General features: G+C 31.2%; 3 protein-coding genes across 3 annotated transcripts; all 3 read right to left on the reverse strand.

Annotated features, from left to right (window-relative positions):
• Nucleotides 1-418: 418 nt before the first annotated feature.
• LOC134695627 (transient receptor potential cation channel subfamily M member 3-like) lies at nt 419-7,049 on the reverse strand. The gene is made up of 5 exons (XM_063556940.1): nt 6,888-7,049; nt 5,966-6,122; nt 4,928-5,136; nt 1,525-1,654; nt 419-783 (listed from the first exon to the last, which is right to left on the reverse strand). The coding sequence occupies exons 1-5, from the start codon at nt 7,003-7,005 to the stop codon at nt 645-647; spliced, it is 753 nt and encodes a 250-aa protein (XP_063413010.1). The 5' UTR covers nt 7,006-7,049; the 3' UTR covers nt 419-644.
• A 1,640-nt stretch (nt 7,050-8,689) lies between these two features.
• On the reverse strand, nt 8,690-16,340 carry LOC134698076 (transient receptor potential cation channel subfamily M member 2-like). Its single transcript, XM_063560367.1, has 6 exons — nt 16,301-16,340; nt 14,112-14,211; nt 12,649-12,871; nt 11,109-11,348; nt 9,805-9,945; nt 8,690-8,959 (listed from the first exon to the last, which is right to left on the reverse strand). Exons 1-6 carry the CDS (start codon nt 16,338-16,340, stop codon nt 8,690-8,692), a joined length of 1,014 nt encoding a protein of 337 aa, XP_063416437.1.
• Nucleotides 16,341-26,667: 10,327 nt separating this feature from the next.
• On the reverse strand, nt 26,668-43,957 carry LOC134698077 (transient receptor potential cation channel subfamily M member-like 2). Its single transcript, XM_063560368.1, has 10 exons — nt 43,808-43,957; nt 42,265-42,484; nt 36,391-36,628; nt 34,305-34,443; nt 32,446-32,524; nt 30,712-30,881; nt 30,116-30,247; nt 29,729-29,863; nt 27,289-27,429; nt 26,668-26,733 (listed from the first exon to the last, which is right to left on the reverse strand). The coding sequence occupies exons 1-10, from the start codon at nt 43,955-43,957 to the stop codon at nt 26,668-26,670; spliced, it is 1,470 nt and encodes a 489-aa protein (XP_063416438.1).
• Between the last annotated feature and the right edge of the window lie 25,244 nt (nt 43,958-69,201).

The raw sequence follows: 69,201 nt of genomic DNA on the forward strand, positions 1-69,201 counted from the left end.
ATTACGAATTGATATTGTATATGTTGTTCAAATATGAATACACGAAAATGTAATATATATGTATAATATTGTTTCAATTTATCAGTTTTGCAATAAAGACAAGAGGCATTTGGTCGCTTGTGGAGAGTTGTCTCATTGGAAATCATACCACATCTTTTTTTTTATAACACATCTTATGGCCTGGACACAAAATTATAGTATGAATTACATTTTTATAATTGAATAAGACAAATAATTGTACATAAAAAAACGTGTGTTAAGTTCCTTAAAGGATGCCTTAATATACTACTTATGCAAGCAAACTAACAAAACATACACAAAACCTAATATATATGATAGACCACACTACACTGAAAAGATTTAATTTAATATAAAATACATTTTTAACAAAACATAACTGGTTGTCTTATGTAGACGAAACGCGCGTCTGGCGTACTAAATTATAATCCTGGTACCTTTGATAACTATCTGATCCGGTCTAGATACGATTGAGTTTTTCTTAATTAATGAGATACCTTAGTTCAGCAAAATAATGATTTCAATGATATAGTGAGTAAAATCTGCTTCTACATTAAAAAAATCCAGCATCCTTAAGTTATTCCTAATAATTTTGAATTGTACATGTTGTATGGTATTGTCTTTGACTAATGTTGATAATCAAATATTACAATATGTTTTTGTACATTTAACTGGCGTATCTCCTGAATCACACGTTGTACGTCCTCTTGTAAAGCTTTAATTTCATGTTGAGTGGTTGTTGAATCGCTTTCTTTATTGATGTCCCTAAAACAAACCAGTCACATCAATACAATATAAATGTATATGTATATGTATGTACGCAAAAATCTACTAGTGTTAGCATACTTGTATATGGCAAAAATCTACTAGTGTTAGCATACTTGTATATGGCAAAAATATTATATTGTTTGCATGTATGGCAAATATATATCTTACAAATAACTAAATCGCTATTTTTCAGAAGTACGAAGTTGAGGTATACCTTTGCTGGTTACTTATTGTTGATGCAAAATGTACATTTTTGTTCATATTTTATGAATCTAAAAAATGCTTCAAATTACAAAACTCAGAAAAAGATCCAATCAATTTATTTATTTGCAAGAATTATGTTGTCTGGTTAATACAAAATACACCTTCTGCTAAACTCATTTCTGCACGACAAAGAATATTAAATGTCATCGATATAGTGTTTGCTTAGATAGTAGACACACGTATCTCGTTGTAAACTAGTCATACATGATCGTCCGTGTCTCATCAAATACAATTAATGTATGTGTGTGTGTTCGTGAAAGTATAATTTCCTTATGTTATGTTGTCTCATCATTCATGTTTATTTTCACGTATGTTTTTTTTTTAATTTAACTTTTCTGTAGCATAGTTAACTATTTTAACTATATGAACGTTCACAACGCTTCAAAGGCCTCAAGTGAAAGTTTTCTAAAAACATTAATACAAATTTATTTGGTTTTTCAGTTTTATACGGCGATGGTCAACTTAACATTTTACCTTTCATCGGTCATCATATTCATAGCATTATATCGACTACGTGCACGAGTTGTTCCATTCTGGTAATTGTCTAATGCAATCTTTTCAACAATATGAAGTCTTTCAATTTCGTCGATGCCAAGATTCAAAACTACAAAATGTTCATTAATGATTTCTTTAGAAAGAATAAGCATACATACATGCCAAAAGTTTCAATAATCAACTAAAACATTGCATCACATCGCAAGAATCAAATGTTTCCGTTTAGTTTAGAGCCAAATGCGAATGTCAAGACTTTTAAAGTATGATATAAATAACTTAAGACAAGTAAAACATACAGTTAAATCAAGTAACATCATTTTGGTATTTAGATACTTGTGGAAAGTGTACAACTGGTATATATGTGTTAAGGGGCCAGCTAAAAGACGCTTCCTTGTGTGGGAAGTTCTCGCTACATTGAATACCTGTTGGTGACCTTCTGCTGTTGTTTTTTTTCTAAGGTCGGGTGGTTGTCTCTTTGACACATTCCCCATTTCTATTTTCAATTTTATTTATATTATCTTTATTGTTTATGATATTCTCGTAATCTTGTCATTCATTTTCTTCGTAATATATATGACGTGGCTATGTACTAATAAATCCCGCCATTGTCTTATTGATATACAGAAAATGTGTGTATTATTGTCTTTGATTTTTACTAACATGCGTTGGCTGTATGCCATTGTGTGCTTCTTTGTATGTTTTTAGTGAGTAGGATTATAGCGCTAAGTTGACTTATGTGTTATTGACCTTTTTACATATTATTTCTTGAATGGAATTTGATGCAACTGTCATACAAGTGAGAGGCTTGGATAGCTATGAAAAAAAGGTTCAATGCACCATTTCCATGTAGGAAAATACCTTTACCAAGTCATGAACATGACAGTTGTTATCCATTTGTTTTACCTGTTTGAACTTTTGATTTTGTCATTTAATTAAGGTATTTCAGTTTCGAATTTCCTCGGAGTTCAGCATTTTTGTGTTTTTTTTCAAAACTAGAGGCTCTAAAGAGCCTGTGTCGCTCACCTTGGTCTATGTGAATATTAAACAAAGGACGCAGATAGATTCTTCACAAAATTGTGTTTTGGTGATGGTGGTGTGTTTGTACATCTTACTTCACTGAACATTCTTGCTGCTTACAATTATCTCTATCTATAATGAACTTGGCCCAGTAGTTACAGTGGAAAATGTTAAAAAAAATGTACAAATTTTATTAAAATTGTTAAAAATTGACTATAAAGGACAATAACTTCTTAGGGGGTCAATTGACCATTTTGGTCATTTTGACTTATTTTTAGGTCTTACTTTGCTGTACATTATTGCTGTTTACAGTTTATCTCTATCTATAATAATATTCAAGATAATATAAAAAACTGCAAAATTCCCTTAAAATTACCAATTCAGGGGCAGCAACCTGACAACGGGTTGTCCGATCCATCTGAAAATTTTAGAGCAGATAGATCTCACCCTGATAAACAATTTCACACCCTGTCATATTTGATCTAAATGCTTTGGTTTTTGAGTTATAAACCAAAAACTGCATTTTACCCCTATGTTCTATTTTTAGCCGTGGTGGCCATCTTGTTTGGATGGCCAGGTCGTTGGACACATTTTTTAAACTAGATACCCAAAAGAAGATTTTGCTTAAGTTTGGATTAATTTGGCCCGGTAGTTTCAGAGGAGAAGATTTTTGTAAAAGATTACTAAGATTTACAAAAATCGTTAAAAAAATACTATAAAGGGCAATAACTCCTAAAGGGGTCAACTGACCATTTCGGTCATGTTGACTCATTTGTAAATCTTACTTTGCTGAATATTATTGCTGTTAACAGTTTATCTCTATCTATAATAATATTCAAGATAATAACCAGAAACAGCAAAATTTTCTTAAAATTACCAATTCAGGGGCAGCAACCCAACAATGAGTTGTCCGATTCATCTGAAAATTTCTGGGCAGATGGATCTTGACCTGATAATCAATTTTACACCCTGTCAGATTTGATCTAAATGCTTTGGTTTTTCAGTTTAAGCCAAAAAACTGCATTTAACCCCTATGTTCTATTTTTAACCATGGCGGCCATCTTGGTTTGTTTGCCAGGTCACCGAAGACAATTTTTAAATAAGATACCCTAATAATGATTGTGGCCAAATTTGGTTATATTTGGCCCAGTAGTTTCAGAGGAGAAGATTTTTGTAAAAGATAACTAAAGTTTACGAAAAATGGTTAAATATTGACTATAAAGGGCAATAACTCATAAAGAGGTCAACTGACCATTTTGGTCATGTTGACTTATTTGTAGATCTTACTTTGCTGTACATTATTGCTGTGTACAGTTTATCTCTATCTATAATATTTTTCAAGATAATAACCAAAAACAGCAAAATTTTCCTAAAATTACCAATTCAGGGGCAGCAACCTATCAACCGAATATCCGATTTATCTGAAAATTTCAGGGCAGATAGATCTTGACATGATAAACAATTTTACCCCATGTCAGATTTGCTCTAAATGCTTTGTTTTTTGAGTTATATGCCAAAAACTGCATTTTACCCCTATGTTCTATTTTTAGCCATGGCGGCCATCTTGGTTGGTTGGCCGGGTCACTGGACACAAATTGTAAACTAGATACCCCAATGATGATTGTGGCCAAGTTTGGTTAAACTTGGCCCTGTAGTTTCAGAGGAGAAGATTTTTGTAAAAGTTAACGCAGGACGACGACGGACGACGACAGACGCCGGACACCAAGTGATGAGAAAAACTCACTTGGCCCTTCGGGCCAGGTGAGCTAAAAACGTGTAGATGCAAATTAAAATATATTAATTTTTCTTTTCGACTTTTAAGTTGTAATAGCAAGCATTTTATTAATATTTTATGATAGATTATGATGAATACACTGTGCAAGTGACCAATGCTCTATTCACGAGGTTATAAAAATCTATTTGGGGCGAGGCAAACGAAGAATTGTACTTGTGTATTTAACAAAAACAACCAGGAATTATGCATAGAAATCAAAGAACTACTTCTAAAAGTGTATATTTAAAACCAATATTGAATATTCATCATTACAAAATGTTGAACTTTAGATATTACATATTATACTTACTCACCACATTTATTGTTAAATATTCAAAAAGGAGTTTCCACACTTCGTTTCTGTGCTCAATTTGTTGTAACAAAATACCACGATTCTACATTAGTGTATTAGTATTGGTATCAAATCATGTATTCTTAAAGACTTACTAAAGACGCTTACATACATAAGTTTCCTTTCTTTGTCATTTTGTAATTTGTGTTGTAATCTTGTTTTTTTGTCATAACAGACTACAACGATTCGACATAAGTGTATTAGTATTGGAATCAAACATTGTAATTTAAAAGACTTACTAAAGGCGCTTGCATACATAGTTTTCCTTTCTTTGTCATTTCGATTTATGTGATCTTGTATTTTGTCATAACATAATACAACGATTCGACATAAGTGTATTACTATTGGTATTGGAAACATTGGTCTGTCATAGTATTCATGTACCAATGCATACATATGGAATTTCCAAATGATTTCAGAATTATCTTGTACTTTTTGGAATGTATCCCTGTGAAAACAATTGTTTGACACATTATTTGTAACTGAATAAAAAATGTTTTAAAATATAAATCATTTTACATTAATCCAAACAACATGCACAATGAACGGCGTGTTTATAAATCGTTATTTGTTCTATTATTTTACCACTCGAATTCTAGATGCGGTACCTTCTGTTATGATGCCTCGAATGAACAGAACTTTGCACTTTTATCTTAACTAGTACCGACCATGCAATTTAATTTTAAGCTAAATTAATGGAAACATTTGAATTTGTGAACCTTTGTGATTGTTAAATTTGAATGACAAACCGATTTGGAACACCATTATTAGATATCCAATTTACAGATGATGACTCCCATTGACACGAACATGACGTTAACCTCCTGTTCCGGTATGCAACGTTCATAATTACGTAATGTTTAAACGTGTTTGAATCAGTATTGTAAACGATGCAGCATGTAGATCAGGATCTTCCTAATCTTCCAAACCACATAAAATCACAACCCGGATGTTGATGGGTTTCGAGTTACCTAGCCTAGCTTTTTATTATGTGTATTGTCTGATGTTTTTTTTTGTTTTTCCTTGTCGTGTCCTGTTATGTTTGTCTTGTTTTCTAATAAACACATACTCGCAAGATTCATTTTCGTCAAAGTGAGAAGTGTTTAACAAAAAAAATAAAAAAAAGTATAAAATGCGACAGTTACGAGTTTTTTAAACAACAACTGTTAAGACAGAAGGTAGTCAACATTTCTAGTGTGTCGTGCCTATATTTTTGTAGCTCTCTAAAATGCAAAATATTTTCTTAGTTTATTGACTTTTATGTAATACACACTTACGAAAACATTGCAATAAGCATGTTGACTAAAAGAATATTTGTCAGAATAAGATACACAGCCAGCATAAGCGAATTAAACTGATTGTTTTCTGCACATCGAGACATTGTTCCGTTCGTGTACAATTCGATGTCTTTCGTGCATTCTGACGGTTCCTTTCCTGTTAAACAAAACATAATGAAAAATAAAACTGAGTAAAAACTACTAATGGATGGAAAAACAAGTTACAAAAACAGCTCAATTAAGCAGTTGTAATGAGGTATGATATAGTGACGTCTCGTATTATAGTTAGATTGATCACTCTTAGCTTACACTTTTATGACTTCAGATAGTTTAAATAAAAGGGTTAAGCGTTGATCAGGACACATATTAGACTGTATGTATAAAACTTGTGATCACTTTTAATTTTGTTCAAAATTTTTAATTTAGCAACATGTCCCTAGATATTTAGAATCTGTCAGTAATGTCTTTGTAAAACTCTCCGTTTAGAAAAAAGTACAATCATTGAAGAGATACACACACAAATTACCGGTATACTTGATATTGATTCTTATCAGAATTAAGCATATACATGGGTTTTTTCTCCAAGAATTCCGTTATCTCTTGTGTATGATATATTTTATTTTGATTGCAGTGATATAAAAGAAAAAAAAAAGTATCATTTCGTTCTTTGAATATGACATAAATAGAATATCGATGTTTTTTCTAGCTTTTTCTAGATTTCCAAAAGATATTTTGGGAGCTTAGATTCACGTTGCTCTCTCAGAATGTTGTGCCACTTAATTTAAAGTCAGGTATTTTTAGAAAACTGAACTTGTTTTTCAATTTTTCAATTCTGCAAAAGATCAGATTATAGCATCGTCTATAATACTGTAATCAATGAAATATCTTCAAATAGATACACAATCAATTAAAAAAGGAATACCTTCCATCCGATCTAGATTCAGCTCGCCGTACAACTGCCAGTAAGGTAAATAAACAAGATCTTTAAACAGCTCCCAAGGGGACAACACCGAATTTGGAAACAAAATGGCTTGGTACATGATTCCAAAACTGAACACGAATAGGACAAACAGAGAAATGAAAAATGCAAGATCTTTCATCTGAAAAATAAAGATATACTATAAGTTAAAAATCCAATTCAAAATGATATTGCGCCTGTCAACTTATTTTTTTCCAGAATGACTATTTCGATCTTTTAAAGCAAAAACCCAACATTTAAAAATCAATTAGTTTAGATAGTTGGAAACACTGACAAAACAACGCCGTATCTTGACCTATGAAGGTTCATTTTATAAACTTTTACTTGGATGGATAGATGTCTCATTGGCACTTATACCTCATCTTTATATATAACCAAACTCTTTGCTTTTTATCTGACTTGATAGGAGACATAATAAGTAAAATGGTTGTTCGAAACTGTTAAAAGGATAGCCGTACATGACAACATTTTAAATATCACTAAAATGAAAACCGGAATGTAGTGAAAACAAATGCAAGAGCATCAAAACAGAGAAACACATAGATATATGAGAGATACTTTTACGTAATAGTACATTACAACAAATTAATTGCAGAATAACAACGTTACCAGGACACAGCACACGAAATATAACCTATACATCACATGAATGGACGTGACCTTGACATGATGAAAGATGAATAAAAAAAATAAATAATTTAATTTGTATTTACAATATACAGGAACATTAAAATTTGAGTTTTTTATGGTACTATTTCAAATATTTTTATGATCATGAAAAGCATATAAAGCATATTGGAAATGAATTGTATTTGTAATGGTGTAATTATGTTATTATTTGAATTTTGTAACCATGTTCGTTTTTCTTTCGAATGAAAATTGTGTTTTTTCAATTATGCCCACATAACTTCTTTAAACTTTAAAAAAAAAATGAAAACTTTGTTGCGGATGTTTATTGACATTTGAAAATAACAATAGAAGAAGTGTTCTTTAAAGCAATTTAATATAAGATCAGACAGTAAACGCACATGACATGCACAAGAACGAGTTCAGTGATTGTCCTTTGTTTGTGTGTTCAGATTTGTTTTCCGTTCAGTTTTTATACATACATTAGACCGTTAGTTTTGTCAGTGATTTGTTTACATTGTCATTTGGGGACCATTTATAGCTAACTATGCGGTATGAGCTTTGCTTATTGTTGAAGGTCGTACGGTGACCTATGCATGTAGTTGTTAAATAATTATGTGTAATTTTTTACGCATAAACTGGTAGGCGTCATAGATATTGAGTGAACCATATAGGTTACGAAACGACTTAACATAATTAGACGAATCATAACCGTGAAATAGAACACCAACCACGGAACTAAAGCCAATCGTCTTGATGCATGCGTCGCTGTGGTTATGACTGGCGAAGAATTCATGAACAATCATTTAAATGCTGAAAGTATTGCTTCGATGTCAAAAGAATTGCCACAACGTTTTGTGTTATTCGGATCACTATAACATTTCAAACCCAATCCCAACAACTTTAGTCTCATTTGTCTTAAATGCTTAGATTTCACAGTTTGAACTCTCTACAATTTTGCAAGTATTTTTACCTTTTAACTTATTGATTGGAGCACCATTTATGGCTTTTCTGAAAACAAAGCACGCTTCCGGAGTCTCAAATTATACGATAACTATATATAATGAGTATTTTGGACATTGTTATAGAGTTTACATCTTTTCTAGGCTTTCTTTAACTTATTGAATATTTACCATCCTGCCAATCATAACAACTTTAGGCCCAATATATCTTTGAATGAAGAAGAAATGCATGCTTCGTAAGATAAACATTGATAAAGTAATAGCATAAGACATTCTGGCAAAGTAAAATTGGTTCGAATTCAGTAAACATCTGAGTATCACCGACACAAGAAAAAGAAAATACATCGCAATGTCAAATACATTCCAGACATCTTTAGCCCAGTACTGAAGATTTTGTGTAAGTGATCCTCTGTTTGTCTGCAATATCTGTGAATAGAATTGGATATTTTGCTATATCAGGTTAATACTAAAATCTATAATATATACAGAGATTTATTTTCTATTGATTTGACAAGCCGTATTAGATTTCTATCTGTTATTAAATTAAATATAAGTATTTAGTTTGGAATTATGATTAGGAAAACTTAATGATTTTATATTCAAAAAGACAATTATTCATACTTTCTTATTATATAACCCCAAAAGTAACATTATCAAACAATGGGGGGAGGTATGCCGCGAACATAAAACTAATGATTGCATGTTTAAAGTTTTCGTCGGTAGGTGTATGTCTGATTGTTTAAACCAACGAGCTCATTGTTAATATTAATTGATATAATGATTCCAGTCTATAGACAGACAAATGTGTAGACTGTTGTTTTAATAATTTTTATTCAAAATACCCTGTTCATACTGTTAACTTGTAGATTAATATTTATGTGTGCATACGACTGGCACAAAATTACAGCATGTTGGTCAATTACCCTTTATACATTGGTTGCATAAGTTTCACAAATATTTTTTTGGTAAACAAATTGGTGATCGGTGTTATGCATGACCAATGAAAATACTGTTAATGATTATAAGGATGGGTGGCTGTAATATTTATTTTATAAAGCATTATATATTTACAAAAAAGTGATGATACATACATGTGATGACGAGGTATGTTCTTTCACTTTTCGGTCTTAAAAATAGTCTGTTAGGACTATATCAGTTATCATCAATTTGTTTGTTATGTTTGAGCTTTTAATTTTGCCATTCGATTAGGAACTTTACGTGTTGTATTTTCCTCTATGTTAAGTACTTTTGTTATTTTACTTTTGATGTACCTGTCTAATTTCCTCCAGTGCTAGCGACAAAGTCCATACCCACGTTAAATATTCAAGCGTAGAAGGTGGTCTCTCTGACAGAGGGTATAAATCAGTCAACACAAATAATGTAAACATCACCAAGAACGCCAGGTAAGTAATCTTAAAAAGACGAGGAATATCCAAATGTTATGTATCTACTTTGAAATTAATACGCTGCTAATCTCGAAGACATACGTCTTTCATTGATTCTTTTAGTATAATGTTGCGTATGACAGATCTGTGTGTTCGATCAGTAGATGTTTCACATGTTTTCAAGTTTCGACAACAACAAGTTATAGATATATATATATTTATTCATAAAAAACGGTTATTTTTATTTAACTTAAGTTTGGTTTTCTTACTGACATTTAATTAAAATTTTAAAATATATACTAAGTTGCATGATGGGGTTCGTGTTGTTTATTCTTTAGTTTTATAAGTTGTGTCATGCGTACTATTGTTTGTCTGTTTGTCTTTTTCATTTTAAACCTCGGCGTTGTCAGTTTGTTTTAGATTTATGAGTTTGACTGTTCCTTTGGCATCGTTTGTCCCTTTTGTACATCCCTCAAAAAAACGGCTCATGCCATTCTCTATGCATTCCATTTCTATCACCATGGATATTAATAATTGTTAATCATCAATCACAATTTCATAGTATTCAATATTGTGTTGGAAGTTAAGGTATAAATATAGATTGAAATTAATCAAACCCGATTATAAGCATAACAATGACTTTTGATATAAGTTTGTTAGCATGATCAAATAAAGACAATTAGTATCAAGTAATGACTACATAAATATGATATATTTTGTTTTTTAGTAAATCTCTCAACACATTAACCCAGATCAAAGTATGAAATACAAACAACAGAAACATTTTTATATCTAAAACTATATGTTTGAATGGTACCAGTAGATTTTGTATTTACATCCCTACTAGATGTGGAGTTAAATGTAGACAGTGTTTATTGAGATTTGCTTTTACAATCAAACATTAAACCAGTAAGTCTGTAACGTGTCCGTTTAGAGGGAGAAAGGAAGAACTGTTTTGAAATGAGATATATGTTTTATAGTTCAATATCAAAACCCATTTTATATTCGTTTTACATGTTATTACTACAATGGTTTTGCATATTGTATAAAAAAAAATGGTGAGACATTTGGGTTTACATATTAATATGGTAGTACACGCGATCATTTGATTCAATGTAAAGTCTTTGTTTATAATAAATGTGTTCAAATGAAATTCGCTATGAAACGCTATCGATGGGTACATAGTTTACCATATAAAAGAAAAATTTTGCTACTGGCGATATGTAAAACAGGTATGCGCAGTACAACATTCCAAGAAAAGCATTTTCCTTAGTTTCCTTAGTGTTGTTGATGTCTGTATTTTGGTGCGGGGCACAATTGACCCGATGTTGATTTGGCTTGTTTTGATGTGAATTCTTGTTTTTCTGTTGAATGGTTATGAATCCTATGTTTTGAATGATCAACATAGGGAAAACTACTGCCATACCAACCTGAAATATAATATAAGTTTAAGTAAAAATCATCGTGAAATAATTTCTACATTAGTTAATATTAAATTAAAGAGTAAGGTAAGCATGGTAAGAGGCTTAACAGGAAAGTAGAAACGAATTTACGTTGTGACTGCAATGGTGTCGATGGGAATCACGCACAATCCCACATGCGTATATACTGCATATGTTACTCACACGTCTTTCTCTATTGAACATGTAAAATGTGAATTTAAGCAACGAATTAACCAAAACTAATCTCATTGCAAGTAAGTGATACCATTTTGAAAATAGCATATACATAATTGGAACAACGAAAAAATTTCACAACTTGGCATTTAGTTAAAACGTTCATTAGTGATCTAAGTAAACGAGTTATCACTTATACTGTGGATTCATTGTAATTCGTGGGATACCAATTTTCGTGGCTTTCGTGGGTACTTGTGAACCACGAAATTAAATGTTCAAAATAACAAATTTTCTATAGGCTTGTATAACTTCGGTAAAACCACGAAATTAAATATCCACGAACTGTTCTTCGACAGACGTGAAACCATCTTCATACGTATATTGAAGACTATTATTTAAAGCGCATTACTTACGCGTACTAAGTAAAAAAAATAACAAAATATTCAATTTGATTTAATGAACTACTTTTAAAAAATTATAACAAGGAAAAGCCATATTAAACAATAGTATTTGGTAATCGTTTAGAAAACATATCAATGTACAAAAAGACGTAAGGATTAAAACATGTAGAAGTTTAACTATGTATTGAGGGTCATCAGAGTATGCAACGAATATATTTACTTTAATTGGAAAGATGTTCAACTCTTGTTTCTCACTTTTCACAGATAAACTCTGCATATACATGTTGTACTTTCGCCAGACGCGCTTATCGTCTACAAACGACCCGAGTGTAAGCCTCGGTATAGCTAACGTACGTATCTGCGGAGGCATTTTAAATGATAATTTAGCTCTTAAATTCAAAACAAAATGTATCTTCATATTAAGATATTAACGGTACCAGGTTTATAATTCAATACGAAAGACGCGCGTTTCGTCTACGTTAGGCTCATAAGTGACGTTTAGGTCAAAACAGTTAGAAAGCAAAACACGTACAAAGATGAAAAGCATTGATGATCAAATGCATTGAGATTATCTTTGCTGGGAATTAAAAAATAACATAACCTGTACCTATAAATTTCCGTGCTACATGGTTTTCACTCGCCAAATGGAACCAAACGTGATATTTGTATATAAATGATTAGTCCTTGCACACTTTTAACACCATTCAACTTACCCTCCATGTTGGTGTATAAAGTGCAATATCTCCACTCCATATACTACTGAGCTTTGCTTGACAGGCTGTATGTGCCATAAACATCTTCAAGTTTTGCGAATAAGCGATCTGTAAAGGTGTAGAATTGAATCGACCAACCTTTGTAACTAGTATTTTAAGAGCCTTTTCCCGATCATTTCTATATAATTCTGTCATCACATTACAGGCTTCTGATTCAAAATACCTAACAAAATACGAACTTGACTCAATTGTAGATAACATAAATAAATGATGGATTATAGCAATGATTAAAGAACACATTAAAGTTCAAATTTTTTTTTTAATTTTTGGGATGTATAGATGCCGTTCCATGTCCAATTTGTGTTTATTTCATATATTTTAATGCTTTGTATCGAGCTTATTAGGTAAGTCTTTTTCATCTAAATCGTATAATTTTAATTTCTAATGTTATGCCCAATGACAGAAGGAATATAGATTATATACGTGATTGGTCCAGCAACAATAAGTTTATGTCTCTCCGAGTCAAACAGATGACTATTCATTTCAATCGTGATAACACTAACAGAAAATTTGCAAACCATCTGATACAAGGAATACAACTCGAACAAACGGATCAAAGTACACAAAATAGGACACACACTAAAATTAATATGAAAGTGCATGGGACAGGTATATCAAGCTTGTGTTATTAAAAGGTAATTTTAATATTATGTTTTTTGTAAAAATCCAGGAAATTTAAAGCAGTTTCAAAATTTTCAGATTCGGGCATTTCACATAAATATTCCTTTGTAAGCAATATACCAGAAGGTTAGCGTGTGTCGCATTTTTTAAAGGAAACACGGCTTTAAATGGGAAATCTATGCTATAAAAAATAAAAATGACGAGCTCAGAGAAAAATCAAATACTGATTAAACGCAAACACCTCTAACGAATTGATAACAACTATCATATGTCTGATTTGGTACAAGCGTTTTCTTATGTAGAAAATGATGGACTAAACTTGTTTTAATGTCTGGCTTAACCTTGTTTGACAATAGCATTTAATTCAATTATACCGAAAACGTTGTGTGAACCAAACAAACAGACATAATTGGTAAAAATGTCAAAAAATTGGGACACATGTTAACATTATGCTATAACCCTTATCCATATAAAAACAAACAAATACGTGTGTAACATACACAAAACAATCAGACATACAAAAAAACACATAAGTAAACCAAAAGGCAACAGGAAAAGGAATATCCGTTTTGCTAGCAGGATGTTAATGTGCGCATGCTTCCCGTATGATGACATTAAATATGTGCTTTAACAACTTATTTCATGTCGATTTCTTTGGCATTCTACCATTTCAACTTAATTTAGAAAATGCCTTAACTTTGCATATATTTTTTTGGCATTTACAATTGTAATTGTGTGTAAGAAATTAACTGATTCATATGTTGCTCTATTATAATACTCACCTCGCATTTTCTCCTAATGATACAGTTTGTGCCATATGATTAGAAAGGGCTGCCTTTTCAGCCAACGCATTCAGTACTGCACTAGCAAATAAAGCAGAACCTGCAAAAATGAAACTTTACATTGTGTTATGAAACGTATCTGGTTAAGGACGTTGCAAAAATCCGTCAGCTTTTAAAATTACTTCATTTGAATATCCCTTTCTTATGTTTGACATATTTGACATTCATACCAACGGAGTATATATCTCCCAATTGAAACAATATTTTTGAACTTGTATTTCCTATCACGATTTCTTTGATATAGGTTGGCTACTCACCAGGATGCTATTAAACCAAGAGAAAGAATTGGTGAAGTTTAAATCATCCATTCGTACATTTACAATTTTGGGTATCACCAGCCCAGTAGTCAACACTTCGCTGTTGACATGAATATCAATTATATGGTCATTTTTATAAATTTTCTGTTTACAAATCTTTGAATTTCTCGAAAAACTAAGGATTTTCTTACCCTGGGAGTTGATTAACTTAGCCGTATTTGGCACGACTTTTTGGAATTTTGGGTCTTCAATGCTCTTCAACTTTGTATTTCTTTGGCTTTTCAACTATTTTGATCTGAGCGTCACTGATGAGTCTTATGTAGACGAAACGCGCGTCTGGCGTTTAAAATTGTAATCCTGATACTTTTGATAACTATTTACACCACTGGGTCGATGCCACTGCTGATGGACGTTTCGTCCCCGAGGGTATCACCAGCCTAGTAGTCTGTACTTCGGTGTTGACATGAATATCAATTATATGGTCATTTTTATAAATTTTCTGTTTAAAAAACTTTGACTTTTTAAAAAACTAAGGATTTTCTTACCCCGGGAGTAGATAACTTAGCCGTATTTGGCACAACTTTTTGGAATTTCGGGTCTTCAATGCTCTTCAACTTTGTATTTCTTTGGCTATATATATCGAAGTTTTTATCTGTACATGCAGCTACTGTACCCGAAAACAGCAAAACAGCTGTTTTTATCCTCATTGTTTTCAACACTTTAAATAACCAAGTTTTTAAATTAATGTCATTGACACCTTGTAATGGGTCCTTGACAACTCTTAACTGCAGCAAGATGGCTGATTATCAGCCAAAGAGAAGCAGGGATGTCTCTGTAACAACTGCACGTTTTGTTGGTCATCACCATTCCACTATAAGTCGTTTTCAGAATACAAATCACGCAATAAACGCTGTTAAAGACCTTCCGAGATAATGAAGACCCCCTTTACCATTTGCTAGAGAGAATCAACTATAAGGAAGGTTGGTCAGAAGGAAACCCATTGCATACAAGACAATTCTAAAAAGGGAGTGGTTGCCATACAGGAGCCTTTTAACAAGAACTGTTCGAGATCAACTCATCGCTACTGGTTATCGTGCGATAAGACCATTTCAGAGACCTTTGCTTACGAACAGACACACTGTTTTCCGTCTCCAATGTAGTGCAGAGCTCGCCAAAGTTGGAAATTAGCATCGTGGAGGAAGATCCAATGGTAAAGTGGAATTCGGTTCATCTTTCTTGGCCCGATCGTAGCCCGGATTTGAACCATATCGAGCATATTTGGAACACTATTAGACGGAAAGTGCGTGATAGGACACACCAGTTCAAAAACATCATGAAATTAACAATGCCCTTCATCAGAAAGGGTTGTTGCTACTTTAGCAACATATTAGTCGATTTATGGCAGGAATCAGAAGACGTTAAGATGCGGTTATCCGTTTGTATGGAGGCTGCGCACAAAGTACGAATTCGTTGGCGTATAATGATCAACCATGATTTGAACAGTCATCTGAAGATTAATTTTGAAATGTCTTACATTGTAAAGTTCGACTAAAGGAAAAGTTGTAAAATGCATTTTTCTGTACAAAAAAACACTTCATTTTGTTATTAAAATTGTGATTATATAAATCATTGGTTTTCAAACATTTTTTGTTCGTTTCAATGCCAGCGTTATCATAAACTATGTTCCAATCATATTATACACATATTCTATTATATTTCATCCAGAAAAAGAGGCTGGTTTTTCAAATTTTCAAAAATCAAGGTGTTGCAATACTTTTTTCCATGTGTATATATTAAAATGGATCTACAATGTTGCTAATACATATGTGGATCCAACGATAATATCCACCAACCACACGAAAAATATCTTACATATAAGATCTGTTTCCTGTTTCCAAAAAATCAAAGCCATTTCTCTCCAATTCATTAGTATCGCCCAAACAAACAGATGATGAAAAGGTTTGTCATTATGGACTACAGATATCTCTTCGTTGTTTTCACCTGATTTTGAAAGAATAAAAACGTTGCTCTATCAATATTGAATATCAAATACAAAATAAAAATATACATATATACTAACAATGACTGCACATGTAGTACATGTATATACTTTGGATATGTCAATTTATTGCATATTATCACATCGCTGCACCGATCCTTTATGATAAGTCACTGAGAGAGATTAGCTATAGTTATTATACAGATAAACATAATTTATCTATACCATGACTTATAGTTAAAATCAAATAATTAGTTAGATTTATTTTCAATTACCATGTTCACTGTGTCTAAACCACACCGGCAAAATTTGCTCGGACTCGATGCTATCTAACATCCGGCACAATGACGGAACACCAATAGACAAAAGAAAGGTAGGTTTCTCCTTATTTTTTTATTCTTTTTATGATATCGAAGAATATATATACATATACAACTATTTTCTATTGTGAGATGCAATGTTTTCTACAACCGTTCTCTGTTAACGGAGAAATAAGTCAAAATGCATGTCAAAATGACGAATTGAGTGAACCTTGCCTCGAAATTGTTTAATTTCTCGTTAAATTGTTCACATTGTACGGAAAGAAAGGTACGGGAAGATAGATATTGACACGGAGATTGCAAATTAAGTTATTATGAGCATCTCATTAATTGTATCTCTGTGTATGGAACGAAAGAAAAGGGTCATGTCAAATTAAAATAAACCGGTTTCGTCAATGTTGTTACTACACAATCACCCGGTTTCGTCTATATATATCACCCGGTTTGGTTTTTTGTTTTTAACAAACAATTTATGAAAAGCAACTTTTGCACGCGGATCTGAACATTGTATTTCGAGAATTTAAATATATATTGATTGTAAGGTAAACTTGGCGTGTTAAAATCTATTTTAAACAGGCACTTTTGGACATAGTTAATTATGATAATACACATTTTTCTAATGAAAGGCGTATCCCTTATTTCACTTAACTTCAAACTAATTTTAAATGGAATATAAATACTCAATAGCAAACGCTGGTATCTAATTATTTTGTAACATTATTATATTTTCTTTGTTTATAATAGTAGTATGTAAAGGTGAAAAATAAAAGTATGTGTTTTGATTGTGCCATAATTTTAATTTACTATACTAAATTATATACACTATGCATTCAATCATTGACGAACAGTCCCAAACCGACTATAGTCTATACTGTTCTGCACAAGTTTATCATGCATGCAGTCCTGCCAGATTTTCTGGTACTATATATACTGTGTTCCTTGCGCACTAAAGCAAGTTTTCACACTTAAGCACCCATAACATAGCAATGAGATTTGTAACTTTCTCCCCATTTCTGGTAAGCACATTTATTTTTCCTATAGGCATGTTTTCACATTATTTTTACAGTTCAAATTCATTTTTGTTTACAGTTCAAATTCATCTTTTTTACAGTTCGAATTCAATTGAAATTTCAAGATAACGAAAACAATATCTGACAGTTTTGTATTTTCAATGTGAATAAAAGTTGGTTTGCAAAACATGACCGTCATATATATCTAGGTCTTATTTAGAAGAAGTGACGGTAACCACTTATCCCATACACATTGACAATGAGACAACTTTCTTTTAGACACAAAAAGGATGTTGAATTAATCAAGTTTAGGTCACCGTATGCCTTGAACAATGATAAAAACACACAAACCGCATGAAAGCAAGCTATAACAGGGCCCTAAATTATAAAGGTAAAACAATTCAAACAAGAAAAATACCTGCCTATTTTATGTTCAAACAACATATGGTATAAAGCAACAAAGACAACCTTGGAATTACAAGCCTGTGACTCGGGAAATGGACTGAGTCAAAGTGTTGTCGCTGACACAAACAGTACAACAAAAGTACAAATAATAAAAAATGATGAATAAACCTTAACTCGTCCTATGACAGAGCCTTTATAGTAAATTCGCGAGTTGTGCCAAAACTTGTATCATAGTTAAAATTATCCATTAAATATGATAAATATATATGTATTCGCAGTTTACTATGAAATCCACTATCACTGAACTAGTATACATATTTATTAAGGGGCCAGCTAAAGGACACCACCGGATTCGGGAGTTTCTCGCTTCATTGAAGACCCATTGTGGCCTTCGGCTGTTTTCTGCTCTATGGTCGGGTTGTTGTCGCTTGGAATTTGTATGAACTTTTCATGTTTAAATGCCCCCCCCCCCTTTTTTTGTTTTTGTGTTACCAAAAAAAAATCAATCCCTCTAAACCAAAATTTTAAACATCACCAAAAAGTAAACAGACGTTTATAGTATTTATATAACTAAGAAGTGTATAAAGTTTGATGCAGTAATAATACTTCGTTTTTGAGATATGGCGCGACATGTTAAAAAGACCCACATTCCTGTTTCACTTACATGTTCTGTAACTCAAAAAGATTAAATTTGATTTTCACTAAAAGGTTTACAGATCATGTTAAATTTTAAGACAATAAGATAAGCTGTCCTGGAGTTACGGTGCGACCTGTTTATGGTGGACAGACGGATAGATAGACGGACGGACGGACGGACAGAATGACTGATAGATGGAGGAACGGACGGATGGAAGGACGGACGGTTAGACGGGTGCATACAATAATACGGCCTGTCAAAATTGGGACGGGCGTGTAAAAACGCAAAGAAATGGAGAAAAAAAATCGTAATTAAAGGTCAATAATTTTTATTAGGATATCGGCCAAGGCGATTTATTTGTATATTTGTCTGCCTTATCATTTTCCTATATAACTTTTATATATATTTGAAGAAAAAAAAATGTATAGAAATCGACAAAAAGAACTTGATATTCGGCATTTATTATGAGAAACATAATCCAACTGACATAATCCGATTTCCCGGGTGTCCCTGTTTTCTCATTTCTTACAATATTTTAATTCGGTATACACTTTATAAGATAATTGGCGAATCTAGATGACGTATATGTTGCACGCCCCGACCCCACCTTTGGTTGCCAAAACTTTATTGATTCCTGTATTTAAAGATTTTTTTAAGCAAAAAATAATCAAAATATTGTTCGACTCGCTACGCTCGGCGGTATGTAAAAGTTGTTCGAAATACACCAACTTTGAAATAAACTGAATCCGTCTGTCCGTATATATTGTCAAAATATATTGACCAACATCAGTGTACGATCATCATAACACAATGGCGACAGTGCAGACTAGTTTTTTTTTAATAATGTTAACAAAATAATTATTATTGAATTGTATCGATGACCTGAGACTATTATACTAATTTGTACATAGCAGTATAGTGATACATAAATTTTATTTTAATGCATGGTAGTTGTATCCCTACATTCATTTTCTATGCCGATTATGCATGCATATACATTTGTCTTATTATCAACGTTTATCCTTAAGAAGATTTATTTTTAACGATGGTAGAAAAGATTACATACATGGAATGATTAGATTACTTATAAAGGTGTCCATTCTTTTGTGCGAGAAAATCACATATCAATTGTGTGTTTCGATTTTTAAGACCGTAAACTTTAATTTCAAGTTTAAAAATGTTTAACATATTTTCCCATAACTCATATAGAAAAAACATATTTAGAGAGCTTTAATCTCAATATGCTGTTAAAAAATTTCGGAATGCAAAGTAAAATTAAAATATTTGTGTATAAGAGTATGAATTTGCTTATTATTTATTTGAATCTGAGACTCATATAAATAATAAGCCGCTGTCCGGTGAACGAACTTGTTTTCGAACGACCCACAAAACTCCTTTTGAACGCTGAAGTTAAATAATTAATTCTGATGTAATGCGATTATGATTTTTTTTATTTGACCAAACCGGGTTATGCATTTTGAAATCTATGACGAAACCGGGTTGTATACATTGACGAAACCGGCCAGTTCGATTTTGACATGACCCATTTCTTTCGTTCCATACACAGAGTTACAATTATTGAGATGCTCATAATAACTAAATTTGCAATCTCCGTGTCAATATCTTTTTCCCGTACCTTTCTTTCCGTACAATGTGAACAATTTAACGAGAAATTAAACAATTTCGAGGCAAGGTTCACTCAATTCGTCATTTTGACATACATTTTGACTTATTTCTCCGTTAAAAGAGAACGGTTGTAGAAAATATTGCATCTCACAATAGAAAATAGTTGTATATGTATATATATTCCTCGATATCATAAAAATTAAAAAAAAATAAGGAGAAACCTACCTTTCTTTTGTCTATTGGTGTTCCGTCATTGTGCCGGATGTTAGATAGCAACGAGTCCGAGCAAATTTTGCCGGTGTGGTTTAGACACAGTGATGTTGAAAGAACAAGGGTCGACGAGCAATTAGTTTATATCACATTATTTCATAATTTCAATAAGATAGATATTAGTGATGACATCATTAGGCACAAACTAAAGAATTATGCGTACAGAGAATGGTAAGCAACAGGTAAACATTATAACATGCATGATATGTTAGAACAGGACAGACTTGGACTGCTTGCTAAGTGCAATCTTCAGAAGGTAAATTTTACATGCTTAAATTGCAAATGTATTTGCAAATTAATGTATTAGCCATTATCAGACCCATCATTAGTTTGCTTTAAATCTTACTGTGTTATAAGCACGTTTCATTTAATAGTTAGCTTATCAATATCGAATGGAAAGCTATGCCTAATTTGTATTTTGTGGATGTGACAGTTGCGTCAACGAAAAGTTGAAAACAAAACAATAGTCGTAGCCCAAAGCTATTTCACATGTATTTGTATTTAAAGATATACTCGTCATGGATATCACACTGCCTTGTCCCTTCTGCCTTTTTTTCCCTTTAAGTGAATGATATTAACAATATTGTAAAAGTTGTTAATCAAATGTTGATTTCTTTTGGGAAAAAAGATGTTTCCCCCATTACTATAGTTATATGTATTTAGCCAAAACTTTCGTTATTTCGAATCTTCAATGCCCCTTTCATCTTTTCGAGTAATATGTAAATATAACAGTTATTAACAGTGATTAGACTGGTTTTATTCAGGGTAGATTGATAGGGGAGAATACTCGTCTTATTTACGATATATTATTTCATACAGAACTAAATGATTTACCAGGACTGCTCCTTCTCATAGATTTTGAAAAAGCTTTTGATTCTGTATCATGGAATTTCATTGAAGAAGTTTTAGATTTTTTTTCAATTTCGGCCCCTCTATAAACAATGAGTGAGAACCTTTTACAAAAATATAAGTTCTGCAGTTTCTAAAAATTGTATTTTATCTGAATTCTTTGAAATTCAAAGGGGTTGTCGACAAGGGGATGCTTTATCTCCTTATATATTTCTTTTATGTGCAGAAATACTTGGAGTATTAATTAGAAAAAAAAGAAATAAAGGGAATTAAAATAGATGATACTGCATATTTGATCTCTAAATTTGCTGATGACACGTCAATTATTCTTGACGGTACACCAGAGTCCCTTGACGCATCTCTCCGTGTATTACATAAATATACTGAAATATCTGGTCTCCGTATGAACTTAGACAAAACTAAGATGGTATGGATAGGAAAGAAAAAATATAGTCAAGACACCATGTGTGTAAAGTGGGGATTGGAATGGCGTTCCAGTAGGTTTACACTATTAGGAATAAACTTTTCTGTCAATTTTTAAGAAATGGAATCTTTGAACTATTATCCTAAAATAAAAGAAATTGAAAATATAATCAATATTTGGTCTAGACAAACACTTACTCCAGTTGAAAAGATAACAATTATCAGGACACTAATTATTTCAAAATTAAATCATCTATTTCTAACATTACCAACACCATGCAATACTACTCTTAAACAACTTATTCGTACACTATATTCATTTATTTGGGAAAACAAGCCTGACTAGATTAAAAAAAAATATTATGTCTGGAACATAAATTTGGGGGGCTGAAAATGTTAGATATTAAAGAATATATAAAAGGGTTAAAATTAACGTGGGTCCGACGGTTGCTAAAAAAAATACAAAACTCAAAAAACTTATAGAAAGCACAGAAAATATTGATATTGAAGATCTAGTATTTCTAGGCCCACCAAACAAATGTAAAAAACCCTTTTGGAAAGATGTTTTTAAAGCATGGACAGAAATGCAAAATAAACTTAAACCAAAAATGAAGCAGATTTTTTAACAGTTTCACTTTGGAATAATGAAAATATTAAAATAGATAGCAGATCTGTGTTCTATAAAGACTGGGCTGATAACGGTATTTTGTTAATTACTGATCTGGTAGATAATGAGGGTAAATAAATGTCGTTTGAACAATGCAAAAATATTTATGAAATTAAATCTAACTTTCTAGTTTATAATGGAGTTATATCAGCAATAACATCATATCAAAATTCACTTAAACATAACATCTCTATAGAAAATCTTTATAAAGTTCATGGACCAGTTCAACCAAATAATATTAGAACTTTTTTTTTGTCAGTAAAAGGATCAAAACATATGTATAATGTTTTCTTAGAAAAAAGTAATACTAGGCCTACTTGTGAAGATAAATGGTCTTTAAGATTAAAAAAAATGTTGATTGGAAAAAAAGTGCATTATATGTCTTTCTACACCACAAAAAGCTCTAAACTTCATTGGTTCCAGTACAGAATAGTGCACAGAATCATAGGCACAAATGAATTTTTATTTAAAATTAAGGTAAACAATCAGATAAAAGTACTTTCTGTAATGAAGCCATTGAAGATATTGAGAACATATTTTGGACATGCCATAAAATTTCAGATTTATGGATTGAACTTGGTGATTGGATTTATAACCAAACGCAAATATTGATTCCAGTTAATATAGATATTATTTTATTTGGAAATTTAGGTAACAATGGAAATGATAGGATAAAGAACCTAATAATACTCCTGACAAAATTCTATATTTACAGAACAAAACTCTGTGAAAATATTGTAAATTTTACAGGACTTAAAAACTACCTCAAAGAATCTCTGGTACTAGAAAAGAATTTATTTTCTTAAAAGAAAACCTTTTCATATGGCCAATATCTGCTGGGACCCCTGCCTTCCGATTTTAGAAGACTAGTTTATTATTAAAAATTGGTACATTATGTACCAGAATTATTTATACGTACATTCCTTTCCTTATCCACAACACAACCTATGTTATAATTTAATACTGTTATATGTTGTTTTTATATATATGCTTGATGTTTTGTCTATGTTTATAACTACATGTAGGTTCCTCTACGTTATTGCCTGTACACAAATATTTGAATAAATATATCCTGCAAGTAAAATAAATTTATTATTTTTATTTTTTTATTTTTTTTTCCAAAATTCAAAACTTCTGTATTTTTTATTTTATTTATTCTTTATAATTTTTTTTTTTTTTATCTCTTCAGATTAATTGATCATTCTATATTGATAATGTTTTTAATTGGATATATTATAATTAACAATGATTTATGAATGTATGTATTACAGTTAAAGACACTAACAAATACTAATCAAATTAATTATTTGCTACTAACGGTTAACGAGGCCGGGATAAGGTACCGATATTTGATGTATCCACTAACAAATGTAAAAATATCGATAAAGTATGATTACTTCAAAAAAAAAATTTAAAAAAAAATATGTAAATATAACCCGGAATTATGGTCAACACAATGTTAATGTTTTTCATGAGCTTATTTACCTCCAATTAATTTAACAATCCATGTAGTCAACATGTCTGTTGATGCATGATTATCATTTAAATAATCAGAAAATTACGTTAACTTTCCTGCTTATCAGATTAAAACTGTTCTTCACAATTAAATATTTTTGGCATCTGAATATACAGACGAATTTTTCCTCAAAACATATAAGACTGACTTTAAATTCCTTTAGATGTTACAAAAATAGGTTAAACAAAATGAAATACTCATCGGAAATATTTTAAATTTTACATTTTGAACCTAACTAGACAGATCAATCATCACCAAAAGAGATGCAATAGTTATAGGGTATGTCATATCTTAACAAATATTTGTTTTCCAAAAAATATTTTTTAACAATGGCATGACATTATAATTTGATGTTTCCAGGCGATCTTTTATAATAAATGGTACACGTCAGTTTGCTACTATGGAGTGTTTCAAAATAACAATGGCATCCTACCTTTGAACTCGTACAACCTGAATTCTGTATCTCCAAACAAATCTCTGATAAAGTTGTTTACACCAAAAAGTATTTTGTTTGATTTAATGTTGTTCTTTTTTTCCTTTTTGGTTTGTATCTGCAATGAAAAATGTAAATTAACTAGTCTTGATAAAGTATTTCATTATAATTCAATAACGTTCTGATTTTCTGAGTTGTTTCAAACTGAAGGGTTCAACAACGTTGTTTGTCTTCGAACGTCGTTGTATCTAACATGTTTTTATTTAAACAGGACTTACATATAACGCACATGCAAAATGTGAAACACGTCTCTCTTTGCAGAAATCTAGAAAGCTCACAAATTCATACATAATAAACAAGACGCTCATTTGTGATGATTTAGTAAATTTAGTAAATTTTAATTAACACATATTGTGGATAGATCAGTGATTTTAGATAGCCTTTCGATATCGTCATTATCATGATCATTATTTGAAATCAGTTGGCAACAAAAAAGTTTCTTAAAGTTGTTGTTTAATTTCCGATCCAATTTCATTGTTTGAATTTCAAGATTGAACATTTACGTCATATATGTTCGTCACTATTCGTGGAGTACTTTGCTGTCGTGTATGAAAGATATTTGTTGTTATTCTTTGGTTAACATATTACTCCCGTACTACAATTCATTTATGAGTTTCTCTGAGCAGAGTATTCTTGCGTTTGTTGAACTGAATTTATATCACGTAGAAATTTATCAACATTGTCATATACGTGGAAGGTAGGATTAGCCATAACACTAGGTTTAAACAATCGTTCTTTTTTCTGCTAAAATGTCCTGTACCAAGTCATGAATATTGCAGTTGTGAACAAATAGTCCGTTTATATGTATGTTTGTGTCAATTTTTGTTGCACTATATACAGGGTTGTTTCGTTGTTTTCATCTTATGGTTGGTGTGTTCCCTTCGATTTGAGTTTGTAGCTTGGATGTTCATCCTCTCAATTTTGTACTTTTAAACACTATTTTACTGCCATCTCTATTTGTACCGGTTCTATTAGGCATCATTATAAATACTACTCTCATAACATTTTGTACAAAATATCTAAATAGATATTGTTGTATGCGACGACGACGGCGATATATAAAACATAATTTAGAGCTGTTAAAGAATTTACCGTTTGGCTAAGTTTGTCCCTTTCATTCTGTTCATCCTTTTGCTAGAATTGTTTAAAAAGAAAAAAAAGTAAACTGAATTGATAGTTCTCTTATATTTGTGTCATCTGTCATATTCGCCAAACACATTTATACAGAGACCTAACATAATAAATTTATAAACAAAACAAAAAAATGTACAATGAACATGAAATTATTAAACACAAGAGTACGTATTGTAAACATGAATATCGTATACAACATGTACCGGATTGCATGTTAAGTATTTATATGTCTTCTAATGCTTAAGATATTGAATAAAAACATATAAACTAATGAAAACACATGGAAAATATGTCGATATATTTGAACCATCTACATTTTGTTGTATTTTTCAAATAAAAAGTGAATTAATTGAGGTAAATGTGTGTGTGATCAATCTTTATTGTGCCTAATAGAAAAATATAACAAAACGACCCTCAATATACATGATATATAAGACATGAAAAGTGTGTATTAGGCACGCACACACACACATGTATACATACACATATTCATGTAAATTGAATCAAAGCATTATAAATTTTAAAGCCACTCACCTTGGTGTTTTTTTCAGTTTTTTTACTTGTTTTCTTCCAATGCTACAAGTAATGCAGAGAAAAGACTATAGACATATTGAAGATTGTAGGTTTTTCTTAACAGTTATATGAAAGATTTATTTGCTTCAACTTTTTTTATACTGAAAAATCTTATTATTAAGGTTTTAGATATATTGTGAATAAACTTAAAACTCTGGCAAAAAGTCTGGACTATGCCTTTGTTTTTATTGATCGTATAACATTATATCCATATCTATTTGATAAAAGAAAAACATTGCATAGAAATAGCTTGTAAAATATTATCCTCACTTGACTTTACCTGATCAATAAGCTCTATTGATAAGTCATCTTTGCTTTCATAAATGCACCTTTACCTGATCAATAAGCTCTATTGCTAAGTCATCTTTGCTTTCATAAATGCACTGAAATAAATATTTTAAATATACACATTCATTTATATTTGTCTATTTAAAAAGGCAGCAAAACAAATACATAATATCAACGAAAAATATGTGTTTCATATTAACTATAAACATTTATTTCTATAAAAAATATATTCAACAATATTAATTTATTTCCATTTTTTTATTCATTTGTTGTCAACCATCCAACAAAAGGGGAGACAATTCAGACACTATGTGAGACAACTCTGATAAAGTAATTTTCATTAAAGAAAGAGCTGTAAATTGATATATTTAACACAATTACGGTAACCCCTTTTTTCTTATCTGAATGCATAACTTCTGATTTTATCTCAACATTTTTCGTTGTTTTATTTTCTTCTCACAAATTTGAATTTTCCATGCATTTATTATCTTTAGAAAATCTGTTAATTATTCACCATCTATGGTCAGCAAAATGTCCATGTAACTATACTTTATTATATTTCAGGAAAAATAATTAAAACACGATTTTGACAAATCTAACAAATGAGACCTAACGTCCACCAAAACGAGTTACTTAAACAATAAACTTACCCTCCTGTATAAATCTGGTATATAACCGAGTACAAACATTTTCATACTTTCTATTCTTTCCATTACCAACATTACAAAGTCCGTTCTGTTGTCCACAAGCGATGACTGGAAAAGGTGTGAGACACCGTCTTTTTGGTATTCCTGGTATAAAATATAACATTTTTCAACTAATGCAATGATTATTTCGTCTATTATTTGATTTAACTCTAAAGAAATTAAATTATATTTTTAAAGTCACATCACTTTTAATTTCTAATATGTTGCCATTTGATCTAGCTTTCAGTGCATGTTTTTTTTTCCACAAGGCATTTCCGATATAATATTATAAATTATTGAACAATAGTATGTGATAATGGCTATGATATGTTTGAGGTTCATTTTGAAGTAATGTTTGGAATAATAACCGTAATACGAACACGAACTGACAATACCATGGCAATGAAATCGATTGATATCAAAAGACATGCAGCAGTATATGAAACCAACTAAGCACTAATCAATATGAAACGCATAAAGCATCGGGGATGACCGATATTCCTTAAAAATTGAAATCCATATGATGTGACAGTCGGCGTATTGCTAAAAAATGACATGTATAAGTTGATTAGGCATCATGCATTATAGTTGTGGTTCACAGTTAGACCTAATCGAATGTGTATAATTCGCTATCAAAGGCTTATGAATAAATATGCCATACGAGCGTATAGTCTACAAAAGACTCATCAGAGAAGCTCAGATCAAAATATTTAGAAAGCCAAACAAGTACTAAATTGAGAAACATTGATGACTCAAAATTCCTAAAAATTGTACCAAATACGGCTAAAGTTATAAATGCCTAGGATAAGGAAATTCTTATTATTTCGAATAGTTCATACTTTCAAAAACAGGCAATTTATAAAAATTATTATATAATTGATATTCCTGTATAAACCGGTCTTTACATTTTCTAATTTGATACTTGCTGAGTTGTCATTTTAATGTTAAATATCATTTATTTACCAATGTCGAATTTTTGGTTCGTTTTTTATCGATGCATATTGTTATTATCAGTAACAATTGCATTTGTGAGTTTTGAAAAGGTTTACAATCATTTTATTATTAATTACAAAAAGGAATTTGGTGATTTTTTTTGGGATTTTTTCGTAATCCTCATATTCATGTTTTGTTACAGCTGTAAAAGGTATAAATACTTTAAAATATATGTAGCTTGTATAAAACGTATATTGTTGCTTTTAATGGAAACATTCATTTTCAATTTTAATATAAAAATCAAGATAACACACTTTTTGTACCTATTTTATGTTTTTCTCAAATATGTTATGATAGTATGATACTAAACCCCTAACGGGAAGGATTATGCCTGATTTTCATATGATGAAATCATAATCTTTCAATAAGTTTAATTGAAGTCTGGAGCTGGCATGTCAGTGAACTTCTAGTAGTCTGTTGTTATTTATGTATAATTGTCATTCGTTTATTTTCTTTGGTTACATCTTCTGACATCAGATTCGGACTTCTCTTGAATTGAATTTTAAATGTGCGAATTGTTATGCGTTTACTTTTCTACATTGGCTACAGATATAGGGGGAGGGTTGAGATCTCATAAACATGTTTAACCACGCCGCATTTTTGCGCCTGTCCCAAGTCATGAGCCTCTGGCCTTCGTTAGTCTTGTATTATTTTAATTTTAGTCTCTTGTGTACAATTTAGAAATTAGTATGGCGTTCATTATCAATGAACTAGTATATATTTGTTTAGGGGCCAGCTGGAGGACGCCTCCGGGTGCGGGAGTTTCTTCCTACATTGAAGACCTGTTGGTGACCTTCTGTTGTTATTTTTCTATGGTCGAGTTGTTGTCTCTTTGACACATTCCCCATTTCCATTCTCAATTTTGTAAACGTTTTGTATCAACAGCCCAGTGGTCATCACTGTTTTGCTTACGTATCATTTAAGATGAATTTGTTTTTTTCCAATATGGCTAAACATCGTTTATATAATATAAATCCTAATTAAGTATTCAATAATATATTGAATATTGTACGCTTACAATTTGCAGACCAATACCCTTTTGGGTTTTTTTCTTGAATGGGAAGGGTTGTAAGATGTTTGTCTGATGTATGTGCCGATAATATAATATATATTTGGTAAAACAATGTCCAAGGCGTCGGAGTTAAGGTTGTAGTGCGTACAAACATTTTAACGCTGCCTTTTTCTATGTGTAAGAAAGAGAAAAACAGTGGTATTCATGAGTTGCTGTCTCCGTGTTCATTACAGAACTAATTTAAGTCTAGATAATGATCAGTAGTTCTATACGTTGTCATGCCGTTAGTTGAATGATATCTAATAGGAAACATATCAACTCATTTTGTTTTAAAAACTGTCAAACATCTGAATTAACAGAAAACTTATGACTATGCAAATAGGTTTTTATTGAACTCACATTTACGATTTCTGCTATTATTGTCTTTAACTCCCAATAGTGCTCACAAAAATCTGTATTATTTAAACTATAAATCAAAGTTGTAAAAGATTCTGATACATCTGTGAAGTATTTTGCCTTGTTTTTTTCATTGAACTGTAAATATATATATTTTAGACATCAATTACCACAAAGACTGTTCATGATACATTTCATGATAACTTATGTATTTTGGTAGGCTTATAACTCTGAATATAGTGATTTATTTTTAAATCTTATCAACGTAACTGCTACTTCTTTTAGTTAATTGAAGTCTCATTTATTTCGTCCATATTTTGATTATTTTTCTGTTCTTGCAAACTTCAGTTTTACATACATATTTAAAACATAACATTTAATTAGAAATACCTTTAAAAAATTGCCTTTGAATTGCCGTGATAGATTTCCATCAAAGAAACAAGAAGTATACTTCTGATTCACTTTTCGAATTATTAATTGGATTGATCCTTCTAATTTTCTCATCCTTTGTGTATTAAGTGACTGCAAATGAAATAAAAATAATCAAATCTTTAATCGTTGGCATCTCAGAATGAATACTGGCATTACTTCTTGAATACAGATAATAGAAATCAGTAAAACGAATTCCTTGTCTTCATGCACAAAACTATTTAGAAACTAACCTATGATTACGTGGTAAAAGTAACAAAATTATCAAAACCAGAGACAAAAAAGTGTTTTTCTAGAGATGTAAAACAAGACAATTATAATACTTCATCGTTTAGTCATTAATTACAGTTTAGTGGTGGCGTAGGATACGATTTACCTTAATTTGTATTTAATTTCAACTTTTTTCGTTTTTAATCCTTTCAATGTGTTCTATTATGTAAATGTTTTCAAATAAATTAATTTCTATTGAGAAATATAATGATTATTTGTATTTCTTTTAATCTAAATTAATCATATGCTCATTGTTTAAAAAGAAGCTGTTATAACATTTTATTAACCTGTAAATCAATAAGTTGCTTTCGGTTTTCGGCTACAAAGATATCGTTTTCAGCGATGTCACATCTTTTCCACTTTTCCACAAGTTTCAGTTGTGTTTTAACTGCTTCAGTTTTGAGATCTCTTTTGTTTGTCGGTTCTGTTTGATTTCTGATGTTTCTTTCATAGAAGCCTATCAAAAGCCAAGACATAAATTTAGTTGAATGTGTAAGTCTATCTGGCATTCTTAACAGCTACATTACGCTAATTATATTTCATTTCGATTTGGTGTAATATATTCTGATACGTGTGCCTAACTCTACATTCTCTTTGTTTGATATTTGATGTCACGAAACTTATTTAAAATGATCCACAAATTATATAAATTGTATATAGAAGATCTCCATCAGTGTACATTACACTTACAGAAATCGACAGACTGATTAATAATAGTTAAACCGAAAATCCTTATTAAAATATGTGTGCTTCTACTTTCCTGTAATATTGAAAAATTGATTACATAATATTTGCATCTCGTTTCTTTCTTATTGATTTTAAATCCCAAATTATTAATCAAGTTTGTTTGATAAAAGTACTGATATATATGTAAGGTCTGCAATCAAAACAATTTCACAATCAATGAAAAAGCGCTTTCACTGTTATTCACATCCTAAAAAGTAAATAAAAATTAGCACGTTAGAGTGTGTGCTTGCTGATGCCGGAGGATTTTGTTTAAGAATTGAATGTTTCTTTTTGTAATTTTATTGGCGTGTAAAAGCGTTGATCGAAGTACATTTTGTTTGAAACGCAGTAACGCTCCATTCTAAAAATGTGCGCACGGTCAACGCTTTTACAACCGTATGAAGTTACAATAAGAAGCATTCAATACTTAATTACATTTTTTAGCTAGGATCATGAAAACACGATTTTTATCAAGTTTTATTCAAATTACCTGTGCACTTTTTTGTTGGACCACGTATCATCATGAATGCTAAATTTTATTTTGTTATGAAATGGACTAAGGAATAACCCGATATTGTAGTGCAGCCAATTAGAATAACGTATTATAATGAAACATTGGCACTCACACCACATCTTCCTATATCTATCTAATGTAATTATTAATTGAAGGCGTTGTAACAGTAACAGTGCACGTGTAACTACACCATATACATATTTTGACAATAAATTTCTTTATAAAAGAGACCAAAATAGATGAAAATCCTAAATATGATGCAAACATCGAGGAGCTCAGAAAATGAAAAAGGACCAACAAATAAGAAAACTGTCTAAATAAAAAAAATGGCATGCATTTGAGAAGCGACTTTGTTGTTGTTCCTCTATTGGGGAAACTCAATGCTACACATTTAAAGTTAAGATGTAGATAAACCGACACATAGGGATAAATAACCAAAAAGGGCATAACATAGCCATATATAGTTGAGGTCAACTTTGCCTGAAATAGATTGTTTGCAAAAAGGGAAAGGGGCGAACGAGACAAGAGGAAAATTTAATTCACATGTCGAAAATAAATAGAAATCGCCATTGCGAAAAAAAAAAAAGGACCAATAAACAAACATTAGTATACAAAACACAATACAAAAATCTAAAGACTGAACAACAAGAACCCCACCAAAACTATGGTTAATAATTATATCAGTTTGGGATTCGTGTGGTTGCTAAACGTTTTTAAAATGTGTTGTTGGATGTGCGGCGTATAAGGATTGTTTAGCGAAATGGTCATTTGTAATGATTACCTTTGTATGTGTCGAACAAAGCATTCTGAATAAACTCGTCTACTTTTGCAGTTTTGTCCTCCAGCGAATATATATTAATCTACAAATTTAAAACAAAGATAATCTACAATTTATGGTTGAATTATTTTAAAAGAAATATGAAGGGACTTCTAAAATCTTATCAATGAACAATGTATTTAAAACATGTTTTTAATTATATGGCAACGACACGAAGAATTAAGTCTTCTTTTACTTCACAAAATAAGCAGAATACATGATCCGTGTTTACCTCACCTGTTCAGGATTACTTTTAACAGTTTAATGTATCTTAATATTTACTATACACCACACACCGTTTTGTCATTCCCAGGTTTGTGTGTTTGTTGTATATGTTTGTTTTTCTTGAGATTTAACACAGTGATTACTTTTCTACCGAGTATGTCTGTCTTGTTCACGCATTGTTGTAAAACTAACGAAATTTTATGCATCTGTCATAAACATGAGAGGTTTAGTGCTATACAACCAGGTTCAATCCACCATTTTCTACATTTGAAAATGCCTGTATGTGTTTTGTCCTTTGATTTTGCCATTCGATTAGGGACTTTCCGTTTGAATTTTCCACGGAGTTCCGTATTTTTCTGATTTTTTTTTCTTTTAAGTGTCAGAGAGACTTTTAATACTCGATATATCAAATTCATTTTGACATTACTTCATTACACAGTAACCTTTTGACCAAATCGACATTCGTTGTTGATACTTGTTACGGTTTCCGACGATAAGCATGGACTTAACTTTCATTTGTAGAATATTATTATTTCTTGTGAACAAAGTATTTAAAACAAAGGACCATCAGAAACGGTTAACGAGTTACGATACAAACTCACATTTATCCTTTGTCGAAATAAGGATGTGCGTAGGCCATGTTAATGATTTTTGTCAGATGTTCGGACCCTTTGATTTTATTTTCTATGACACAGAGTAAAATATTCTACCAAATAGCACCCCTTTTTCATTACATATAGGACTGCAATACTTTTTTTAAAAGTAGGCAGATTTTTTTAATTCAGATCCGAACAATTGACAGAAACCATTAACGTGGCCTATGCAAAAAGTAAAATTACAAAAATACTAAACTCTGATCGAGCAAAAATCTAAAGGGAAAAATCCTAATCTAACGGCAAAATCAAAAGCGAAAACATACTTAACAAAACGACAACTACTGTCATATTCCTGATTTATTACATTCAAATCGTTATGTAGAAAATGGTGGAAATAAATCTGGATGTATAGCAAGTCGTAAGGCATTCCATTATATTGATAACGATGTTTGGACATAAAAAACAGACATAATAGATGCAAGTGTCAAACATAGGGGTACAACAGTCAATATGGTGTTATTATTTCAATCACTTAAAATAAATATACAAACAGACACTCACCATGGCACAATAAAACAATGAAGGGTTGTAGAGTCCAGAGTCATAAGTGAGAAACAAGGCAATTAAACAAAGCTTGTGATCAATTGAAATAGTACACGGAAATTATCATTGAATAATAACACAATGACGGGATGTATGAGTTAGGTGCAATGATTTATCACATTTTTCAATCTTAAAATATTTTTTTTCCGAATGTCTAAATACTATCATACCTGTCTATTTTTACACTGGTATCAATAAAGTTACATTTATCTCTTACATTTGGAAATTTGGTTGTGTCACAACTAAAAAGGTATTGTGTTTTTCAAAGATCTGTAATATTATTTATCAAACCTCGAATTAAAAATTTGATTCTCATTATCAGAAATGAATCTGAATGTAGTTCATATAACGTTGAAATGCGGGGTATTTTTTCATCGTATTAGTCAAAAAAAAGTTTACCAATTTCGGTTTCTTCAGACATAACGTAGCCATCTCTATTGCCTCTGCCATTTTGGAGTCATCTTCAAAGCATTTTTTTATCAATTCTTGTATGTTTTCAACTGAGTCTGAAAGATTCTCTAAGCCACAGTTGCCGTTTCTATACAAAAGGAATATATATCATTATATCTAAGTTTTCGTATGTCGTTTTGGAAAATGTATTGCTACTAGTACCAAAGAAATTTCACAACACCTGCTAATTCTTATATTCGGTATTTTCTTTTCTTGTGTGTCATTTATGGCGAATCGCACCAAATGTTTTATGCATTTAACTGATATGGTATTTCTTTATTTTAAAATAAATGATGTTTGTTCAACGCTAATGAAAACAGCTGAAAAGGGTCGAACAAATATTCGAATGCGGCCTATAGCAACCAACAATCAATCAATCAATCGAACAAATATTCCCTTGAATAGTACAGCTGTTCATGATGTGATGTTGTAGAAAATAAATCTTATATCTCATCGCAGTAAAAACATCTAGTTTTATATATATATATATATATATATATATATGCAGTTATTACATCTCAACTGTCACATCCTTTGGAAATCTAAAGTTGTGCCATTTCACATCGTAAATAACTATTTTTATTTTTGGCATATTTCTGTAGTCTTTGCGGTGTGTTTGGAAATTTTAAAATTGTTCCAGCGTTCGCTTAAATTGTATAAATCAAGATTTTGATAGAGTCTCAATTTGAATTGACAAGATTCATTTGACATCGTGCTATTATTGAAGAAGGATATCTGCTATCCGAAATATCTAATATTTGTATATTTTATAGTTATTTTATGGTTATGTTGTACCCTTTTTGACTTGTTATATATATAGATATAGATATATATATATATACAACTCGTCTAAACATCAACCCAACAATGTTAGATCTGTAAATTTGCTTTCGCAAATTTTTGGTTCTTCCCTCGCCGGGATTCGAACCGATGCTACTGTGATATCGTGACACCATATCGCCTGCATTGCAGCCGTCCCACTAGACCCCACGACCACCTGGGCTCTCAAAAAAGAGCTTTCGGGGGCCATGTGTTACCTTTCCACGTCTATATATATCGTGTGTTTTCCAAATCTTCTGTTTATTTTGAGTTCATTTGATGTTTCTATAGAATATGTTTTTGGAAACGTCTGTTAACATGGTCACTACAGGAATGAAAAGGAGGTGACCATTTGATCGGTTTATTTCCTTCGCTGGTTGTTTTCTTATATGCAATTAAATGGCATGTGAAGTTCTGCATGTAGCACTGTACAGTATGAAAGTGTTCTCATGTCAAGTACATGGATTTCTTCATTTGTCAAACAAATAAAAAATTCTGCACAATTTTATTAAATGTACCAATCAAATCAAAACTATAGGGGAAAAGCAATGGGGAAAGTACACCTACTTGTAAAAATAGTAGGTCAATATTATTACAATTCACAAAAGGTATTGTTTAGTCTTATTTTCGTCACATTCCAGTCGAAAATTAAGACTATTAGGATAGTACTTAATTAGGTCTTCATTTTACTTGGTCCAATTGTCATTGTATGCCGTGACTATGTGCTAGATTAAATGTTAACATATAACGCACTTGTGTTTTCTTTTTTTATTGCGTTACGATATTTTTTATTGAATGTGTCATGGTGATATGATTACAGTTTTTTTTTTTAAGTTGGATCAGTCATAATTCGATTCTAAAAGCTCCAAAATAAATAATACAAGTGAAACTGCTAATCGAAAATTGTTTTCAGTTATTCAAAATCAGAAAGGTTCATATAGAATATTTGAAATGTTATTTAGTATGGCATTATACAGACAACTAAAAACTATTGATGAAGAAATAGTTAAAAATCTTAATACTAGTAGATTGTGTGCTATGATCATAATAGACAGAAAATCAATTTTACAAATAATATTGTAAGTATAATGACACGGAGTCGACGAGACATAAGAAAACAATACTGGTTGGAATGCACCTTCCTGAAAATCATAAAAAGGTATTTATAAATCAGATTTGACATGAAAAAAATCTACACAACAAAACATGTAGATACTTAGAATTGTGTTGATAGCAAGTTGACAGGAAATCTGCTGCTCCACCTGACCCTTTTATTAGCACTACAGGGTTGTCATTTTTCAGTACACTCCAAGCTGTTTTCATTGCACCAATATCTCCTTCAATTACTACCAAGACAACGGGCAATATTAAGTTTGTATCAGGCTTGGAGTCTTTTCTTCTTTTGTGATTATTTGTAGTTTTAATCCCTTCATTGATTTTGTCAGTCTTGATATCTACAAAAACAGAAAAATTTAAGACAGAAATAACAAATTTGTATACACAAACATAATCAACATCTTCGATTCAGAATAAATTTTTTTGAATGAACAATCAAAATTATATGGCATTAACCGTATTAACCATGCTATATCCGTGTTAATTAGGTTCAAGAGACTACATTTTAAACTTTTGTATGAGAGGATTGCCATATGATTTTCAGCGGTGGGGATAAGAAAATTAATCATCTAGTAGGAGTTCAACATAAGTAATTATGACAAAGGCAGGATGGGAAAGTAAATTCTGCCACATAAAATGCAGGAAATAATAATGTGAACTCTTTTTTTTCTAGTTTGAATATATGTATAAAACAATAAACATTAAATTATTCATGAAACTTGTGCACCTCTAGTAAATATCAGGATATATACATGATTGTTTTCAAATCTTGCCGTCGGAAGGTTCAGTAGCATAACCCTTAGCATTGTAACATCAAGAAATAATATCCCATTTCAGGTCAGCAAGGAGTGAGTTGTGGGACAAAACAACGGATATTTCAGACGGTGTTGGGTAGGTCAAATTGATATTTCTAAATGACTACATTGAATTAACTAAAAACTGTTGAAATGAATGTATGTATTGTTTGGTTGTTATTCATAGTTATTGTCTCAACATCCGTTTCAATTTCTAAAGGTGTTAACCCTGATTGTATATGGCTAGCAGCTAGAATTGCATCTTACATTTATACTGAATAAATGACCCTATCATTTGATTCTTCCAGTTGTTTCCTATTTCATGTAATACTAATAATCGATTTTTAAAACGTTTTTGATGTATTCTAGACATTCGATTTTATACAATTAGTACTTTCTACAAATCAGGCTGATTTACTGAACACAAGGAAGTTAATTCTTTCAAAATCATGTTTTAAATAAAATAAAAATCAAATACATCTTCTAAATTTTATTCATTTTCAGGTTAGGCTATATGCTAACACATGTTTGTTTCTTAGAGTATTCTCATATCAGATAGTTCTTTGGAATTGAAATAATTGATACTATTGAACGTAAAATTTGACGTACAAAAATGTATGATTGTTGATCTTATAATTCTAAGCGATGGACGATCGAAATGTAATATTTTAGACGTAATTATTCTTAATTTACGGAGGTGTAAAACGTGTTATAGTTCCGGTTTTTCTTTTTCTCTCCTAGATATCTGACTTGTGTTAATGAAACGATATGAATTTGTAGAAATAACTTGGGCATATAACAGTTTCAAGCCAGGTAAATAATTGCTATTTTGCAAAGACGGTTTCAAGTTTCATCTTTCAATAATGTATATACATTTCTCTTATTTGTATTATCTCATTGGAGATACTTGAATCAAAAGTATCTAATATGTTTTTGGATGATATGATAATACATTTGAATATGCATGTGAAGTTAGCAGCAGGTCCCTTATCCCATATTCGATATTCGATATTCAATATCCAACCGGATGCTAGCTCAGGGCCCTCCGTAAACATAGAAGACAGGATGTCTTCCATGATTCCTTTAAGTTACGTCTGTATCTACCTTTTGACTTACTGTCTGTCAGATATGTGGCACATTGAGTGATCATGGAACTCTCGTCATTGTCTTGTCCCTTTGTCCTGGAATTTTGACAATTTTTCGTTGAAAATAGACAATCTAAATCCTCCGTAGATGTCGAAGATGACAATTTTGTTTGTACAGAGTCTATGACTTCCTCGAATGCTATGGTCATTGAAAATCCAGGGGGTTCCATCGTCATTTCAGCGTTTTCCGGTAGGTTTTCGCAATACATTTTTTGGGGGATGGCTTTCCATAAATATTTATATTTATATTTCTAATTGTTTCTAGAGTGATCGGTTCTTGTTTTCGTATCAATTTTTAATTGTATATAACATTAAATTATTGATGTCGTTTTTATATAAAACCCTATATTACTATTCTTTCTACAGTGAAAGATGGGCTTCAAAAATATTGTGATGAGATATATTCTACCAGTGGTGTTGACCAGATGTGGATTCTCAAAAATTATAATTATTACTACTGTTTAATCTTCGATCACACTATTTGCATTTTTGCAGCAGCATAAATACTTTGAATTTTCTTCGCCTCACTCTACTATACCCCATGCTCAGTTGAAAGATTGACTTCACCATCTCATTTAATTTTCTATAAAAATGAGAATCGTAGATGTTGTTTCATGTAATAATTATTAATATTTTGTAAAGAACCACACTAAATCTACCTAAAAACACACTAAAGATGATATTGCAAAAATGCTGGACCTTTTGATCGACAATAAAGTTTGTGAGTTTGGAGGATTCATATCTCAACAGACAGTCGATAATCAAGTGAGTACTTATTGTGCACCCCTACTTGCCGATTTGTTTTTGTACTTGTATGAAGCAGAATTCATTCAAAACCTTCTAATAGACAAACAGAAAAAGCACCGTGCGAAACTCTTTTTTTTAATTTCCGATATATTGATGATGTCCTATCATTTAATAACCCATATTTCAGCCAATACTTGCAAATCATATATCCCAGTGAACTTGAAATAAGAGATACTACTTATATTAGAAGGACTGCTTATACCTTGATATTAATTTTCCTCAATATTGACATAGATGGGCGACTTCACACGAAAATCTATGATAAATAAAATAAACGGTACGATTCCAACTTCCCAATGATCAATTTCTAATTACTCAGCAGTAACATACCCTCTGCCCCTTTGGATGTTGTGTACTTATCTCAATTGATACGTTATCATCGTGTATGGTCACACTATACGGACTGTATATACAGGAGAGTGCTGCTTTTGTAGAAACTGCTCTAGCAAAGTTTTGAAGAGGACAGATAAAAAAAATGACACTCCGTAAATTTTAAGGACACCATCACGAATTGGTTGATCCATACGATTGATCTTTTTCCAAAATAACTATGGACATTTTTACCACGTGTTAGATAGTGGTTGCTCATTACGTCGTCTGATCTTTTTATTACTGAACGTGACGTATTCCCGATTGTGACTGTTTTGCTGAGTGTGGATTCGCTTTGCTATAAGACGTGTCATGGTACTTTTCCCTCCCAAATTCATTAATTTAGTTTTGAAGTTACATTTGTAATTGTCATCGGATTTTGTCACATGTCTTAACGTTTGTAGTTTTAAAAAAAATTCTGTTGTATTTGTGTGTTATGGTATTGATAATTAATCATCTAGTTCATTTATTAGATTTTAGTTTGGATCAACGGTTCGTTACACGATATATTTGGTTTATATTTCGATTCAAAAGAAACACCGACATAGCTAGATAATACAATTAGTTATCTAATTACTACTACAATTTGATACTGATTAGTATTGTAATTTTCACTGTTATTAATAAATGTTAGATAAGTCATATAAATCTAATTTTGAATTTCATCCAAATTCTTTCTTAGTTTTTGGAACTCGTTTTAGAAATTCAAATGTGAGGTCATTTTGTACTTTGGCTAACAAGGCTGTATTGTTTTGTAATGTATTCTTTGTTTTCCGTGGCTAGTCAACACTTCATATCAATCATGTTTATCTATTATATAGTCATTTTATAAAATTTGAATTATTCTTAATAATGAGGATGTTCTTGTCTCATGCAGATTTTCCTGACCGTATTGGTCACAACTTTTTGGAAATTTTGGTCCTCGGTAATATCTTTGTACTTATTTTGGCTTTCAAACTTGTTGCGTGTGAGCGTCACTGGTTAATCTTGTGTGGACGTGGCGCGCACCTGGCGTATTAAAATGTTAACCTGGTACCTTTTGTTGGCTGTTATTCGTTTGTTTTCTGTCCAATAATTTTTCCCAAATATTTGTAATGTAGTCCTGGCATGTTATGTTGTGATTTTAATGTTATAATTAACATTGTCATTACAGCGGGAGGTTTGACGTTCACAAAACCAGGTTTAACCCACATTTTTTTCCAAATACCCTGTACCAAGTAGGAAAAATGGCCATTGTTATATTGTAGTTTGTTTCTGTGTTTGTTACATTTTAATGTTGTTTTTCTGCTGTGTCGTAGTTCTCTTATATTTGATACGTTTCCCACAGTTTTAGTTAGTAATTCGGATTCGTTTTTATGCCCTACCTACGATAGTAGAGGGGCATGGATGTTTTTTTTTTTTGGTCTGTGCCTCCGTCTGTCCGTCCGTCCGTTCATTCGTTCGTCCGTCCGTTTGTCCGCTTCAGGTTAAAGCTTTTGGTCAAGGTAGTTTTTGAAGAAGTCTAATCAACTTGAAACTTAGTACACATGTTACCCGTGATATCATTATCATATTAATGCCAAATTAAAGTTTTCACCCCAATATCACAGTCCATAGAACATAGAAAATGATAGGGTTGAAGTTCAGGTTAAAGTTATGGTAAAAGTGTTTGGTCAAGGTAGTTTTTTGATAAAGTTGAAGTCACATCAATTTGAAATCTAGTTCACATGTTCCCTATGATATGATCTTTCTAATTTAACTCCAACTTAAAGTTTTAACCCAATTTCACGGTCCACGGAACATAGAAAATGAAAGTGTGGAATTAAGGTTAAAGTTTTTGGTCGAGGTAGTTTTTGATGAAGTTGAAGTCACATCAGTTTGAAACTTAGTACACATGTTCTCTATGATATTATCTTTCTTATTTTAATTCAAAATTAAAGTTTTGACCCCGATTTTATGGACCACTGAACATAGAAAATGATAGTGCGAAGTTCAAGTTAAAGTTTTGGTTAAAGTTTTTGGTCAAGGTAGTTTTTTGATGAAGTTGAAGTCACACCAATTTGAGACTTAATACACATGTTCCCTATGATATGATCTTTCTAATTTCAGTTCCAAATTAAAGTTTTAACCCCAATTTCACGGTCCACTGAACATGAAAAATGAAAGTGCGAGTGGGGTATCCGTGTACTATGGACACATTCTTGATTTTCAACTAAATGTGAATATCAAACTGACTGCTAGAAGCCGGTTGGATGTTGAATATTGAATATCTTATAACGAACAGGCTGCTAACTTCACATACAGCATTTGAATGGGCACTTGTATTTTCAAATAACTTAAGAATGCCTTGACGTTAAGTGCACATAATGTTATTGCATTTACATTAAAGATATACAATCAATATACACAAGTATGTCGAACTATCGACAGTAAACATTCAGTGCATGTTCAACGAACTGTAATTATGAAATGCAGCATCATAAAAAGGCAAATTATTTATTTGAGCATATGATATTCATGTCAAATTTATTTACATTTACAAAGCTAAAACACCTTTGCTGGCTAAGTTTTTTAATTATTAATTCTAATCAAATTCAAAGCAGTAGGAAGACGAGTAATATTAACACAACAATGACAATTTGCTTCTCAATGTGCATATTCTTGCAAGGTGAATTGTTAGAATAGATATAGGAAGATGTGGTGTGAGTGCCAATGAGACAACTCTCCATCCAAATAACAATTTAAAAATTAAACCATTATAGGTTAAAGTACGGCCTTCAACACGGAGTCTGGTTTCTTTTTGATGCAAATGGTTCTCAACCTGTCTTGTTATTTCTTTTATATTTTATTTATTGATAAATATATGGATTGAAAACTTACCTGCATCTTTGATATTCCGTAAGAAACTTTCGAAAGCATTTCTACATTGGGATGACGCATTACGTCCGATATGTTTTCTGCTCGAATCTTCTAGGAAAATAAACTGAGTATGATTTGGATCCAATGTTTCCTTTGTTGACTTGACAGGAATTGTAGTCGTAGTAATGGGCTCTTTTTCATATTCTGTCAAAATCTTTACAGATTTTGTGGTGTCTTTTATCTAATAAAACAAAACAGTTGCGTGTACGGTTTCTTACGTTATTGGTCTTCAATATAAAAAAATATTATTATTTCCTATTAAAATTTATCTAAAAAGTATCTGCGCCAAAAAAAAACTGAAGTTTCAGGGAAATTTTTCAATTTATATATTTTATTTTGGAGAACCTTCATTTCTTTTCTTTTTTTTCAACCTATTTTAGAAAAAGAAGATGGAACTGCATTTGGTACAACTTAGGAATAGATATAAGTAATGTTTAACGTTTGTACTTATACGTACAACAGGAACAACTTATTGAAAAAATCGTGCAAAGTAAGATGCAATAAAACTTTTTAAAACACATCAGTTAAAGCATACGGTGAAAGTTATTTTATTCGTAGGGTACCAGTATTTGTTGTTTTCGTTGAAGGCTTTATCCAAGAATTTAAGTGTTCATTGCAATATTACAACTGTTGTCCCAATCAGGCCTAGAAATATCCCCCGTAGGCTTGACTGTACGAATAAGGGCATATAATCTCGAGAAATTATTGAATATCAGCAAACTAGAAATGAACTAGCCATATATGCATAGCATATTGTGTTGCACAATTTAAATTGTTAAATAACTAATATTGTACGATTTTCAACAGTTTAATTATAATTGTTTTGAAAGATGCATTTTTGTTTGATATCCGTTGCGGATATATAAAGATAAAGTGTTTATTTTATCTCCTCAAAATTCCTTCGCGAAAAAGAATATAAATTTTGTATTGAGCTAACTTTCTCATTTCATAAGAATAAATTCAAAGTACATTTGACATAAAATTGAGAATGGAAATGGGGAATCTGACATGATACAACAATTGACCAATGACCAAACAACAGCCTAAAGCTGTCCATGGCTCTTCAATACAGAGAGAAAATCCCTCACCCTGAGGCGTGTCTCATCTGGCCCCTAAACAAAAATACCCGATTTATTTTCTTCTTCCGTTAATTAAAATGCAAGAACTTAAAAACTCACAAATATGTAAGCCTCTGGCCTTTGTTAGTCTTGAATTATTTTTACTTTTAGTTTCTTGTGTATAATTTGGAGTTCATAGTATGACGTTCATTGTCACTGAACTACATGTAGTATATATATGTGTGTTTAGGGGCCAGCTGAAGGACGACTGCGGGTGGGGAAATTTCTCAACAAATAAAAGATCTGATTTTCTTTTCTGAATATGAATCCCCCCTATACTATTGTTTGTTAGCTCCTCTTTATTTTACTTTATAAAATGCAAATATCTTTATATTTCTTTACAGTTTGTGTTTGATATTTTTATCCAATATACTCTACGTATTTACATCGTCTAATACTCTCTTTGTCATAATTCCAACTATTGGAATATTATAGGTTGTCAAAGTGACATGGTCATTTACAGCGTCTTTAATAAATTGTACTACTCCGGATTCTGTACCACACGTTACAACCCAAGATCCTACAAAACAATACATTGTACAATAAAAGTCTACAGTTCCAGATAATGTGTTTTTTGAAATGCTGTATGTCTTTTCGTTTTTGGTTTTTTTTACATGTCATTGACAGGTTCTTTAAACTATGAGTAAGTATCTCTATTAAGTATCTAAATTGTTGGAATACGTATCTTGAAATTGTGTAAGTACTTATAAGACAAATATAAGGCAACATTAGGTTATTGATTTTCCGGAATGCATTGAAAATCAAACAAACAAAGAGAAAAAAAACAAATGACACCCCATATACCCTAAGCAGAGCTCGAGCGAATGTGTCAACATTGTACATATAGTATACGTTATCGGGTACGTTGGAGTCAAATTAAGATCTAGGTTTATTCAAACAAAAGGAAAACTTTAATAAATCAGTACTTAGGTAATGAGCAGACGACTATCTAAACGTCTTGAGATTTTAACCAACTTAGTAAAAGTCGTCAATCGATGTATTTGGTTTTGTAATCAATATGGATAAGATATTTAAGATTATCTTACTATCAATACCATGCACTTAAACGCACATGAATACCATACTCTAAATCTTAAAAGCTAAACATATGGATCACTATATGTAATGATTTTCAGTGTTAAAAATGTGTAGATATGGTGTGATTGACAATTAGACAGATTTACATCAAACTTCAAACAAAGTGGATTTGAGCAATTAATGGTCCCATACGTTCTAAACAAAAGATAAAATATTCATATCATTCTTCCGGCTATCAGAGGCCCCGACATGCAAAATGTGAATCAATTCACATGAAAAAAGCAACAACCTAATTAATAACAAACTAATCTACGAAAATCAAATAAACCACACATGAACCAATTACAACCACTAAACAGCTGTATATAATTTCAGATCTGAAAGTACCCAAAGTTTGTAAAAGCTAAATAAATTCCGAGAAAAAAACATTATGACAAGCATGTATCTAAGATTAGAATAACAACCTGTACACATCCAGCATTTAGTATAAAGACGTCATCAACTGTCAAAGAAAAACCTGACACTGTTCAATTCCAAATCATAGGTATCCACATCTGCCGTGCAAATACATTGTTCATTTAAAACTAAATTACAAGTTCCTCTTAATAGAGGTTTCTCAAAATCTTACAAACGAACGAAAATCGCCCTAACTTGACGTAACTTGCCGTAACGAGAAAAGAGGGAGCAGTAATTTATCCTATAATTTTAGCTGTGCTCTTCTTCCATTTGAAATGTCTTTTACGTGTAAAATATGCATGCTTGATTTTTTTAAACCATTCTGAATCAAATACATATTATATTTATTTGATATTATATAATATCATTATATACAATTTACTGTTCAATCAACACAGTTGAAAGTCTTATTGATCTATCAATTCAAGTGAAGAATATGTAATCAAAGGACAGGAATCGTACAAGAAATTTAAATAAACATGATGACAACATCACTATTTCGTATATGTGAAAAAGGTAAATATAGATTCATGTATATGGATCAAAGGGATAGTTTTTTTTATCTTAGCTAGAAGCTGATTAACGGTAGAAATTTTTTCGTGGACACGAGGTAAAAAAAATCTAGGAGTAAATGCCTTTCGATTTAAATTTGAAAAGAAACATCCCGATAAGTTCCGGGATAACTTCTTTGCCCCAACCACTAAAATCCAAATGATCTCTTCTTATTAATATATTGTTGTAAATTGGTAGACTTATCAAGAAAAATAAAGGAAAATATTGAAATACATATTTTAACTTATATAGTGTGGTTTTTTTTTTGTTATCATCATGGCCTTTCCTATGCTATATGTGAATGTTTCCTCTATAGTATAATTATGAGTATATACATATTTGTTTTCTTGTTTATTGTTTCCGTTAAGCTTCTATGGCATACTGTGCATATTTCCTCTATTTTTCATATTTCTAATTTTTCTTTTTAGTTAGGGGTGTAACTATTTAGGGTGTAGTTATTTTGATAACTATGTGACTACCAGCTGTAGCACTCATACTTTCAAGATCTTTCAACAAGAACACACAAAACTCTATTTCTAACGATAGATCGAGTGCACCTTTGAATTTCCTGAATTGATTCCCAATAAATATTAGAAATAAAAAAGCTATGTCACGACTTATCTATTCAAGATACTCTCCGATACGAAATAATGAAACTCATTGTAACTCAAACCGATTGGACCCATAGAAGGGAAGTGTGGATATGTGAAATATATTAAAGTTGTGTTATCCGATCGCTTATCAAATTCCTTTACCAAACGCTAATTTCGCAATGAAATGAATGGAATATTTGCCACTGAACGTTAAACACCAAACAATCGATCAACCAATTGCAAACTAGATGTGTTGATTTTTTTAATCAAGGACATTAAAAAAAATGTTCTTTGTGAATAGATAAGGGAGATAAATCGAACGCATATATTCGACATGTCAACAAACGGAACTCAACGTAAGAAAACGAAACAGTCAACAACAGAAAATAAATTGGAACACTGATGTTTAATGACAACAATAAAATGCAAGGTTGCAAAAAAGGATATTAAGTTGTTTACTGTTGTCTTTTGAACACACGTCATTATTGGATGCCATTTATTATGGATGTTATTATAACAAAAATACTGCTCCATAACGATACGTTCGTAGAGTTTCGTCCGTTCGTAAGATGTTAAGAAACCTCTAATACGCATTCATAAAAAAAAATAGAAATTTTCGTTGACCGACATAAGTTAAAGAAAGTAATAAGAAGAGTGAAAGGACTTTCTATATTTCGGAATTTCAGACTTGAACATTTATAATAAACAAAGCTTATTGATATCGTTCAATGTATGCTTAGTTTGTTTTTGTTGCACATCAGTGTTTCTGTTGTTTCTGTTTTTTCGTTGTTTTCTTCTTTTAGTTGATGGGTTTGCCTCAGTTTCAGTTTGTAACCTGGATTTGTTTTCTCTCAATTGATTCATGACTTTCGAACAGTGGTATACTATTGTTGCCTTTATTCATTAGTGTATTGATGATTCACTGATAAGTGTTACATATAACATTCAGGGTGAGAGAAAAAAATGTTTTCTAAATTTTAATATTTTACCCGTGCTTAGTACAGCCTCAATCAAATCCCTTTTTAGATTGCGCTTGTCTTTTATGTTGAACTGATGTTGTATGCCTGTGATTGCTATTATAGAATCAGGCGGAGATACTTTCCATTTTTGTGGTAATACGTCTTGTAAAAGTTTTGTTTGGTCAACATTGTCAGAAACTTGAGTAAACTGAAAAATAATAAAAAAAGTGTATTAACATTTCCATACCTACGACAATATCTTACGATTTTTGAATAAGTACTATCCTGGGTTAAGGAATATGCTGAAGATAATGCCACAAACAGTTTAACCAACTTGCAGTCAAAGCTATTTCATTAACACTTTCCTCTTTTGTCAGTGATTCTCCATACCATAGGTCATTATTAGGTTGATATGAAGTTGTAAAAGATTCTTATTTAGTTTTAAAAAATGAAAAAAGGAGCAAACCTAAAATCACAACATTAAAGTCTAAAGAAAGCAACAGAAATCCAACCAAGCACCAGTAGTTTCTAATCCGTAATGAGCAACTGTCTTGAAAAGGAAAAACAATGATGACGGTCTTTATATGGGTATGATCAGGTATTTATCGAGAGAATATGTCATCTGTATCAAAAACAAAAAGGATAAGCGCATAAAGAAATCATAAAATAATTTGTTTGAATTTTTTTTTGAAAAACATATTATTTTTCGATAATTATGTATTTGAGTACTTGACATATTAAAAACATTGAAACTTACCAGCACTTCCCTGTATACTTTTGATTTTCTCTTGAGAACAAAGGACCGATTACTGCAACCATAAAAAGATGTTAACAGACATTTCAAATTCATTTATAAAAGAGTAATAATTATCAGAAACATTGTCTTTTGTTTGTAATATTTCTTTTTAGCTGCAATTGATAAATTACATAAAAGATTAACACATATTTAAATGTCATTGAAATGGTACACTTGATAAGCATATCGTCTAGTGGATTTATGATACTTTTTTTTTCTCTTTTCAGATTGACCCAATGTTTAAAAACATACATTGAAGCTTCCAATAACTTACTATTTGCAGATTAACATGTTAAAAATATAGCTCCAAAAATATATTTTAGTGTTTTTACAAACAATATCAAATACTTGTACATTGCATTTCTTACCGCTGTTTTTCCTTGGGGTTTGAACGTTTCCAATCCATGGTCTTTGAAAATACTTTTCTGTTCGTGTGTTCTTCCGATTGAAATACTGTTATGCTGGCATGAAATTTTGTTTGATTTCTAAATGTATATATATATATATGTATAAATTTGTAGAACAACTTTATAGAATGTTCTATGTCATATATTTTGAATTTAACAAATATATCGATCACGTCAATATTTGTCAGAAAAGGTGGTATCAATTATTAGGTCTTTCCACTTTTCTGTGGAAAGACCTATTGTTTTTCTTCTGATTATTTTTTTTTTCTTCCGCCTAATTTTGTTCTTGCGATAAACATTTGATTCGCAATATGTCGCTTAGATATTTGGTATATGATATCGAACAGTTTATGCGCTTTTGAAATTTACCCTGCGTAAACGAATACTTTTCTTTGTAGGAGTAATCTCCCCAAACACTGTTTTCCTTGTTATCGTAACTCCTTCGCAACCGTAAAATATTATGACAAATTTATTTTACAAAATTGCTCGTTATATCCTTCGCATGATTTGTCCTATTTTGACCGAAGTGATATGAATGCTCCATAAGAGAGTTATTTCCCCTTATGGATTTGATATAAGTGATATGCATTTCTATCTTGTAAACCATAAGTACTAGAGACCACGGATCTTTTGATTTGAGGTCCTTTGTCCAAAAAAATAAAAATTAGGTCAAGGTCAAAGGTCAAGGTCATATTCTAATTTTTGAATTTGACTTATTTCCATTAATTTCCAGAAACCGTATAAGATATCAACAAATTATTTTTTCTAAATTGTTAGTTGCGACATTTTGTAACACGTAAATTTTGATTGCAAGGGTACGTTGAACGTAAAAGTGAGTTTTCTCCCCTCTTGTATTTCAAAATACGCGTATGGTGATATAACTGATTAACCAAATATAATTAAGACCTATGGTCTTTTGATTTGAGGTCCTTGGTTTATGACCTTGAAATTAATCTCAAGGTCATAGATGAATTTGACGTTCTAGTTTTTGACCTTTGCTTTCAGCTCATATGTATACATGATATAGCCATGAGACTTTTGGCGAAAGGTATCAAACCATTTAACCTTGAAAAAAACAACCGGAAGTGACCTTGTGTAAACCGGAAGTAGCTATTTTTTGTACTTTATTAATTAAAAAATATATAGAACCAGATCTTTTTGGAATCAGTGTCAATTAAATATTCAAATATTATCGGAAGTAACATTTTTCAAACCGGAAGTAACAAATTATCTCCCTTATTTAAAACATATTGCATAGAAACCATATATTTCTGGAATCAGCGTACAATAAACTATCAGTTGTCGATTGAAATGACATTTTAAACTTAATTTTACAACTTTCATATTAAAATACATTGTATTCAGTGGAAAGACCTTCAATTGTTCTCTGAACAATTGGTTTTTAATTGTTTTTCCTTTTTCTTTTCTCTTTTGAAAATAATATACATGTTTTATCAGAAAAGAATTATCAGAACTGAGTATTTAAATTATATAACACAAATTTTTCAATGTTGACGTTTAAGCTAGTGCTTCGATTCATTTTGATAACCTGAATGTTTGCAATCATCACATTAAAATGTAGATAAAATCTTTTACTTCAGTGTAGGGAATTCAGTAAAGAACAAGGAAAAAGTAAGGACTGTTTTCGAAAAAAAAATAACCAATGATTAAATGAAATATGATTTTTTTTCAAGAAAGTATGTGAATTATAACCCCTGGTTAACCTTGTCTAATAATTGCTACAAAAGATGCAAATTTATGTTCATTTTGCATCATATTTTCGGAAACAAATATAGTAAAACTCTTATAACACCAATATTTGATGAAACAAAAACAGAAATCTAAACTTCGAAAATTTTGCCAATTTATTAGAATTATAAATGACGAAATGGATTCTCTCTCATGTTAAGCTGTCGCCTATTCTGATCATACCGTTGTAAAAAAAACTCATGTTTAATGTTTCCTCAACAAATGTACATATATGCAATGTAATGTAAACTAATGTGTTTTTCTGTATACCTTTGTCCAACTTAGGTGATACCAGAATAAAATGATATACATGAAGGTAAATCCTGTAGAGCGCATCGGACGCATATGAATTATGGATATTTAGTATAGTTTCTTATTTTTACGCTACTTTAAAATCGAAACATAATTATTTTTTGATGATAATAATTTTTAATTGGTGGTCTGCAATTGTTTATGATTTTAATTTTAACAAAAGAACAATCGTAAAACAGCTATTTGTATAATTTTAGGTCTATAAATTATGTTAATAATCTACATGCATCACTTAGCACGTCAATTTTAAATCAACGGTTGTAGCTTTAGTTTTTGTGTTTAATGTCTAATAATTGGGATACATTGTGTTATGAAAGAAGTTATTTTAAAATGACTTTATTAAATGACTTTTTATAAAAACCCATTTGAATTGTAAATAAATAAGACTGTTGACATGGCGATCATTATGAATGGGATTTAACATGCAACTTGAAGTTTAGTCTAAACACGTTATCAGATATTCTTGCACATTTGAATTTACTGGGATAACTACTTCTTGAACTATTTTACATTAACCGGTCCTTATTTTTATGAGAAATATAAAAAAACGACCCAAAATGAGACAACTTTTAACCAAATATATCCCAAATAAAACTGAACGAGAAATTAAACACTAGTTAACAGCTTGTGTTTAATACGCAGTTGTTTGTAGACAATTGGTTGTGTTCCTTTTTTACTCTCTCGATCTCGTTCGATCGATCGAGATTAAGATCATGATCAAGATCTAGATCTAGATCTAGATTGATAGATCGATGTTAACTTCTCTGTCAGTGTAACCCGATCATTATTTTTTTAACCAAAACTTTTCCCGGTTTTTTTTTTAACTTTTTAATCCTTTGATTTTAACATGCACACTAATGTAACATTTGCCAAGGCAAATTTTGCTGAGGATATTCACGTGTAACATTGAGCAAGTATAATTCAATTTGATTTCACTATATTTTAATGTACAATGTATATCAAATAGTAAAAGAGAGAGAGATCAGTGTATGTGCATACTGTCAAATATTATGTACTCAAAAAAGTTTAACTACAACAATTTCTTTAACCACTTCTATTGTGCAGTACTACATGTACATTGTTATCAAAAATTATTTTGAAAGCAATCATCTTCATTGAACAACATTCCTTATATAGTTACATTATATTTGATAGCCATTAAAATCTAAAGACCTGTTGAAAAAGTACTGAGCCTCTGATATACAAAAGTTTATTTCTTCTCAAAATTTAAAATAGCTTTGTAGTATACTTTTCCATTGAATTTTGAATTTGTTAATGAATAACGAAATAAAATATTTTCTTCTTTTGGATTTGACTTTTTTTAATCACTAATGCGTTGTTATTTTTAACCTTTAAGCAAATACTAATTACCCAAGTATACTTATTCGAGAGTCTATTTTACGTCATTATAGTCGATAAGTTATTTTGATCACTATTGGCTTCTCGCAGAAAATGATGTGGTGAAAAGGGACAAAATTTTGGATCCTTTCAATTGATAACTAACTAGTTAAAAAAAAAACGAATTGTAAAATATATAAAACAAGACATTTATTAGACAAATATAAATTATTTAAAGTCTTACCTAATTCAGAAGCCTCATTTTTGCAGAAACCAACAACTTGAATCTGATTCAGTGTATTAAGATATTTAGAATTTGTAAATTTAAATGGCTTTTAATTGGCGTACACCGTGCATTTAGACATTGATTTGTAAAGAAGTAGTTTTAAATGAAATTTTCAAATGACTTGTAATGTATGACAGTTTAAATTGTTCATAAATAAGAAGGCTGACAAAGCGATTATTTGTGAACGGGATGTTACTTGCACATTTGATACGGTAACATATTTGAATTTGTTGAGGTTACAGTAAAAGAATTAAGTCGAAACCTCATTGCGAATGTATCATATATATTATATAATATATATAATTGCAAATATGACACCAAAATGTCAAGACTCAAATTTACAGGCTAGATTACTACGTACGGATCCACTAAATGGCAGTAAATGTCTTGAAAAGGTATACACAGATGAGGCTTTCGTTATTTATCACAATGAAAATTCATATAAGTTACAATCATCTGTAAAAATAACTATTTGAACTGATAATTTCATACAATTCCATTCTTTGTCTAAAAGAGGGGTGACAGATACCAGAGGTACAATCAAATTCATATGTTGAAATTTAGTAGAGAACACCATGGCTAATAAAACAAACGACCAATAGACAAATAATAGTACTCAAAACAAATCACAGAAACTGAGCAAGTAAAACCTAACAAAAACTTGAGGTTCGCACAAGGGCTCCAGAAGGTTAAGTAAACTCTGCTCCACATATGTCTTATCGCTCCATGTATTTACAAACCTGGTAATAATTATAATTTGGTAGGTCATGTTTGCGTGCTGTTGGTTTGTACCACAGGATTGAGTAAGCGTCTAGTGTGGTTAGAGCCATAGGCTCTTTATCACCGCTGGCTTGCTTGTTCTGTAGGTGAAAAGAAAGCCGAGTGTGTAAGTCTTTCCTACCAGTATATAGCCTCTACACTATTCAAGACTTCTACAATGTCTCCCCGCGGCAACACATGGTAACTAGGATCGTGCATCCTAGGCATTATTGTAGAGGATCTCGGAGCAAAAAGAGCCATAGAGATGCAGTGTGTAGGCCCATCGGCGTGTGGACACGACATTGCACTCATCAACCTTGTCCCAATTATGGGTAAATAGTACCACTGCCATGTGGTTAGATATGGGAAGATCAAAGGCTTTGGGAGCAAACCCAGAAAAAAAGGCCGGGAATATGGAACCCGTCAGCCATGGTAGTCAATCGTCTATGGGAAAGAAAACCCAGACATCAAAACTCCATCCTGCAGGCAGTAGGTTTTTCGCATGGCTAATCACCAGGCAGAGTAAAAAAAAAAGCTGATTGCAGAAACCACACCAAGAGAAACACTGAATCGCGTGAGCGAGGATATACGTCATACAGATGACCCAATGAATGTGTCTAGTGAAATCAGAAATGCAGCTAGGGGCAAGAAGTGTGGACTCCTAACGCCAAAAAATGTTCTTAGCATAGGGGCATGGAATGTGCGGACCATGTATAGGTCATGTTTGGGGGAAATGGACACATCCTCAATCGACGAACTGGTTGTTTCGGTATTTTTCTAAGTATAGTGATGGAGACCTGTATTAATTTCGACTACCCTTCTTATAAAAAAACAAGATTGTTTGTTATCACATAAGTTATCTTACACCTAAAACCTTTATTAGATAATATAAATTGACACTGAGGAAATACAGTGAAAAAGAAAGCCCGACGTTTGCCTTGAATACATGTTGCTCGAAATATCGTTCCTTTTTTAAGAGAGTTCTATTAATTGAAAAGGCTCTGATTATGAGATATATTTATTCAAATTTATCAATGAAATGCATAAATATATCTAAAAAAATTAACGGACTATTGTTTTGAGTTGCAATGGGATAACTATTGTTGTTATCAGTGTTTTTCGTCTTTTTTAAGTTTAGAGATTTAATCAAAATTCGGTGATGAGTTTGTGAAAATTAATCACAGTTCGGTTGTTCTAATGCGTACTCAACGTACAAAGTGGACAAAGTATGAATATGGAAAATACTATATGATCTATACACCTCACAGTTATACAACATTATTTTAGTATACGCGAGGAAATTATAATCATTATTCTGCTATTAATTTTTATTATCATTTTAACAAAACAAACTGCACTCGTGAAATAGATAAAGCAAGAAAAGAATTTGAAATATTTGAATCCTAGTATCTATGACGAGCTTATTAACAATCTAAAAACTTACATGAAGCACGAGTCAGGTCTCTTCTTAAATAAATTTGTAAAATCTACGTATTTAGCAATAGATTTGTTCTGTTAGATATCTAACAATAGGCAATAGGGTTATATTGTACTATAAATGAATGATTTTCATTGAAGTCATTTAAATCTGATATCATTCAATATCATCACAAAATAGAACTTTGACACATAAATCTTTGTGAACGAGATTTAACAAGTATAGTTCAATACCACACAAATGTCTCAAATTACACATGTCAGATGTAGACATTCATAACAAAGGAACATTAAAGCAACATAAGTGGTGTTATTCTCTACAAAATATGACGTTTTAAAGTAATATTAACGTATATTATTAACTAATTGTCGATTTTGAAAAATCAAAATTGAGACAAGACCTTTTGGAACAAATCATGGATTAAACGAATTCGTGAGTTTAATCTTTGGCAGCGACCAGGTACAACTAGTATATATAAATATATAACAAACAAATAACTGATGAGTTTTAAACTTAATCATACGACTATTTGATTTCGCATTATTTTTTTTACTCACAAAATAGATCGCTTGCAAATATTGGTATGGTTGCTTCTGAAGTTAAAATAATAACAGACGATACAGTTTGCGTAATGCAAATGACTAAAAATTAAATAAATTTTATGCAACTTTGCAGGTTTCTTCATGTGGAAGAGCATCTGTTTCCCCTTTTGAGCCATCGGAATCAACCGCATTTTTTTTTATAGCACAGTGGATTTGTTGTTTTTTTATTAAGTCTCTTTGACACATTCCCCATTTCCATTCTCAATTTTATTGTTGCTCAGATTTTAGTCTCTTTAATGAGTGTTGTGTTCTCTTTGGTGTCTGTTGGTTTTGTTTTAGTCAAAACGTTAAATTCCCCTTTGATTTGGATCTCTTTAACTGATAATAGAGATTTCCAATAAAATGACTTTACTCGACATAACCGACCTAACTCAGCGTATTTCGTCCTACTGCATTGAAGCGTGACGGAGGGGAGCATACACTGCATGCATGTTTTGCTATTTGAACACGCATTGTTGCTGGAATATGCCTTCAGTAAAATTCAACCACAACTGGTTTTTTTTACTCTTTAAATATTTTGTCATTAAACTTTGAATGGCTTTATAGACATAAATACTATAATAGAAAAAGAAAATTAGCAACTTGTAATCAAACACACCCACCATTTTTTGTCATTTCACTTGACCCATATTTTAGTTCTTCTCACATTATGAATTTAAAAACTACCGAGACGACAATTAGCATACAAATATTAAGATAACAAATTCCGAAGCGAGAAGGTTGCCTTTTTATTGTTTTTAATAGATTTAACGTTTAGCACACCCGAATGTAAAAGGTGTACTCGACTTTTAAAACAAAATAATATTTTTCTATAATTTAATTGAAGATAATTTCATGTGGGCAGAAATTCATATCAATTATCTATTTTTCAAAAGTACTTTTTCGTCTTTGACTTTACCAAATTATGGGGCGAGGTTTTTGTTTAAGTATACCTAAACTTATTGTCATTGTCAAAACCATGAAAGACAACTCCTATGAATCGTATGATAGGTACAGATACGTATATATACGTGGTCTTATGACAGTGAAGTTTAGGCGGGAATCTCAATAATCACGTGATATATACAAATCATGATTTCTTTCGTTTTTCATCATCTTAGAAATATTTTATATTGATAAAATTTATTATGAATGGGTGTCATAGTTAAGGAATACTTAGTTAAAACTTGTAACGCATTTAACAAAATTAATTGGTTAGCAACAACCGGTCCCGTTACGTGCGTACGTCGAGTTAGGTACGTATGTCATTTTATTGGAAATCTCTATTAGGACATGCTTAAACATATATTAAGGTTTCGATACTGTCTGCGCAACATTGAATGACAATATACTGACGATTGTAATTGGCTGTACTACACATACAATTTACTCATATGAAATAGAAGTTAATAAATTATTTTAAGTAAATATGTCATACGTTTACATTCTCAGTCACAAATCATTACGGTATTATTCTAAATTAACTCTGTTTTTACAAAATCTGGTGTGTTAGTTGAATGCAAATTCAGGTAAATTAATGTAAATCTTAAATCGTTTCTACAATCATCTTCCAAATATCAATTAAAGGTGGGCACCTCATCTTATATTGAACGTATAAATTTTCTAAAGACGTTCATGGAAATATTGATAAAGCCAAGAAAAATAATATTCCCGGTGAAAATTACCATCCATGGCAATAGATGAATTCACAAAATAGACATTTGTCATTATTGAGGGTTTATGTTCTTCTAGTCTTTTTTATATTGATTAACACAGATGTGTGGATAATCATTGCATACCTTACTGTTTTGATGTCAACAGCGATACACCAACATGAAAAAGAATGAATACAAAGAAAAGAGACAAAGAAATGGAGAAAAACAAAGCAAACTTTTTATACAAATTCGATGCAAATGATATTGAAAGTAATGATTTAAGCCTTAGGCAATATTACTGGAGTATTATTTTAAAACATTAAAAAAAAGTTATTTATGCTGTATCAAGAATTATATGGAACACTAATAGCTATGTAGAAACTTACCTAAATCAAGACGTAGATTTCTACAAAATATTGTTTTTTAAATCGATGAGAATAAATTGAATGTATCTTATTAAATATCCAATGATTTATTACAAAGGACATGTTTTGTTAACAAAGACGATATTTTCATTGATAGTGTTTCATGACTGACGATGCGTCAAACTTGTTTAAATTGTGAATATTATGAAATGCTGTCACGTCAGATCGTTTGCAAGCAATGACATTGCACTTTTGTAAAATGTTCTAATCTGAAAGAATCTGTTGATGGTTGCATAAGTTTTAATGTATTTAAATAAAGTGTTGATAATGACATAGTTGACATATTATATTAGATTATAGCATCTTTTCCATCTATATAATAAACTATATATAACTATATAATGAGGCCGTTAGTTTTCTCGTTTGAATTGTTTTACATTGTCTTATCGGGGCCTTTTATAGCTGACTATGCGGTATGGACTTTGCTCATTGTTGAAGGCCGTACGGTGACCTATAGTTGTTAATGTTTGTGTCATTTTGGTTTTTTGTGGATAGTTGTTTCATTGGCAATTATTCCACATCTTCTTTTTTATATACATTACAAGCTTTGAAATCTAGAAGCCAACCGTGTTTTTGTTTACTTCAAGTATTTTATCGTATTCGTTCAGGGTTTCGGTGGCCGAGAGGTCTAGTTACTGGAACTGTGTGCACCTAAGTTGCGAGTTCGAACGGGTCATGTGTTTTTTTTACCACGGATCTGTGGTTCTCTCCGGATACTCCAGCTTCTTCAACAATATAAACTGACCAGATAGTACAAAAGTGCAGAAATTTACGATACACGACTGTCAATCAATCAATAATTCTTGAGTATAGGGACAAGTTTCTTATTCAATGTATACTACATGGGTTGGAGCGTGGCATTTATGCATCTTACTATAATACTTATTTAGAATTCTCAATTAAACGTTGACTTTAAACAACATATTCATTTTGTAATAATTATTTTATTATTACGAATTCGAAATACTTAAGAGCAGATCTCTGTTATCAATCATTTTTAAAGGTAAATTGTTTAAGAACTGCTTTTTTGTATACCATGTTTACATTTTCTTATTTCTAAACTGAAAATATCGGTTTCGTAAACAACAATCTTTCAAAATAATGTTTCATAAAGACTTTTACATTGTATTACTTATTTTCTCAACTACACAATAACCTTTATCAATGCAAACTTTTTGTATAGAAAATCATTTGACATTTTTGTAAATAGTATTTTATTAATGACATGTTATGAACTTTTTTATCTTTAATGAATTTAAACCGTGTTATGTGTATTATGTAAGAACTAACACATACTCACACTGCATAAGACACTCTCATTCCACTATCCAACATAAGAATGACTCGAGCTCTACATTTATACGAATGATAAAATTGAGAATGGAAATGGGGAATGTGTCAAAGAGACAACAACCCGACCAAATAAAAAAAAAACAGCAAAAGGTCACCAACAGGTCTTCAATGTAGCGAGAAAGTCCCGCACCCGGAGGCGTCCTTCACCTGGCCCCTAAACAAATATATACTAGTTCAGTGATAATGAACGCCATACTAATTTCCAAATTGTACACAAGAAACTAAAATTAAAATAATACAAGACTAACAAAGGCCAGAGGCTCCTGACTTTTGGACAGGCGCAAAAATGCGGCGAGGTTAAACATGTTTGTGAGATCTCAACCCTCCCCTATACCTCTACCAATGTTAGACTTATTCAAAGAGAATTAATGAAAAATATAGTCAGAAACTTTTTAAGCAATTGGTTTGTTGTATCATATGTTTGGTTTTTTTTTTAAACCTACTTGATATGAGCCTTGTCATACATTCATGAAATATAAGTGGTCACATTGTCATCCACATGGTTTTGTTTTCGGTTGAACTAATCTCTTCTCGAAAAGTAAATCTGTTCTCGAGAAATTCGAAATCATGAGAAAAAAATGCACAGTGTTTGGTTATATTATGATAACCGTATTCTATTATATAGTTATCAAAGATACCAGAATTATGAAACATGTTTTTTTTATTTTTCATTCGTTCCATGGTTTGTAGTGTGTATCAAGCTATAAAAGTCAAAGAAAAATATATGGTTACTACAAACGTACTATCACAACTTTTAACTTAACCGAATTGTTTTATGTTTGCTATAACAATTTAAGATGCAACATGTACTAGCAAATGGTCAGGGGCATTATTAGACACCATTCCGCTTTTAAATGATATTTGTAATAAGAGACTTTGTGTTTATCCTTTGGTCTAGTGACACATAGATACTTTATTCCAAATTTGTTATTGAGAATAATATATTCAGATAGTATAAGATGCATTGTCTACTTGGGTACATTAAAGATAAGTTTTGCATTCACAGGTTCTTATAATTGAATGTAATCCATATTTAAGACAATAAAGCTAAATCAGAGAAATGCGTATACAGCCTTGAAGTTCACTGAAATCTGTTCTACAACTTATTTCCCAATGATACATCTTCTATATGTGTTGAAGGCCTAACATTGACCTACAATGTTTTTTTTTATAAATAGTTATTTGAATGGACAGTTGTCGCATTGACACTCATACCACATCTTCTTATATCCAATATGATTGATTAGTGCTTTCAAAATATTGGTGTCTTTCATGATATTGATGCTATTGATGATTTTAGAATATGATTCCATTTGAAGAACAATTTAAGGATGTGTACACGTGAATATATTGAGAAGACCGAACCAAACGACACATTTAAGACACATTTATACCAGTGGGTTGAACGTTTATTGATTCGAATCATTCCAATGGTATAAATAACCGTCACGCACACTATCAGTAGATAATGTTTTTAAAGTATCTTCAACAATACATAACATGGAAGGACGAATATCAAAGCAGTTTTAAATGATGCACTAAACAGAAAACTATTACAAGTATTATCTAACTTTAAAAATATCATTGATAAAGATTTAAGATAGAGTCATGTTATTTTACGGTGTTATTTCATGTCAAGAAAGGTAAAAGTGTGTGTTGTTTCTTTAGTAGATGATCCAAAAATCCCGTTTAACACAGAGATAAGTTTGATGTACACTGTCAATTATTCAGACTTGTAAAATGAAAGAAAATATATTAAATAATCGTTTTTAAGGCAGTTTCACAATAACTTTCAAGCCCGTCTTTGAGTGCTGATAAATTAGATGTTACTAATTTAGAAAGAGGTTTCGTGGAGCACTTGGAAGACCCAGCAATATACCGTTATTTGTAAGGACACTTATGTAGTTTAGGCATCCAATACATTGATGGAAGATCCAGTTCTTCATCTTTGGTTGAAATTCCAAAGGGAACAAAGAACAGACCTATGATTATCCAGGATTTCCTCTTTGGTAAGTGTCTTGAGGGTATAAGTTGAGTTTCCAAGTGAATTGTCAATACCTAATTCGTTTATCAAGCAGTTAATGTAATGACTTTTGCACCCAAAAACGATGTTATTTGGGCTTTATCTGCCGGGACAACAACATATTTATCATGGTGGTTGGATAGGTGTTTAGCAACATTTGGGTCTTTAAAGATTGACGTAGCATGGGCATTGATTGACCCATTTTTTTTTTAAATTCTGATTTGTATCAACGACCTCACTGCTAAATCCATTCGGAAGAGTGTCTACGTGTTCCTTGTCGGGCTTAGCCCATTGCCTGGCATAATCCTCGACTGAATCCATCAAAATTTTAAAGTTGTTTTTCCAATTGATGGATTTAGGCTCACGATATTTCGGACCTTTCGATAACACATTTCGTAGAGACTTTTTATTAACAATTTTGAGGTCATTGGTAATAACGTGGCCAGCAGGATTATATGTGAATTGGGAACTAGCACAAGTGCAATCAGGAGGTTTAGACTTGAAGTCGTCATTATCCTGCAAAACGTATTTGTAATTGAAAATTTTAGTTGCAATAGGTTTGGTATAGGTATAAGAAACGATTGGTACAGACTGGTCTTTGATATAAGTAGGTATTTTTTATTGAATTAATTTATGATGAAGGATATTGCCTAAGTTGACGCCATCGAGACCTTTGTTGGAAAAAAAAGATTAAGGAAAGATCGTTTTTTCTTTTTCACCTTTTCCAATGCGGACTTGCTTGAAATGTCTGTGACTTGCAATATCCGAAATTTAGCTTCAAGTTTGTAATGGTTTAAATGAGGGTTTGTAACAGTGGATTCCAAACATAAATTGAACAGAGAATGAGGTTTTGTAAGGGGTAATGAATACAGTTTCGTGCGAATGACTTTCACTTGTAGTGAATAAGAATATAACTAAAATGATGAATTGATTGAAAATCGGTTCATGTACATGTACACAGTGCTTGCCCTATTGTCAACTGTCAAGGCTATTACAAACAAAAGAGTCCTTATTGATTAATAAAGATATATTATACGTATATGGTTTTTGCTAGTATGTGATTTGTATTTTTTTTTACGTTTCATTTTTCTTTTTGCAACATTATATATTCAACATCATGAAAATAAAAAAAAAACAATTGCATACATTGCCATATATAAAGCCAACAGAAGTATACTGCTTTTCAAAACTCATAAATCCATGGACAATAAACAAAATCAGGGTAACAAACTTAAACCGAGGAAAAAGCATCAGACAAAATCCCACGAGAATAAAAAACATAACATCATCTCCAAATACATGAATTTGGGATAGACAAGTACCGTGACACGTCTTATCGCAATGTGAATTTACACTTAAAAATAAAAGAAAACAATCGACGCAACGTTAAAATGAAACACACACAGAAACGAACAATTATATAACAATGGCCATATTCCAACAATATAACCAATAAATAGGCGAAACTTTATCTTGTTTAAAGCATACCATCCAATATACCGTACATCCAATACCATTTAAGTAAAATGTATACAAGCTGAAATAGGTATAAGTTCGAAAATGTGAACAAAATAAATTTGAAAACAAGAACATGAATTGATTATAGTCATCCGGATCATTTAAAAATACAAATCAATGTCGTGCTAATTAGGCCCAAACAAATATTTTTTCTGTTTGTTTACCAATTTAAGTTTCTGCAAACAGTCCTTTGCCAGCTTTTGTGCCTCCTCTTCTAATTCTTCTGAGTCATTTTCGTAGCATTCATCAATCAATTTCTCGACATCTTCATTATAATCGGACAATGTTGCTCGTTCAGAGTTGCGCTCCCTGTTTAAAATTAAAAACAAACAAAAAACCTGTTCCGCTATGCAAAACCTATGAATCTTACAGGTACAAAACAATCTTATTCTCGTTAAACATATAAGAGAAATAAACTATAAAGTTTTGTGTTCATAATACTTATTTGGTCATCACAATATTGAGCTAACGCCTGTTTAATTTGTATACATTCTTTGGAATATTTTTCCAGATAAGAAAACTTGCATCATAGATGTACACCTTCTATTCCAAGTGCAATTAACTATTTTTATTCAGGTAGGCTAATTTTAAGTAATGACGACTCTAATACATGTACGATATGTAAACAGTTAACATTCATAACCTTTTGCACAATGCCTAATCGCTAACTAGGAATTATCTACGGTCAATTTTGTACGATCGTCGAATAGAGCAAAAACAAATGTTTGAATGGAGTACAAACAAAATTATATAAAAAATAAGTATCCAGTACTCACGACACGTTTTGTGTGAATATGAAAACATATCTGACTGCAATGGATAATTGATTATATAAGATAAGAAATAACACGAAAATGTCATTGTTCACAAAACAAAACTCTTAAAAAAACCAAAACACCCTAACACGATAAAAAAAATCACTCATGCAATAAAGTTAACCTTGTATCTGTCCGATAACATGTTGATAGGAAATTTGCTGCGCCTCCTGATCCATCAATTACATTAACATGTTTGTTTTTTGCCAGTACGCTCAATACTGTTCTAATTGTCTCAAGACCTCTTTCAATTAGTACCAATACAACAGGTAATGTTTCACACTGAGTGGGTTTGCTTTGTGTGTCATATTTTGTTAGTTTAGTCTCGTCCTTATTTTCTTTGGTATTGAAATCTACAAAACAAGAAGAAGTAAAAACGTCAGTTAATTTCTTATTTAGTTTCTTTTCTTTTCGTTTAATTAGTGAATGTAATTCTAAACAAATGATTAAATCCATTTTGAGCATTTCCACCATATTTAACTTGAAGCTTCTACCGGTAGCATGTGTATTTGGCGTCTTTTTTGACGATACAATTGAGAACTTTAACTTTGACTTTTTATGAAAATATCCTACTGTGTTTGAAACCTGTACAGGCACGATACTGACTAGTGTATGTTCATTATAAACATGTCATGTCATTGTTAAAAACATTTTTTAAATATGTTGATTCGTATTGAAGGAGATTGTTTGTGGTATTGTGGTAAATGACAAAAAGGTTGTGTATGTTCTGCCACTTAAATCTTACAGTCATGTGAAATATGTTATGCACCTCTGGTGTTTGCTGAATACAAAATAATATATAACTTATCGAATTAAAGTATGGACGTAAATGATATATTAGAGTATCTTACATCGACTGTATGAACAACACAATGAAACTTCCAAACTTGTTCCAAAGATACACCTTTTTGATTAAGATGTAACATATGCTTTGTTTATAGTTCATATACGTAGAAGGTTTTTTTTACACACTATGGACAAGAATATACAGTATTGGTGTTGCTGTCCACAGAGGTCAATCTGTTTACGATAATAAAAAACATTTAACCTCAATTAAAAATAAGCCTGACATCGTATTTCTTTTCTGGTTTTTACATTTAATACCAGATGTACTCTTAGAATGATGTGGATGGTAATCATAGTTGCATAAAAGGGAAGTGCTTCCCTGTAAACGAGCCTGTTTAAACTTTCGAAAACATCCATACATTTAGAAAAAAATACTACTTCCTTGACGTTTTATACCTTGATCACCGAGTACAATAAACTGTGTATGATTTGAATCTAATGCTTCCTTTGTTGAATTGGTAGGAATTCTAAACCCGTCTTCATTATCATTTCTCTTTACTTTCAAAACTCGTTTGAGAGGTTTTACCATAAATAGGAAAAGCAAACGATCGTTATAGTATTTGACATAAGTAATCAATGTACTTTAAACATTTACTGCTCAAATAATAAGAGAAACGTTTGATTGTCAGGAAATACAGCTTAGGATATGCAATTATAAAATCAAGGAAACGTTTATACAACTATTTATATTTATTTTGAGTCTTAGCTTTTGACTACCCTGTCATAACATGTTTATGTTACTCCTCGTTTTACTTAATTTTCACATTTTTAACTATGACTAAGACGACCCCATTTGAGGAAGATTTTTCCAATGTATTTTGGACCCACACAATCTCAACGATTAACATACGATGATAAGACATTTTGTAGAAAATACATTTCAATTACGATTAAAACATAAATGGTCAATAGTAATTAAAAATTAATTAGATCAAATGTCTGTAAAAAATCAAAAGAAAAAGCTAATTTATTTCATCTAATACACTAAATCTAATTCTGAACAAATAGGTTTACAATTCATTATTATATTAGTGTTTTTACCTGAAATTTTGTATCTAAGATCACTTTCATAAGTTAAATCGATGTTCACACTCAGTAACACTTGTCAAATCCACGAACATACATGTACAGCCAGGGGCAACACATGTCGGGTTTGTTAATAAACTTTAATAATGTGAATGAACACTTAACAACGTTCACGTTTTGTGGTATTGCGTTATCAAATTTATGATTCAGTACAAAATGTCTATGTATAGGAAACAGTCTGTATATTTTCTAAGCAGCTGTCCAAGAGGGGCTAAATACACAAGAGGGACAGTCAAACTCATCGATCGAAATTAAACTGACAACGCCATGGCTAAAAACAAAAGGACAAACAGACAAATAATAATACACCAGACACAACACGTAAAACAAAAGACTATGCAACAATAATCCCATAAAAAACTGAGGGGGTTCTCGGATGCTCCATAAAGTATAAAGTTCTATTAACGCACAATGAATTGCCCATTCAAACCCCTAATGTGTGATAGCTTCTGGTATAAAGTTTGTATCGCTGTATTTGTTAATTCAAATCAGTCTTGATGGGGAAGAACTGAAAAACTCATTTCCCATCAAAGAGGAGAAAAAGGTTTCTATTCTTTTGAAGCATATATTACCAGTGCTTATGACAGCTTTTATTAATTCTTTTTTCAAAATCCGCTTGTCTTTTATGTTGAATTGGTGACTTATTCCTGTAATAGCTATAATTGACTCAGGTTGAGAAAAATCTCATTATTCTTCAAAAATTTCACCCAGTTTCTTTTGGTTGACTGTTCAAAGTACTAAAAGAGGGACGAAAGATACCAAAGGGACAGTCAAACTCGTAAATCTAAAACAAACTGACAACGCCATGGCTAAAAATGAAAAAGACAAACAGAAAAACAATAGTACACATGACACAACATAGAAAACTAAAGAATAAACAACACGACTAGATTAAAAACATGTCTTATATTAACTCAAATCAATAATGTAGCATATTAATCTATTGCAATAAAAATTCATAATTTCAAATAAAATTTGTAGATTTAGCTAACTAAGTCCTTATATTTGTATAAAATAACATTCGTTTATAGTGGAACATTGTTTTTACAATGAATTAGCGGCAATCAAAATTTGCTTGCTAGTCCCTCTCTGTGATCACAAATAGATAAATCTGGCTCATTTCACAATCAATCTATAATGAAGGGAAGTAATTTCATGCAAGTTTTATTCATAGTCTATTTCAAAAATGATAAAAAGTTCTTTATATAGGTATGTAAAAATTTTAAACGTTTCAAATTTATGAAATTATATTCGTGCATCAATTGTTTTGATACATCAATAACAAAAACTGAAATATATTGCATTGATTCATTTTGTAAATATTCAAATTATATCAGAAACCTAAACATAATTATAAAAAAAATGAACCTGTTAAGAGGAGAGAATTCTCGTATAACTTTTTCGAATTGGCACATAATACCACGGAATGTCACTCATCATACAAATGGCACATCCATATAATTATTTAACTGCGCAATCGCGCTCCACCTTCAATGATGATTCTGAATTATACATATAACCAAAAGTTGTTAATCTATAGGTAGTGACTAATGAAAGCTAACCCACTGTAAAAATATTTTTTTGCACTTTTTTAAAACTTCCTCAGGAAAAATTCTCTAGCCACTTGACTTTCATAGCTCAAAATTAACGTTTTTACAGAATATTTGAATAAAGTAGTTACAGATTATTCGCTTCTCAAAGTGTAAGACGCAATAAAAATCGTATGCTTGCACAATCTTACCGAAATACGGATTTAATTAAGTCCTAAACATTTTGACATTTCTTCGTATATTTTTATCGAAAACCGGTTTAAACAAATCACACGTACGTGTTAAGATCCGACTAAATACCTATTTCCGGATATGGTCAGGTAAAATTGCTGAATAATGGCGTTCAAAGTAAAACAGAATGCCACCAACAGTTTGTTTTAAATGCAGGCAAAAAACGCACCTACTGTTGTTACATAGTAATTTCTGTGTTATCTGGATTTCATGCGGAGCCTTGTCTTATTTGCAGGAATACCACGTCTTACTTGCTATTTTAGATATGAGTATTTCTTAGATAGAAGTCAAAACATTACAAAAGAGGGACGAAAGATTCCAGAGGGACATCCAAACTTATAAATCGAAAATAAACTGACACCACCATGGCTTAAAATGAAAGGAAGACAAACAGACAAATTATAATATACATTACACAACATAGAAACCTAAAAAATAAGCAACATGAATTAACTCCACCAAAAACTAGGGGTGATTTCGGGTGCACCGGAAGGGTAAGCAGTTTCTATTACACATGTGGCAACCGTCGTGTTGCTCATGTTAAAACAAATTAATAATTCAACATGTAAATTGTTATTCAACATGTTCAAAATAAAAAAAAGAAATTTCGAAAAAGAATTATATGCTTTTGAAATATAAGATTTCTTGATTGAAATCTAAGCATACGATTAAATATTCATTTTACAGTTAGACACTTAAACCTAGTAAAGATAATCATTTTACCGAGGAAATTATTTTCTTTTAAAAAACAATATACATTTTATATTCCATACATTAAACCAAGTCTTAAAACTATATACAAATCTCCTTAATCAAGACGAATTTCACTACTGATGAGAAAATTTGAATCAATTAGATTAATATATACTTTTAATCTAAATATCATATATTTGAGTAATGAGAAATTGTATTGTTATGAGAGAAAAAAATAATTGGTACTTTTGTTCTTAAAAAAAAACAGTTGTAAATATTGTAAACAATTGACCTGTCAGCCTTTAGAAGACAAGTTGTTTGTCATTAATTTTGTTTTTTCATTTCTTTTTTATTTATTTGTTAAAATGTCTTTATCTGTAAACTGAAAGAATCGGTTGTAAAAAATCTTGATAAAATAAAATTTCACAAGGACCAGTCTATGGAAGAAGCGTATCGATAAAAACTTTTCTTATATCAATGAGCGATATTGTCTAATATCAATTGTAAACATGAAGACATTTCATGCGGAAAATGTTGTTTTTGGCAACGAAAAATTAAGTAAATACTAACTTTTAAACTTATTGTTCAAATATAAACAACAATTGAGTCTAAATATACATTCAGAAGTTAGCTAAACGCTAACGTTTATGTCCGTGTAAAATTTGAAGTGCTGTGTTTTTCTTATATACATAAATAAGCAATGCGATACTTTTAAAATATCAATGCGATACTTTTAAAATATCATAGCGGTGTTTTTGTTATATCAATATTAGCACTTATTAGTATCAATATTTGACTGCTATACCCATACTTTTACAATTTTACCCATTATGTCTGTTTTGTTCACGCAACGTTGTAAATATGACAGAATTTGATGAGACTGTCATACACGTGAGAGGTTAAGCGCTATAAAACCAGGTTCAATCCAAATGCCAGTACCGATGTGGTTTAATAAACAATGTCGTAATCAAATAGCTATCAAATTATTGTTCACATACGATATAACATTAATTTTTAGCAATATTATAATGAACGCATCGAAATAATATATATCTGATATGCTCGCAATGCATGCATGTAAGACTTTCTTTATTGATAAAAATGAAACTAACTTGTGATAAAGATGAATCATACTGTTCTTGTTCAGATTGATTCGACAAAATCTGACCTGTACTTTTGAATCTCCTTTTTTTATACAAATTAGACCGTTGGTTTTCCTGTTTGAATGGTTTAACACTAGTATTTTTTTTTTTTGTTCCTATATAGCGTGGTGCTTGCTGTGAGCCAAGGCTCCGTGTTTAAGGCCCTACTTTGATCTATAATGGTTTACTTGAAACAAATCATTATACTTTGTGGAAAGTTGTCTCATTCGAACTCATGCACCATCTTCTTATATCTATAAATCTTTAAAATATCCCTTTATAAATAACTGCTCTCTAGACCTCCAAAAACGTCATTTGGGTGCTGAATCTTTTGTACAGTGCAATATAAACTAGTACACTTCTTAAGCTTTAACGGTAACGACAGTTATGATGGTACAAGAACGATTACGTCAATAAAAATACCAAATACAATGTAAACAGCACTGAAAATTTATAATTCTAGTATGACGTCGATTTGTGAACAACATTGTGACAAAATTCTCGATAGATCTAAACTTAGCGCAGACTCAGAGGTATACATAATAATTGCTGTTATGTACAATATACTTTCCGCGTAAATATACATGCATTGGAACCTATTTGCAGACCCTTTGCCGATTTTATTGTTTTAAAAAGTGCAATTAAAAAAAAATTAACTATTATTCTATTATTCTTATTTGGATGCATAATAAAAAGAAGTAATGCATAATAAAAAGAAGTAATGCAGACTCGGACTTCTCTTGAACTGAATTTTAATGTGCGTATTGTTATGCGTTTACTTTTCTACATTGGTTAGAGGTATAGGGGGAGGGTTGAGATCTCACAAACATGTTTAACCCCGCCGCATTTTTGCGCATGTCCTAAGTCAGGAGTCTCTGGCCTTTGTTAGTCTTGTATTATTTTAATTTTAGTTTCTTGTGTACAATTTGGAAATTAGTATGGCGTTCATTATCTCTAAACTAGTATGTATATTTGTTTAGGGGCCAGCTGAAGGACGCCTCCGGGTGCGGGAATTTCTCGCTACATTGAAGACCTGTTGGTGACCTTCTGCTGTTGTTTTTTTAAATGGTCGGGTTGTTGTCTCTTTGACACATTCCCCATTTCCATTCTCAATTTTACTTGTAAGAGCTCGGAGAAATCAATATGATAAAATTCGAATATCACGGTCCCATCCATGTG

The sequence above is a fragment of the Mytilus trossulus genome, chromosome 14 (genome assembly GCF_036588685.1).
Source record: "Mytilus trossulus isolate FHL-02 chromosome 14, PNRI_Mtr1.1.1.hap1, whole genome shotgun sequence".
Taxonomy (NCBI): Eukaryota; Metazoa; Mollusca; class Bivalvia; order Mytilida; family Mytilidae; genus Mytilus; species Mytilus trossulus.

What these genes read in the sequence shown, in the direction of transcription:
- LOC134695627 (XM_063556940.1), bottom strand. Translation starts at nt 7,005, where the DNA reads ATGTACCAAGCCATTTTGTTTCCAAATTCGGTGTTGTCCCCTTGGGAG. An exon ending in GAATCTAGATCGGATGGAAG is followed by an intron (nt 6,123 to 6,887) that starts GTATTCCTTTTT and finishes TTTGTTTAACAG; the next exon opens with GAAAGGAACCGTCAGAATGC. An exon ending in TATGTATGCAAGCGCCTTTA is followed by an intron (nt 1,655 to 4,927) that starts GTAAGTCTTTTA and finishes AACATTTTGTAG; the next exon opens with TTTTGAATCTTGGCATCGAC.
- LOC134698076 (XM_063560367.1), bottom strand. Translation starts at nt 16,340, where the DNA reads ATGGCTTTGATTTTTTGGAAACAGGAAACAGATCTTATAT. An exon ending in TCATTAGGAGAAAATGCGAG is followed by an intron (nt 12,872 to 14,111) that starts GTGAGTATTATA and finishes GTATTTTGTTAG; the next exon opens with GTATTTTGAATCAGAAGCCT. An exon ending in CAAAATTTTTCTTTTATATG is followed by an intron (nt 9,946 to 11,108) that starts GTAAACTATGTA and finishes CGTCTTTTTAAG; the next exon opens with ATTACTTACCTGGCGTTCTT.
- LOC134698077 (XM_063560368.1), bottom strand. Translation starts at nt 43,957, where the DNA reads ATGTATTGTTTTGTAGGATCTTGGGTTGTAACGTGTGGTACAGAATCC. An exon ending in CAAAGAGAGTATTAGACGAT is followed by an intron (nt 42,485 to 43,807) that starts GTAAATACGTAG and finishes TTGTTTTATTAG; the next exon opens with ATAAAAGACACCACAAAATC. An exon ending in TGCTATCAACACAATTCTAA is followed by an intron (nt 34,444 to 36,390) that starts GTATCTACATGT and finishes CCTTTTGTATAG; the next exon opens with AAACGGCAACTGTGGCTTAG.